Source organism: Aegilops tauschii, chromosome 1 (genome assembly GCF_002575655.3).
Source record: "Aegilops tauschii subsp. strangulata cultivar AL8/78 chromosome 1, Aet v6.0, whole genome shotgun sequence".
Lineage (NCBI taxonomy): Eukaryota > Viridiplantae > Streptophyta > Magnoliopsida > Poales > Poaceae > Aegilops > Aegilops tauschii.
The window spans coordinates 66512942-66584748 of record NC_053035.3 but is presented as its reverse complement, the minus strand read 5'-3'; the positions used below and the strand labels follow the sequence as shown (position 1 = coordinate 66584748).

General features: G+C 47.3%; 2 protein-coding genes across 4 annotated transcripts; one reads left to right on the top strand and one right to left on the bottom strand.

The window, feature by feature from the left end:
* Positions 1–29721: 29721 nt before the first annotated feature.
* On the top strand, positions 29722–34858 carry LOC109745506 (triose phosphate/phosphate translocator, chloroplastic). Of its 2 annotated transcripts, none has more exons than XM_020304627.4 (12): positions 29722–30120; positions 31148–31216; positions 31309–31374; positions 31448–31526; positions 32104–32224; positions 32351–32446; positions 32873–32985; positions 33080–33157; positions 33593–33709; positions 33931–34030; positions 34138–34238; positions 34392–34858. In XM_020304627.4, the coding sequence occupies exons 1-12, from the start codon at positions 29867–29869 to the stop codon at positions 34416–34418; spliced, it is 1221 nt and encodes a 406-aa protein (XP_020160216.1). In that variant the 5' UTR covers positions 29722–29866; the 3' UTR covers positions 34419–34858. The 2 variants fall into 2 exon arrangements, with proteins under 2 accessions (XP_020160216.1, XP_020160215.1); XM_020304626.4 differs by having other exon boundaries at positions 29746–30120; positions 34374–34858.
* A 2478-nt stretch (positions 34859–37336) lies between these two features.
* LOC109745507 (formin-like protein 6) lies at positions 37337–55680 on the bottom strand. Of its 2 annotated transcripts, XM_020304628.3 has the most exons (20): positions 55370–55679; positions 54483–55192; positions 54113–54334; positions 53119–54031; positions 52887–53039; positions 51875–52820; positions 51661–51787; positions 50826–50897; positions 50371–50469; positions 50247–50288; positions 49399–49479; positions 49255–49305; positions 49096–49177; positions 47744–47838; positions 46877–46948; positions 46659–46775; positions 46411–46479; positions 38390–38456; positions 37904–38250; positions 37337–37758 (listed from the first exon to the last, which is right to left on the bottom strand). In XM_020304628.3, exons 1-19 carry the CDS (start codon positions 55440–55442, stop codon positions 38036–38038), a joined length of 4206 nt encoding a protein of 1401 aa, XP_020160217.1. In that variant the 5' UTR covers positions 55443–55679; the 3' UTR covers positions 37337–37758; positions 37904–38035. The 2 variants fall into 2 exon arrangements, with proteins under 2 accessions (XP_020160217.1, XP_040254499.1); XM_040398565.2 differs by lacking the exon at positions 46411–46479 and having other exon boundaries at positions 55370–55680.
* Positions 55681–71807: the final 16127 nt, after the last annotated feature.

Here is a 71807-nt window from a genome sequence, read left to right as displayed (position 1 = left end):
AAGTTTTTTGGATGCATACTCTGGGTATCATCAGATCAAGTTGGACCCGGCTGACCGCCTGAAGACTGCCTTCATCACACCCTTTGGAGCTTTCTGCTACCTGACAATGACATTCGGCTTGAGAAATGCCGGTGCCACTTTTCAGCGTTGCATGCAGAAATGTCTCTTGAAACAACTCGGCAGAAATGCCCACGTCTACGTAGACGACATTGTGGTGAAGACAGAGAAGCGCGGTACCTTGCTGGAAGACCTGAAGGAAACATTTGCCAACTTGCGCCGATTCCAGATCAAGCTCAACCCCGAGAAGTGCGTGTTCGGAGTGCCAGCCGGCCAGCTGCTAGGCTTCCTGGTCTCTGAACGCGGCATTGAGTGCAACCCTGTCAAGATCAAGGCCATCGAGAGGATGGAGATTCCCACCAAGCTGCGAGATGTGCAGAAATTCACTGGCTGCTTAGCCTCCCTGAACCGTTTTATCAGCCGACTAGGAGAGAAGGCTCTCCCCCTGTACCGACTCATGAAGAAGTCCACTCACTTTGAGTGGAATGATCAAGCCGACCAAGCCTTCCACGAGTTGAAGAAAATGTTGACCACGCCGCCTGTCCTGGCTGCGCCGACTGAGAAGGAGCCCATGCTCCTCTACATCGCCGCGACAAGTCGAGTCGTCAGCACTGTTGTTGTGGTCCAGCGCCCGGCGGAAGGCCGAGCCCAGCTGGTCCAGAGGCCGGTCTACTATCTCAGCGAAGTACTGTCCAGCCCAAAGCAAAACTACCCGCACTACTAGAAGATGTGCTATGGGGTGTACTTCGCTGCCAAGAAATTGAAGCCCTACTTCCAAGAGCACCCCATCACGGTCGTGTGCACTGCCCCGCTCGCCGAGATCATAGGCAGCCGGGATGCATCCGGCCGGGTGGCCAAATGGGCCATTGCCTTGGCGCCTTACACGATTTTCTATCAACCCCGCACCGCCATCAAGTCGCAAGCATTGGCCGACTTCCTCGTCGACTAGGCCGAGACCCAGTACTTACCGCCGGCTCCCGACTCTACCCATTGGCGGATGCACTTTGACGGGTCCAAGATGCGCACCGGCTTGGGAGCCGGCATCGTCCTCACCTCTCCCAAGGGCGACAAGCTCAAGTACACGCTGCAGATCCACTTCGCCGCCTCCAACAACGTGGCTGAGTACGAGGCGCTCGTACACGGGCTCCGGCTAGCCAAAGAACTCGGCATACGCCGGATCCTGTGCTACAGCGACTCAGACTTGGTGGTCCAGCAATCATCTGGCGACTTGGACGCCAAGGACGCGAACATGGCGAGCTACCGTTTCCTCGTCCAGCAGATGAGCGGATACTTCGAAGGGTGCGAGTTCCTTCACGTGCCAAGGGCCGACAACGACCAAGCAGATGCCCTAGCACGGATCGGCTCCACCCGACAAGCCATACCGACTGGCGTCTCCCTCCAGCGCCTCCTCAAGCCGTCCATCAAGCCGTCTCCAGAGTCGGATTCCATCTTCGTACCGCCTGCGCCAGAAACAGCCGGATCCGGCTCAAAAAACCCCGCAGGCAGCACGGGGACTTCGACGACTGCCCCGGGGACTGACGTAGTCGCACCCGGCCCAGGGACTTCAGAACCCGGCCCGGGGACTGCAGCAGTCGGCCCGGGGACTGCAACGACACAAGAAGCGGTGGTCGACTCCAACGCAACACCCAACCCACCCACCCGAGTCATGGTGGCCACATTAACAGCAGAAGAAGTCACAGCTCCCTCATGGGCCCAGCCCATCCTCAAGTTCCTAGTCAGCAGAGAGCTGCCGGCTGATGAGATCGCAGCAAGACTAGTGCAACGACGAGCCGCAGCATACACAATAATCAATAGGGAGCTTGTGAAGCGCAGCGTCATTGGAGTCTTCCAGCGTTGCGTCGAGCCAGAAAAAGGAGTGGCAATCTTCAAAGACATCCACCAAGGCGAATGCGGCCATCACGCCGCCTCAAGATCCCTCGTGGCCAAGGCTTTCCGCCATGGGTTCTTCTGGCCGACTGCCTTGGAGGACGCTAAAGAAATAGTCAAGAGCTGCAGAGGATGTCAAGTCTTCAGTTCCAAACAACACCTGCCGGCTTCTGCCCTCAAGACCATTCCCCTCACCTGGCCTTTTGCCGTCTGGGGACTGGACATGGTGGGCCCTTTCAAGACAGCCCGCGGTGCCATGACACATCTACTCGTTGCTGTGGACAAGTTCACAAAGTGGATCGAAGCCAAGCCGATTAAGAAGCTGAATGGGCCGACTGCCGTGACATTCATCACCGACATCACTACTCGGTACGGCGTGCCGCACAGCATCATCACCGACAACGGCACGAACTTCGCCAAAGGCGCACTGGCACGTTTCTGCACGACGCAGGGCATCCGACTGGACTTAGCGTCCGTTGCCCACCCGCAGTCAAACGGCCAGGTCGAGCGAGCAAATGGACTCATCCTCTCCGGCATCAAGCCCCGACTGGTTGTACCACTGGAGCGATCGGCCGGCTGCTGGCTCGAAGAGCTGCCAGCTGTCCTCTGGAGTCTGCGCACTACACCCAACAAGTCAACCGGCTTCACTCCATTCTTCCTTGTGTACGGTGCCGAGGCTATCATCCCAACAGACATCGAATTCGACTCGCCTCGGATCACTATGTACACAGAGGAGGAAGCCAAAGAAGCAAGAGAAGACGGCGTCGACCTACTGGAAGAAGGCCGGCTGTTAGCCCTCAGCCGGTCCGCCATCTACCAGCAAGGCCTGCGCCGCTACTACAACCGCAAGGTCAAGCCAAGATCCTTCCAAGAGGGCGACCTTGTGCTCCGGCTGATCCAGCGAACAGCCGGCCAGCACAAGCTCTCGGCCCCTTGGGAAGGCCCTTTTGTCGTCAGCAAGGCACTCGGCAACGACTCCTACTACTTGATCGACGCGCAAAAACCAAGAGCACGCAAGAGAGACGACTCCGGCAAGGAGTCGGAGCGACCATGGAACGCAAACCTCCTAAGACGATTTTACAGCTGAAAAGCAGTATGTATCACGCTACCCCTTTTGTATTAAGTACAAACCAACAGGCCCCCCGAACAGTACTCGGGGACTGCCTTTTATTTATCTATGAATGACGAGTGTCATATCCATGAATGTATTATTACATTTCGTATTCTTGTCCGGCACCGGGTCCGACTAGTCGGCCCGGGGACTGGCCGCCTTGAGCTATATTCAAAAGTTCTTCCCGAAGTCAGCAAAGTAGTGCGCCGGCTCCCAAGTCCTCTCTTGTTGAAAGTCGCAGCTCAAAGAACTGACTGTCCGACTAGCAAGAGAGAAGACAGAAAGGACGCCCACACGAAAAACGGCTAAGGAATAACTAACCTATATAGCAAAGAGACGGCCTCCAAATATGCCTGCCGGCTGTCAAAGCAGCCGGCTGGCCGGCTTCCTAAAAAACTTAGCTTAAGTCCGGCAGAGCTAAAAGTACTTCCCCCTCCCCAATCGGCCAGGCACTCCCCGGCTACAGATTGCAGAGCAACTGTTTGACTGGGGAGGCGGCAACCAAGGGAGGGCGGCAAAGGAAAAAAGCAGAAGGACAAAAAGCGGAAGTACAAGGAAAGACCGATTGCATAACTTATATACATAAAGCCGCCCACAGGCCGGCAACAGACTTGAGTTTGAATACACCCAGTGGGTGGAATTGTGCAGACTTAACCAAACATTGTTCAAAAGTAACAAGACAGGAAAACAAAAGAAAGAAGACTAAGGCGCGACATGAAGGCCGAGCTGGTCGGGGAAGGCGGCCTCGCCGGCTGAAGGAGTGGCCGCCTAGCTGGTCCCGGCTGGACCACCTCCTGCGGCAGGAGACGCACTCGCACGCGACGTAGTGCTGGAGGCGCGGTCAGGCTGGCCGGCTACTCCGCCAGCCGGCTCGGCGTCTTCACCTTCCTCCTCCTCCTCTTCGCCCTCGTCGCTGGGGTCGATCTCCTCCGCCGAGTCCTCGCCGTACGCCGGGTCCAGCCCGAACCAATCTTCCGGCTGGGCGACTCCATTGTCGTCCACCTCGGGGGCGAAGACGTTGGTGTCGGTGTAGTCGGCGATCGCTGAAGCCCGCCGAATAATGGCCGGCCTCGCCGGCTCCAGCTCCGTGTCGGCTTGCTGCCGCCAGGTAGCCAGCTGGTCCAGGTTCAGGCCGGGATACCAGGCCTTGACGAACTCCAGCGCCCGCCTGGCGCCGGAGCGAACCGCTGACGCCTTCCAAGCCTCGAAGCGGCCGACCGCCACCTCCAGCCAGTCGGCGGTCCGACTGGGGGTGCGAGGGACCACTTGGTCGGGCCAGAGGGCGGCCAAGACCTGCGACCCCGCGCGCTGAAGCCGGCGGAGCAGCCGGTGAGCCGGCTGGATGCGAGCCTGGATCGCCAGGAGCTGTTCCTCCAGCGAGCGGCCGGCGGTCGGCGAGATCTCGAAGCCGGCTTGCCTTTTCGCCTGGCGACGGGCTTCGATGGCCTGGTTGGCGGTAGTTGAATAGCCAGGGAAGTACTCTGCGCAAAGAAGAAAAGAAAAGAAGAACACCAAAATCAGAAAAACAAGTCAAAGTGGCAGATGGCAAGAAAGGACGAAGGGGTAGACGACTTACCGTCAACCAGATCCTCGATCTGGCCATAGCCGGAGACCAGCGTCTGCCTGGCCTCTGCCCAGCCGGCCGCCTCCGTCTCGAACTCGGCCTGGAGGGTGGCTTCGCGATCCTGCGCAGCCTTCAGCGCCGCCTTGTGGCCTTCCTCCTGGTCGGCCAGCTTCTTGACCAGGCGGTCGCGCTCCTGCACCAAGGCGGCGAGCTCCGCGTCCTTGACACGAAGGGCAGTCTGGGACTCCCCCAGCTGCGCCCTCAGGCTGGCGTTGGCCGCTGCAGAGATAGAAGAAGAAGAAGAACAATAAGAAATCATCAAGGAAGATCCGAGCCGACTGCTCAGCAGTCGGCCCGAATCTCGGGGACTACACCCAGTGGGTGCGCTGACGCGCCCCCACATGAGATAAAGATCAAGTCACATACCTCAGCTCTCAGTAAGATCAGCGGTCTTCTGAGTCAGCTCCCGAGCCTGGGAGTTGAAGGCGGCCGCTCGGAGGTTGTGATAGTCCTGCAAGACGGACAGAAGACCGAAGTGAGAACAAAAGCAGCAAAGACAAAATCTCCAAGAAGTTCCAAGCCGCCTGCTCAGCAGCCGACTCGGAACTCGGGGACTACACCCAGTGGGTGCGCTGGCGCGCCCCCACGAGAGAAATCAAGATCAAGAAAGAACAAGATGGGAATACTAACCCGGATGGCTGCCCGCATTGCGAGGAATTCGTCGGTGAACTGCCTCAGCGCCGCGGCTTGGCTCTGGAGCCGGGTCCGGACGTCTTGTGCAGCGACGTTCACCACGGCCGTCCCTCCACCTGGCGTCCACCCCGAGGTAGCGCTGGCCGCCTCCGCGTCTCGGGCCGACGAGCTGGAGCCCACCGTGGGGCCAGCTTCGACTGGAAGAACTCCCCCCAGAGCTCGAGGGTGGGGAGGACGCCGAGATAGCCCTCGCACAGGGTGACGAAGGCCGACAGCAGCACCACCGTGTTGGGGGTGAGGTGGTGCGGCTGGAGCTGATAGAATTCCAGCCAGGAGCGGAAGAAGGCGCTCACTGGCAGGCCGAAGCCGCGCAGGAAGTGCGAGCGGAAGACCACCCGCTCGCCCTCCCGCGGCGCCAGCCTGATTTCCTTCTCCGGTGCGAGGCGGACCTCCACTTTGTCCGCGCTGGGCAGACGCCGGGTGTCGCGGAGGAAGTCGATGTGGTCGTCATGGACGATGGAGCCGTCCCAATCCCCGCCAAGCTGCTCTACGTGAGGAGGCATGGCGAGGGCTAGCGCGGCGGCAGAGGAGCGTGCGGAGGAAGAGCGCGGCGGCGAGGTGCTGTCGCGAGAACGAGCAAGGGAAGAAGATGGTGGAAGTAGGAGGAGCATGCGAGGGCCTGCCGCCCTCCGCCTCCCCCTACTTATAGCCTCACGAGGTCGAAGAGGCCGGACGTGGGGAGGAGACGTGGGATTAACTGCGCCCACTCCCCCCACGTCTCGCGTTTATTACGCATAAGTGCGAGCCGAAACTGCCGCATGAAACGTGCGGGCGGTTTCGGGATGCAAAGGATCCGCGCCTGGGCCGGGGCGCGGACGTGGCGGGCCCCCTCCCTGTGGCGACGTCCCGTCACGCGCGTGGGCTGGCAGGCTTTCCGGCCACGTGGCACGCCGACGGCCCGAGGTCGGCCCGCGGCCCGGTGCACGTGCCTGCGGGTTCCCGCCCCCCGACTCCAGAAGATTTCGACTAAGGCGGCGCGCCTAACCAAGGCCGGCTCCCAGCTGCCGGCTTGTCACGATAGGAAGCTGATCGAGCTTCTTGAACCCCACTCCACCTCGAAGCCCAATCAGCTTCGGGGACTACTGTCGGAGTAAGTGGCCACGGGTAGCCTAACCGACTACCCCTGGCTCTTCAGAAAATTTAGCAGGCCTTTGGGCCTTCAAGCACTCCAAGCATTTGGGCCGCCTTCCCTGGCCGGCTACCACTAAAACCGACTCCCGGAAGGCGACCCAGCCTCACCGACTCCTCCCTAGGGCGACTACGGGGTGGCCGACTCCAAGAAGCCGGCCAAGAAGGACGCCGACTCCTAGGAGCCGGCCAAGACCACAACCACTCCTACATAACGGCGACGTGACGGGGCGTGGCCACAGTGCGGCCCACGACCCCCGAAGCCCGAGGCGGGCATGGCTACAGGAGGCCGTACGGGATGGACGTCTCCCGTGCGGCTCGGCACTGTAGCCACGCTAGCCTCGACGTCATCCACGACCCACTCCTGTACGGCCCAAGGACTGCGGGCCCCTTCAGCCAGAGAGAGGCGTGAAGGCGGCCCGGCTTTTCCTAGTCGGCCAAGAGTATAGCCGGCCTCCAGAAGCCGGCTACTCCCTTCCTCGAAGCAGGAGCCCCATTAAGGAGACAAGACAAGGTGAGGCTACAGTGATAGCCCCCGAGGCGGCCCACTGTAGCCACGCTCACCTCGACAAAGCCCTCATCATCAGAGGCGCGGCTACAGTAAGCAGCCGCCGACAAGACCCTAGGCGGTGGGACCGGCCTGTCGACCAAGTAGCCGGCAGCTGGCGGGACCCACCAGCCGGCGGGACCTAGCAGCCGGCGAGCGTAGACACTGACGGCTGGGACCAGTTCCCCAGTCGGATTACCATTGTACCCCCGGGGGTAGGCCTATATAAACCCCCCGGAGCACCCATGCAAAGGGTTCGCTTCTAGGTTCGCACCCACGCATAGCACACACACCATAGATAGAGAGAAGCAAGAGCTAGCCTTGTTCTTCTTCTCCCTTGATCTCAACAGCTCTAGGAGCGATTGTAGCTACCCTTTATCGATCTAGTGATCATGCGGAGACCCCGCAGAGCAGGACTAGGGGTGTTATCTCCTCGGAGAGCCCCGAACCTGGTTAAGATTCGCCGGCGTGCATGTCTTCGCCTCATCCCGTTTCCGGGCACCGGCGACGTTCTATTGGCTCCCACAATGATAAGCCATCCCTTGGCATATGTCGCACCAACCACCCGACAAGAGGAGTCACCACAGTTCACATAAGGGCGGGTGATACAACCTTGTTCTGGAAAGATTACTGGAAGTCCAAATTTTTTCGCTGAGATCTTCCCCCGAGTGTACTCTTTCACCACGCGGGAAGACATATCGGTCAAAGATTTCTTGATGACCACCAATCTTCACTCGATCTTTTATCTACCCATGTCGACACAAGCCCACGATGAGGTCAAAGCAATGCAGTTGGAGACCCTTGATACAGATATATCAGGACCGACTCACGACGAGTGGAGATACATTTGGGGAAAGCGGGAGTTCAACACTAAGGCATAGTATGATTATTACTTCAGAGAGGTTCATGCACACCTAGCTTTTGTGTGGCTTTGGAAAGCTACCAGCACCCCTAAAATCAAAGTTTTTGGCTCGCTCCTCCTGGTGGACAGACTCAACACTCGCAACATGTTGAAAAGGAGACACTACAACATTGGGAATAATTTTGACTGCCTTCTTTGCGAAAATCACGTTGAAGAAATAGTGGAACATCTATTCTTCCACTACACATTTAGCCAGAGGTGCTGGGCTATGTTGGGCATTAATTGGACTCCACATGGAGACAGGCTGAGGCTGCTCGAAGAGTCAAAAATAATCACAATGGGCCATGTTCATGGATCTCTCCATGGTGGCTGCATGTGGGCTGTGGAAGGAAAGAAACAACAACCATTTTCGTAGGATCTCCCCCATGATGGCCTCCTGGAAACAAAGATTCAAGACTGATTTTAGCAACCTACGGTTTAGAGCCACAGATAGGAAAAAGCAGTTTATTACTGCCTTTGTGAACTCGCTAGTGTAATTTCCTTGTAAACTCACAATCTACTCTTCTCCTAGCCCTTGGAGGGGAGGGATGTGTTCCCTCCCTGCATATACTCATGTAAATATGTGACTCTGCCCCAAAATGGACTTTAATACAAAAATGCAGTAGGAGCCTTTCCTACTGTTTGACTGGTAAAAAAACTTAAATACATGTGTGGATACATAAACAGACACCATGTCCCCTAGTGAGCCTCTACTAGACTAGCTCGTTGATTAAAGATGGTTAAGGTTTCCTACCCATAGACACGAGTTGTCATTTAATAATGGGATCACATCATTAGGAGAATGATGTGATGGACAGACCCAATCATAAGCTTGGCATCAGATCGTATCACTTAGTTTAATTGCTACAACTTTCTTCATGCCAAGTATCTGTTCCTTAGACCATGAGATCGTGGCACTCCCTAATACCGGAAGAATGAGTTGTGGGTATCAAACATCGCTTCATAAATAGGTGATCATAAAGGTGTTCTACAGGTATCTCGGAAAATATTTGTTGGGTTGCATGGATCGAGACTGGGATTTGTCACTCCGTGTGACAAAGAGATATCTCTGGCCCCTCTCGGTAATACAACATCATAAGTAGCTTGCAACCATGTGACTAATGTGTTTAGTCACCAGGACCTTGTATTACAGGACAAGTAAAGAGACTTGTCGGTAACGAGACTGAACTGGGTATGGCGATACTGACGATCAAATCTCGGGTAAGTAACATATCGTCGGACAAAGGGAATTGTATACGGAATTAACTGAATCCTTGACATCATGGTTCAAACCTATAAAGTTTTTCGTTGAATATGTGAGAGTCAATATGGGCATCTAAGTCCCGTTATTGATTATTGATCGGAGAGGTGTTTCGGTCATGTATGCATGTTCTCGAACCCTTAGGGTCACACACTTAACATTCGACGCTAGGTTAGTATTGGGATATTCGTAATGGTGAGACCAAATATTGTTCTAAGTCTCGTATGGGATCCGAAACATCATGAGGAGCTCGGGAATGGTCCGGAGGTAAATATCTATATATGGAAAGTGTTTTTAGGTTTCTGAAAAAGTTTGAGAATTTTTGGTAGAGTACCAGGAAGGTTCTAGAAGGTACTAGGGATTCCACCATGGGGCCCAACGACCCAAGAAGGGCCCACATGGGCTGGCCACACCAGCCCCCAAGGCCCATGTCTTTTAAATCTAGAGATAACGTCTTATCTCTAAATGTAAAGGCTTAAATCTAGAGATTAGATCTTATCTCTAAATTTTAAGGGATTTCTCCCTTGTGTCCGGCCCTAGGAGGGTTTTGGCCGCCCCTACCTGCCCTCTCTAGCCTATATAAATATAAGGGTGGTGCATGGGGAGGGCTGCCCATCTATCGCTATCCATCACCTCTCCCATCTCCCTTTGTCTCCTTGTCTGGTTGCGCTTGGCGAAGCCCTACCGAAGTTCTGTTGCCACCACCACCACCACGCCGTCGTGCTGGTTTAGATCCCATCTACCTCTTCCCCCTCGCTTGTTGGATCAAGAAGGAGGAGACTGTTGGGGAACGTAGTAATTTCAAAAAAATTCTACGCACACGCAAGATCATGGTGATGCATAGCAACGAGAGGGGAGAGTGTTGTCCACGTACCCTCGTAGACCGAAAGCGGAAGCGTTAACACAATGCGGTTGATGTAGTCGTACGTCTTCACGATCTGACCGATCAAGTACCGAACGCACGGCACCTCCGAGTTCAGCACACGTTCAGCTCGATGACGTCCCTCGAACTCCGATCCAGCCGAGTGTTGAGGGAGAGTTTCGTCAGCACGACGGCGTGGTGACAATGATGATGTTCTACCGACACAGGGCTTCGCCTAAGCACCGCTACGATATTATCGAGGTGTAATATGGTGGAGGGGGGCACCGCACACGGCTAAGAGATCAATGATCAATTGTGTGTCTAGAGGTGCCCCCCTGCCCCCGTATATAAAGGAGCAAGGGGGGGTTCGGCCGGCCAAGGGGAGAGGCGCGCCAGGAGGAGTCCTACTCCTACCGGGAGTAGGACTCCCCCCTTTTCCATGTTGGACTAGGAGAGAGAGGGGAAAGAGGTGGAGGGGAGGAAGGAAAGGGGGGGCGCTGCCCCCTCTCCTTGTCCTATTCGGACTGGGGGGAGGGGCGTGCGGCCCTGCCCTGGCCTCCTCTCCTCTCTTCCACCTAGGCCCACTAAGGCCCATTAAGTTACCGAGGGGTTCCGGTAACCTCCCGGTACTCCGGAAAAATCCCGATTTCACCCGGAACACTTCCGATGTCCAAACATAGGCTTCCAATATATCAATCTTTATGTCTCGACCATTTCGAGACTCCTCGTCATGTCCGTGATCACATCCGGGACTCCGAACAACCTTCGGTACATCAAAACATATAAACTCATAATATAACTGTCATCGTAACGTTAAGCGTGTGGACCCTACGGGTTCGAGAACTATGTAGACATGACCGAGACACCTCTCCGGTCAATAACCAATAGCGGAACCTGGATGCTCATATTGGTTCCCACATATTCTACGAAGATCTTTATCGGTCAGACCGCATAACAACATACATTGTTCCCTTTGTCATCGGTATGTTACTTGCCCGAGATTCGATCGTCGGTATCTCGATACCTAGTTCAATTTCGTTACCGGCAAGTCTCTTTACTCGTTCCGTAATACATCATCCCGCAACTAACTCATTAGTCACAATGCTTGCAAGGCTTATAGTGATGTGTATTACTGAGTGGGCCCAGAGATACCTCTCCGACAATCGGAGTGACAAATCCTAATCTCGAAATATGCCAACCCAACAAGTACCTTTGGAGACACCTGTAGAGCACCTTTATAATCACCCAGTTACGTTGTGACGTTTGGTAGCACACAAAGTGTTCCTCCGGTAAACGGGAGTTGCATAATTTCATAGTCATAGGAACATGTATAAGTCATGAAGAAAGCAATAGCAACATACTAAACGATCGAGTGCTAAGCTAACGGAATGGGTCAAGTCAATCACATCATTCTCCTAATGATGTGATCCCATTAATCAAATGACAACTCATGTCTATGGCTAGGAAACATAACCATCTTTGATCAACGAGCTAGTCAAGTAGAGGTATACTAGTGACACTCTGTTTGTCTATGTATTCACACATGTATTATGTTTCCGGTTAATACAATTCTAGCATGAATAATAAACATTTATCATGATATAAGGAAATAAATAATAACTTTATTATTGCCTCTAGGGCATATTTCCTTCAGTCTCCCACTTGCACTAGAGTCGATAATCTAGATTACACAGTAATGATTCTTACACCTATGGAGTCTTGGTGCTGATCATGTTTTGCTCGTGGAAGAGGCTTAGTCAACGGGTCTGCAACATTCAGATCCGTATGTATCTTGCAAATTTCTATGTCTCCCACCTGGACTAAATCCCGGATGGAATTGAAGCGTCTTTTGATGTGCTTGGTTCTCTTGTGAAATCTGGATTCCTTTGCTAAGGCAATTGCACCAGTATTGTCACAAAAGATTTTCATTGGTCCCGATGCACTAGGTATGACACCTAGATCGGATATGAACTCCTTCATCCAGACTCCTTCATTTGCTGCTTCCGAAGCAGCTATGTACTCCGCTTCACACGTAGATCCCGCCACGACACTTTGCTTAGAACTGCACCAACTGACAGCTCCACCGTTCAATGTAAACACGTATCCGGTTTGCGATTTAGAATCGTCCGGATCAGTGTCAAAGCTTGCATCAACGTAACCATTTACGATGAGCTCTTTGTCACCTCCATAAACGAGAAACATATCCTTAGTCCTTTTCAGGTATTTCAGGATGTTCTTGACCGCTGTCCAGTGATCCACTCCTGGATTACTTTGGTACCTCCCTGCTAAACTTATAGCAAGGCACACATCAGGTCTGGTACACAGCATTGCATACATGATAGAGCCTATGGCTGAAGCATAGGGAACATCTTTCATCTTCTCTCTATCTTCTGCAGTGGTCGGGCATCGAGTCTTACTCAATCTCACACCTTGTAGTACAGGCAAGAACCCTTTCTTTGCTTGATCCATTTTGAACTTCTTCAAAACTTTGTCAAGGTATGTGCTTTGTGAAAGTCCAATTAAGCGTCTTGATCTATTTCTATAGATCTTGATGCCTAATATATATGCAGCTTCACCGAGGTCTTTCATTGAAAAACTCTTATTCAAGTATCCCTTTATGCTATCCAGAAATTCTATATCATTTCCAATTAGCAATATGTCATCCACATATAATATCAGAAATGCTACTGAGCTCCCACTCACTTTCTTGTAAATACAGGCTTCTCCAAAAGTCTGTATAAAACCAAATGCTTTGATCACACTATCAAAGCATTTATTCCAACTCCGAGAGGCTTGCACCAGTCCATAAATGGATCGCTGGAGCTTGCACACTTTGTTAGCTCCCTTTGGATCAACAAAACCTTCCGGTTGCATCATATACAACTCTTCTTCCAGAAATCCATTTAGGAATGCAGTTTTGACATCCATTTGCCAAATTTCATAATCATAAAATGCAGCAATTGCTAACATGATTCGGACAGACTTGAGCATCGCTACGGGTGAGAAGGTCTCATCGTAGTCAATCCCTTGAACTTGTCTAAAACCTTTCGCAACAAGTCGAGCTTTATAGACAGTAACATTACCGTCAGCATCAGTCTTCTTCTTGAAGATCCATTTATTTTCAATGGCTTGCCGATCATCGGGCAAGTCAACCAAAGTCCATACTTTGTTCTCATACATGGATCCCATCTCGGATTTCATGGCCTCAAGCCATTTTGCGGAATCTGGGCTCACCATCGCTTCTTCATAGTTCGTAGGTTCGTCATGGTCTAATAACATAACCTCCAGAACAGGATTACCGTACCACTCTGGTGCGGATCTTAATCTGGTTGACCTACGAGGTTCAGTAATAACTTGATCTGAAGTTTCATGATCATTATCATTAACTTCCTCACTAATTGGTGTAGGTTTCGCAGAAACTGGTTTCTATGATGATCTACTTTCCAATAAGGGAGCAGGTACAGTTACCTCATCAAGTTCTACTTTCCTCCCACTCACTTCTCTCGAGAGAAACTCCTTCTCTAGAAAGGATCCATTCTTAGCAACGAATGTCTTGCCTTCGGATCTGTGATAGAAGGTGTACCCAACAGTCTCCTTTGGGTATCCTATGAAGACACATTTCTCCGATTTAGGTTCGAGCTTATCAGGTTGAAGTTTCTTGACATAAGCATTGCAACCCCAAACTTTAAGAAACGACAACTTTGGTTTCTTGCCAAACCATAGTTCATAAGGCGTCGTCTCAACGGATTTTGATGGTGCCCTATTTAGATTGAATGTAGCCGTCTCTAAAGCATAACCCCAAAACGATAGCGGTAAATCAGTAAGAGACATCATAGATCGCACCATATCTAGTAAAGTACGATTACGATGTTCGGACACACCATTACGCTGTGGTGTTCCGGGTGGCGTGAGTTGCGAAACTATTCCGCATTGTTTCAAATGTAGGCCAAACTCGTAACTCAAATATTCTCCTCCATGATCTGATCGTAGAAACTTTATTTTCTTGTTACGATGATTTTCAACTTCGCTCTGAAATTCTTTGAACTTTTCAAATGTTTCAGACTTATGTTTCATTAAGTAGATATACCCATATCTGCTCAAATCATCTGTGAAGGTGAGAAAATAACGATATCCGCCACGAGCCTCAATATTCATCGGACCACATACATCTGTATGTATGATTTCCAACAAATCAGTTGCTCTCTCCATAGTTCCGGAGAACGGTGTTTTAGTCATCTTGCCCAAGAGACACGGTTCGCAAGTACCAAGTGATTCATAATCAAGTGATTCCAAAAGTCCATCATTATGGAGTTTCTTCATGCGCTTTACACCGATATGACCTAAATGGCAGTGCCACAAATAAGTTGCACTATCATTATCAACTCTGCATCTTTTGGTTCCGACATTATGAATATGTGTGTCACTACTACCGAGATTCATTAAAAATAGACCATTCTTCAAGGGTGCATGACCATAAAAGATATTACTCATATAAATAGAACAACCATTATTCTCTGATTTAAATGAATAACCGTATCGCATCAAACAAGATCCAGATATAATGTTCATGCTCAACGCTGGCACCAAATAACAATTATTTAGGTCTAATACTAATCCCGAAGGTAGATGTAGAGGTAGCGTGCCGACGGCGATCACATCGACTTTGGAACCGTTTCCCACGTGCATCGTCACCTCGTCCTTGGCCAGTGTTCGCTTAATCCATAGTCCCTGTTTCGAGTTACAAATATTAGCAACAGAACCAGTATCAAATACCCAGGTGCTACTGCGAGCTCTGGTAAGGTACACATCAATAACATGTATATCACATATACCTTTGTTCACCTTGTCATCCTTCTTATCCGCCAAATACTTGGGGCAGTTCCGCTTCCAGTGACCAGTCTGCTTGCAGTAGAAGCACTCAGTCTCAGGCTTAGGTCCAGATTTGGGTTTCTTCTCCTGAACAACAACTTGCTTGTTGTTCTTCTTGAAGTTCCCCTTCTTCTTCCCTTTGCCCTTTTTCTTGAAACTAGTGGTCTTATTGACCATCAACACTTGATACTCCTTTTTGATTTCTACCTCCGCTGCCTTTAGCATTGCGAAGAGCTCGGGAATTGTCTTATTCATCCCTTGCATGTTATAGTTCATCACGAAGCTCTTGTAGCTTGGTGGCAGTGATTGAAGAATTCTGTCAATGACGCTTTCATCCGGAAGATTAACTCCCAGTTGAATCAAGTGATTATTATACCCAGACATTTTGAGTATATGCTCACTGACAGAACTATTCTCTTCCATCTTGCAGCTGTAGAACTTATTGGAGACTTCATATCTCTCAATCCGGGCATTTGCTTGAAATATTAACTTCAACTCCTGGAACATCTCATATGCTCCATGACGTTCAAAACGTCATTGAAGACCCGGTTCTAAGCCGTAAAGCATGGCACACTGAACTATCGAGTAGTCATCAGCTTTGCTCTGCCAGACGTTCATAACTTCTGGTGTTGCTCTTGCAGCAGGCCTGGCACCCAGCGGTGCTTCCAGGACATAATTCTTCTGTGCAGCAATGAGGATAATCCTCAAGTTACAGACCCAGTCCGTGTAATTGCTACCATCATCTTTCAACTTTGCTTTCTCAAGGAACGTATTAAAATTCAATGGAACAACAGCACGGGCCATCTATCTACAATTAACATAGACAAGCAAGATACTATCAGGTACCAAGTTCATGATAAATTTAAGTTCTATTAATCATATTACTTAAGAACTCCCACTTAGATAGACATCCCTCTAATCATCTAAGTGATTACGTGATCCAAATCAACTAAACCATAACCGATCATCACGTGAAATGGAGTAGTTTTCAATGGTGAACATCACTATGTTGATCATATCTACTATATGATTCACGCTCGACCTTTCGGTCTCAGTGTTCCGAGGCCATATCTGCATATGCTAGGCTCGTCAAGTTTAACCTGAGTATTCTGCGTGTGCAAAACTGGCTTGCACCCATTGTAGATGGACGTAGAGCTTATCACATCCGATCATCACGTGGTGTCTGGGCACGACGAACTTTGGCAACGGTGCATACTCAGGGAGAACACTTTTATCTTGAAATTTTAGTGAGAGATCATCTTATAATGCTACCGTCAATCAAAGCAAGATAAGATGCATAAAAGATAAACATCACATGCAATCAATATAAGTGATATGATATGGCCATCATCATCTTGTGCTTGTGATCTCCATCTCCGAAGCACCGTCATGATCACCATCGTCACCGGCGCGACACCTTGATCTCCATCGTAGCATCGTTGTCGTCTCGCCAACTATTGCTTTTATGACTATCGCTACCGCTTAGTGATAAAGTAAAACAATTACATGGCGATTGCATTGCATACAATAAAGCGACAACCATATGGCTCCTGCCAGTTGCCGATAACTCGGTTACAAAACATGATCATCTCATACAATAAAATATAGCATCATGTCTTGACCATATCACATCACAACATGCCCTGCAAAAACAAGTTAGATGTCCTCTACTTTGTTGTTGCAAGTTTTACGTGGCTGCTACGGGCTTAGCAAGAACCGTTCTTACCTACGCATCAAAACCACAACGATAGTTTGTCAAGTTGGTGCTATTTTAACCTTCGCAAGGACCGGGCGTAGCCACACACGGTTCAACTAAAGTGAGAGAGACAGACACCCGCCAGTCACCTTTAAGCAACGAGTGCTCGCAACGGTGAAACCAGTCTCGCGTAAGCGTACGCGTAATGTCGGTCCGGGCCGCTTCATCTCACAATACCGCTGAACCAAAATATGACATGCTGGTAAGCAGTATGACTTATATCGCCCACAACTCACTTGTGTTCTACTCGTGCATATAACATCAACGCATGAAACCAGGCTCGGATGCCACTGTTGGGGAACGTAGTAATTTCAAAAAAGTTCTACGCACACGCAAGATCATGGTGATGCATAGCAACGAGAGGGGAGAGTGTTGTCCACGTACCCTCGTAGACCGAAAGCGGAAGCGTTAACACAATGCGGTTGATGTAGTCGTACGTCTTCACGATCCGACCGATCAAGTACCGAACGCACGGCACCTCCGAGTTCAGCACACGTTCAGCTCGATGACGTCCCTCGAACTCCGATCCAGCCGAGTGTTGAGGGAGAGTTTCGTCAGCACGACGGCGTGGTGACAATGATGATGTTCTACCGACGCAGGGCTTCGCCTAAGCACCGCTACGATATTATCGAGGTGTAATATGGTGGAGGGGGGCACCGCACATGGCTAAGAGATCAATGATCAATTGTGTGTCTAGAGGTGCCCCCCTGCCCCCGTATATAAAGGAGCAAGGTGGGTCGGCCGTCCAAGGGGAGAGGCGCGCCAGGAGGAGTCCTACTCCTACCGGGAGTAGGACTCCCCCCCTTTTCCATGTTGGACTAGGAGAGAGAGGGGAAAGAGGTGGAGGGGAGGAAGGAAAGGGGGGCGCCGCCCCCCTCTCCTTGTCCTATTCGGACTTGGGGGAGGGGCGTGCGGCCCTGCCCTGGCCTCCTCTCCTCTCTTCCACCTAGGCCCACTAAGGCCCATTAAGTTACCGGGGGGTTCCGGTAACCTCCCGGTACTCCGGAAAAATCCCAATTTCACCCGGAACACTTCCGATGTCCAAACATAGGCTTCCAATATATCAATCTTTATGTCTCGACCATTTCGAGACTCCTCTTCATGTCCGTGATCACATCAGGGACTCCGAACAACCTTTGGTACATCAAAACATATAAACTCATAATATAACTGTCATCGTAACGTTAAGCGTGCGGACCCTACGGGTTCGAGAACTATATAGACATGACCGAGACACCTCTCCGGTCAATAACCAATAGCAGAACCTGGATGCTCATATTGGTTCCCACATATTCTACGAAGATCTTTATCGGTCAGACCGCATAACAACATACGTTGTTCCCTTTGTCATCGGTATGTTACTTGCCCGAGATTCGATCGTCGGTATCTCGATGCCTAGTTCAATCTCGTTACCGGCAAGTCTCTTTACTCGTTCCGTAATACATCATCCCGCAACTAACTCATTAGTCACAATGCTTGCAAGGCTTATAGTGATGTGTATTACTGAGTGGGCCCAGAGATACCTCTTCGACAATCGGAGTGACAAATCCTAATCTCGAAATATGCCAACCCAACAAGTACCTTTGGAGACACCTGTAGAGCACCTTTATAATCACCCAGTTATGTTGTGACATTTGGTAGCACACAAAGTGTTCCTCCGGTAAACGGGAGTTGCATAATCTCATAGTCATAGGAACATGTATAAGTCATGAAGAAAGCAATAGCAACATACTAAACGATCGAGTGCTAAGCTAACGGAATGGGTCAAGTCAATCACATCATTCTCCTAATGATGTGATCCCGTTAATCAAATGACAACTCATGTCTATGGCTAGGAAACATAACTATCTTTGATCAACGAGCTAGTCAAGTAGAGGTATACTAGTGACACTCTGTTTGTCTATGTATTCACACATGTATTATGTTTCCGGTTAATACAATTCTAGCATGAATAATAAACATTTATCATGATATAAGGAAATAAATAATAACTTTATTATTGCCTCTAGGGCATATTTCCTTCAGAGACGTCACCGAGTCGTATGTGTGCACATCTCAAAGGTGCCGCTTGTGCAGTGCTTGGATCAGATTTGATCGTGACGCGAGTACGACTACACCAACCACTATCATTAGATCGTTAACGCTTTCAATCTACAAGGGTATGTAGACACACTACCCTCTCGTTGCTAGCATCTCCATAGAATAGACCTTAGGTGTTCCGTAGGATTTTTTTATTTTCCATGCAACGTTCCCCATCAACTTTCTCACATTAGCAATGCCCAAATCAGTTAGGATCATTCTAGCTATAGATGCGAATTTTGACTATGAGATATGGCAGATGGATGTCAAAACGACTTTTTTAATGGAAATATAACCTAGGACGTGTATATGATGCAACCCCAGAGTTTTGTCGATCCAAAGGATGCAACTAAGGTATGCAAGCTTCATAAATCCATTTATGGGTTGAAGCAAGCATCTCGGAGCTAGAACACTCTTTGGTGAGGTGATCAAAGGGTTTGATTTCATCCAAAATGGAAATGAACACTGTGTTTACAAGAAGTTTAGTGGGAGCTCAGTCGTATTTCCAAGCAAGCATCTAGCAGTTGGAACACCTATATTGGTGAGGTGATCAAAAGGTTTGGTTTCATCCATAACAACAATGAACATTGTGTTCGCTATGGTTGGGTTTTACCTTAATAAATTCTTTGTGTTTGCGGATGCTTGCAATGGTTTCAATCATACGTAAATGTTATCAATGGGCTTTGTTGCATGTTAGCATATAGTCCTCTCTCACATATAAAACTGCAATGCATGATTATGAATCTAGTATTGTAACCAGTTGCTAGGGAAAATTTCGCAATTCCTACCACTACTACTTCATACTCGCTTTCTCTAAAACATGTAAACTATCTTTAGAAAGTGCAAAACAATGTTTGATGCATGTAAGGTTTTATCAGTGGCAGGCATCACATGAGGCCCGCCAAAGTTCACCACTCCCTCGCCGGCCGCTTCCCCTTGGGGCCTCTGGAGCGGCGGTTGTCCTCGACGTAGGGCGGAGCGTCGTCGTTGTCGAACATGGTTCTGCTATCAGAGGAGGAGATGATCCAGGCCATTGTTGGAAATATGCCCTAGAGGCAATAATAAATTGGTTATTATATTTCCCTGTTCACGATAATCGTTTATTATCCATGCTAGAATTGTATTGATAGGAAACTCAGATACATGTGTGGATACATAGACAACGCCATGTCCCTAGTAAGCCTCTAGTTGACTAGCTCGTTGATCAATAGATGGTTACGGTTTCCTGACCATGGACATTGGATGTCGTTGATAACGGGATCACATCATTAGGAGAATGATGTGATGGACAAGACCCAATCCTAAGCCTAGCACAAGATCGTGTAGTTCGTTTGCTCAGAGCTTTTCTAATGTCAAGTATCAGTTCCTTAGACCATGAGATTGTGCAACTCCCGGATACCGTAGGAATGCTTTGGGTGTACCAAATGTCACAACGTAACTGGGTGGCTATAAAGGTACACTACAGGTATCTCCGAAAGTGTCTGTTGGGTTGGCACGAATCGAGACTGGGATTTGTCACTCCGTGTAAACGGAGAGGTATCTCTGGGCCCACTCGGCAGGACATCATCATAATGTGCACAATGTGACCAAGGAGTTGATCACGGGATGATGTGTTACGGAACGAGTAAAGAGACTTGCCGGTAACGAGATTGAACAAGGTATCGGGATACCGACGATCGAATCTCGGGCAAGTAACATACCGATAGACAAAGGGAATTGTATACGGGATTGATTGAATCCTCGACATCGTGGTTCATCCGATGAGATCATCGTGGAACATGTAGGAGCCAACATGGGTATCCAGATCCCGCTGTTGGTTATTGACCGGAGAACGTCTCGGTCATGTCTGCATGGTTCCCGAACCCGTAGGGTCTACACACTTAAGGTTCGGTGACGCTAGGGTTATAGAGATATTAGTATGTGGTAACCCGAAAGTTGTTCGGAGTCCCGGATGAGATCCCGGACGTCACGAGGAGTTCCGGAATGGTCCAGAGGTAAAGATTTATATATGGTAAGTCTTATTTTGGTCACCGGAAAAGTTTCGCACTTTATTGGTATTGTACCGGGAGTGCCGAAAGGGGTCCGGGGGTCCACCAAGGGGGTCCACCAGCCCCGGGGGGCCACATGGGCTGTAGGGGGTGCGCCTTGGCCTATATGGGCCAAGGGCACCAGCCCCAAGAGGCCCATGCGCCAAGAGATAAGAAAAAAGGGAGAGTCCTAAAGGGGGAAGGCACCTCCGAGGTGCCTTGGGGAGGAAGGACTCCTCCCTGGCCGCACCCTTCCTTGGAGGAAGGGCCAAGGCTGCGCCCCCCCTCTCCCTTGGCCCTATATATAGTGGGGGGGAGGGAGGGCAGCAAAACCTAAGCCCTGGCGCCTCCCTCTCCCTCCCGTGACACATCTCCCTCCTCCCGCAGCGCTTGGCGAAGCCCTGTTGGAATCCCGCTACTTCCACCACCACGCCGTCGTGCTGCTGGATCTCCATCAACCTCTCCTCCCCCCTTGCTGGATCAAGAAGGAGGAGACGTCGTTGCTCCGTACGTGTGTTGAACGCGGAGGTGCCGTCCGTTCGGCGCTAGGATCATCGGTGATTTGGATCACGACGAGTACGACTCCATCAACCCCGTTCTCTTGAACGCTTCCGCTCGCGATCTACAAGGGTATGTAGATGCACTCCTTCCCTCTCGTTGCTAGTAAACTCCATAGATTGATCTTGGTGATGCGTAGAAAATTTTGAATTTCTGCTACGTTCCCCAACAGTGGCATCATGAGCTAGGTCTATGCGTAGTTTCTATGCACGAGTAGAACACAAAGTAGTTGTGGGCGTTGATGTTGTCAATTTACTTGCCGTTACTAGTATTATCTTGATTCGGCGGCATCGTGGGATGAAGCGGCCCAGACCGACCTTACACGTACTCTTACGTGAGACAGGTTCCACCGACTGACATGCACTAGTTGCATAAGGTGGCTAGCGGGTGTCTGTCTCTCCCACTTTAGTCGGATCGGATTCGATGAAAAGGGTCCTTATGAAGGGTAAATAGAAATTGGCATATCACGTTGTGGCTTTTGCGTAGGTAAGAAACGTTCTTGCTAGAAACCCATAGCAGCCACGTAAAACATGCAACAACAATTAGAGGACGTCTAACTTGTTTTTGCAGGGTATGCTATGTGATGTGATATGGCCAAAAGGATGTGATGAATGATATATGTGATGTATGAGATTGATCATGTTCTTGTAATAGGAATCACGACTTGCATGTCGATGAGTATGACAACCGGCAGGAGCCATAGGAGTTGTCTTAATTTATTGTATGACCTGCGTGTCAATGATAACGCCATGTAATTACTTTACTTTATTGCTAACCGTTAGCTATAGTAGTAGAAGTAATAGTTGGCGAGACAACTTCATGAAGACACGATGATGGAGATCATGGTGTCATGCCGGTGACGAAGGTGATCATGCCGCGCCTCGAAGATGGAGATCAAAGGCGCAGGATGATATTGGCCATATCACGTCACTTTATGATTTGCATGTGATGTTTGTCATGTTTACATCTTATTTGCTTAGAACGACGGTAGCATAAATAAGATGATCCCTCACTAAAATTTCAAGAGACGTGTTCCCCCTAACTGTGCACCATTGCGAAGGTTCGTTGTTTCGAAGCACCACGTGATGATCGGGTGTGATAGATTCTAACGTTCGAATACAACGGGTGTTGACGAGCCTAGCATGTACAGACATGGCCTCGGAACACATGCAAAACACTTAGGTTGACTTGACGAGCCTAGCATGTACAGACATGGCCTCGGAACACATGCAAAACACTTAGGTTGACTTGACGAGCCTAGCATGTACAGACATGGCCTCGGAACACAAGAGACCGAAAGGTCGAACATGAGTCGTATAGTAGATACGATCAACATGGAGATGTTCACCGATGATGACTAGTCCGTCTCACGTGATGATCGGACACGGCCTAGTTTGACTCGGATCATGTATCACTTAGATGACTAGAGGGATGTCTATCTGAGTGGGAGTTCATTGAATAATCAGATGAACTTAATTATCATGAACATAGTCAAAAGGTCTTTGCAAATTATGTCATAGCTTGCGCTTTAGTTCTACTGTTTAAGATATGTTCCTAGAGAAAATTTAGGTGAAAGTTGATAGTAGCATATGCGGACTGGGTCCGTGAACTAAGGATTGTCCTCATTGCTGCACAGAAGGCTTATGTCCTTAATGCACCGCTCGGTGTGCTGAACCTCAGCGTCGTCTGTGGATGTTGCGAAACATCTGACATACACGTTTTGATGACTACATGATAGTTCAGTGCGTAATGCTAACGGTTTAGAATTGTGGCACTAAAGACGTTTTTGAAACGTCACAGAACATATGAGATGTTCCGAAAACTGAAATTGGGATTTCAGACTAGTGCCCACGTCAAGAGGTATGAGACCTCTGACAAGTTTCTTAAGCCTGCAAACTAAAGGGAGAAAAGCTCAATCGTTGAGCATGTGCTCAGATTGTCTGAGTACCACAATCGCTTGAATCGAGTGGGAGTTAATCTCCCAGATGAGATAGTGATAGCTCTCCATAGTCACTGCCACCAAGCTAGTAGAGCTTCGTGATGAACTATAACATATCAGGGATAGTTATGATGATCCTTGAGCTATTCGCGATGTTTGACACCGCGAAAGTAGAAATCAAGAAGGAGCATCAATTGTTGATGGTTAGTAAAACCACTAGTTTCTAGAAGGGCAAGGGAAAAAGGGATACTTCATGAAACAGCAAATCATTTGCTGCTCTAGTGAAGAATCCCAAGGTTGAACCCAAACCCGAGACTAAGTGCTTCTGTAATGAGGGGAACGGTCACTGAAGCAGACCTACCCTAGATACTTGGTAGGTGAGAAGGCAGGCAAGGTCGACAGAAGTATATTGGATATACATTATATGAATGTGTACTTTACTAGTACTCCTAGCAGCACCAGGGTATTAGATACCGGTTCGGTTGCTAAGTGTTAGTAACTCGAAATAAAAGCTGCGGAATAAATGGAGACTAGCTAAAGGTGAGATGACGATGTGTGTTGGAAGTGTTTCCAAGGTTGATGTGATCAAGCAGCGCATGCTCCCTCTACCATCGAGATTTGGTGTTTGCGTTGAGCATGAGTGGATTATGTTTATCGCAATACGGTTATTCATTTAAGGAGAATAATGGTTACTCTGTTTATTTGAATAATACCTTCAATGGTCTTGCACCTAAAATGAATCTCGATCGTAGTGATACACATGTTCGTGCCAAAAGATATAAAATAGTAATGATAGTTCCACATACTTATGGCACTGCCATTTGAGTCATATTGGTATAGAACGCATGAAGAAGCTCAGATGGATCTTTGGACTCAGTCATTTTTGAAAATATTGAGACATGCGAACCATGTCTATTGGTATATATATGCATGAAGAAACTCCATGTAGATGGATCGTTTGGACTCACTTGATTTTGAATCACCTGAGACATGCAAATCATACCACATGGGCAAGATGACTGAAAGGCCTCGTTTTCAGTAAGATGGAACAAGAGAGCAACTTATTGGAAGTAATACATTTTGATGTATGCAGTCCAATGAGTGCTGAGGCATGCAGTGGATATCGTTATGTTCTTACCTCACAGATGATTTGAGTAGATGCTGAGTGTATTTACTTGATGAAACACAAGTCTGAATTATTGAAAGGTTCAAGTAATTTCAGAGTGAAGTTGAAGATCGTCGTGACAAGAGGATAAAATGTCTGTGATATGATCATGGAGATGAGTATCTGAGTTACGAGTTTGGCACACAATTAAGACATTGTGGAAAGTGTTTCACAATTAATACCGCCTGGAACACCATAGTGTGATGGTGTGTCCGAACATCATAACTGCACCCTATTGGATATGGTGCATACCATGATGTCTCTTATCGAATTACCACTATCGTTTATGGGTTAGGCATTAGAGATAACCGCATTCACTTTAAAAGGGGCACCACGCAATTCGGTTGAGACGACACCGTTTAGAGAAACCTAAGTTGTTGTTTCTTAGAAGTTTGGGGCTGCAACGCTTATGTGAAAAAGTTTCAGGCTGATAAGCTCGAACCCAAAGCGGATAAATGCATCTTCATAGAATACCCAAAACAGTTGGGTATACCTCCTATTTCAGATCTGGAAGCAAAAGTAATTGCTTCTAGAAACGAGTCCTTTCTCGAGGAAAAGTTTCTCTCGAAAGAATTGAGTGGGAGGATGGTGGAGACTTGATAAGGTTATTGAACCGTCACTTCAACTAGTGTGTAGCAGGGCACAGGAAGTTGTTCCTGTGGCACCTACACCAGTTGAAGTGGAAGCTTATGATAGTGATCATGAAACTTCGGATCAAGTCACTACCAAACCTCGTAGGACGACGAGGATGCGTGCTACTTCAGAGTGGTATGTGATCCTGTCTAAGATATCATGTTGTTGGACAATAATGAACCTACGAGCTATGGAGAAGCGATGGTGGGCCCATATTCCGACAAATGGTTAGAAGCCATGAAATCCGAGATAAATGGATCTTTGAGAGGAAGACGGACGTGGACGGTAATGTTACCGTCTATGAAGCTCGACTTGTGGCAAAGAGTATTTCCACAAGTTCAAGGAGTTGACTACGATGAGATTTTCTCATCCGTAGCGATGCTTAAGTCCGTCGGAATCATGTTAGCATTAGCTGCATTTATGAAATCTGGCAGATGGATGTCAAAAACAAGTTTCCTTACCAGTTTTCGTAAGGAAAGGTTGTATGTGATACAATCAGAAAGGTTTTGTCGATCCTAAGGATGCTAAAAGGTATGCTAGCTCCAGCGATCCTTCCATGGACTAGAGCAAGCATCTCGGAGTCAGAATATACGCTTTGATGGAGTGATCAAAGTTTTTGGGTTTATACAAAGTTTGTTAGAAACTTGTATTTACAATAAAGTGAGTGGGAGCGCTACAACATTTCTGATAAGTATATGTGAATGACATATTGTTGATCCGAAATGATGTAAAATTTCTGGAAAGCATAAAGGGTGTTTGAAAGGAGTTTTTCAAAGGAAGACCTGGATAAAGCTGCTTACATATTGGGCATCAAGATCTATAGAGATAGATCAAGACGCCTGATGATACTTTCAAAGAACGCACACCTTGACATGATTTTGAAAGAGTTCAAATCAGATCAGCAAAGAAGGAGTTCTTGGCTGTGTTACAAGGTGTGAGTATTGAGTAAGACTCAAGACCTGACCACAGCAGAAGAGAGAGAAAGGATGAAGGTCGTCCCCTATGCTTTAGACGTAGGCTCTATAGTATGTTATGCTGTGTACCGCACATGTAGTGTGCCTTGCCATGAGTTGGTCAAGGGGGTACAATAGTGATCCGGGAAAGGATCACATGACAGCGGTCGAACTTATCCTTAGTACCTAGTGGACTAAGGAATTTTCTCGATTATGGAGGTGAAAAGGAGTTCGTCGTAAAGGGTTATGTCGATGCGAACTTTGACACTAGTCCGGATGGCTCTGAGTAGTAAACCGGATTCGTATAGTAGAGCAGTTATTTGAAATGGCTCCAAATAGCGTGTGGTAGCATCCACAAGATGACATAGATATTCGTAAAGCACACACGGATCTGAAAGGTTCAGACCCGTTGACTAATAACCTCTTTCACAAGCATAACATGATCAAACCAGAACTCATTGAGTGTTAATCACATAGTGATGTGAACTAGATTGCTGACTCTAGTAAACTCTTTGGATGTTAGTCACATGGTGATGTGACCTGTGAGTGTTAATCACATGGTGATGTGGACTAGATTATTGACTCTAGTGCAAGTGGGAGACTGTTGGAAATATGCCCTAGAGGCAATAATAAATTGGTTATTATTATATTTCCCTGTTCACGATAATCGTTTATTATCCATGCTAGAATTGTATTGATAGGAAACTCAGATACATGTGTGGATACATAGACAACGCCATGTCCCTAGTAAGCCTCTAGTTGACTAGCTCGTTGATCAATAGATGGTTACGGTTTCCTGACCATGGACATTGGATGTCGTTGATAACGGGATCACATCATTAGGAGAATGATGTGATGGACAAGACCCAATCCTAAGCCTAGCACAAGATCGTGTAGTTCGTTTGCTCAGAGCTTTTCTAATGTCAAGTATCAGTTCCTTAGACCATGAGATTGTGCAACTCCCGGATACCGTAGGAATGCTTTGGGTGTACCAAATGTCACAACGTAACTGGGTGGCTATAAAGGTACACTACAGGTATCTCCGAAAGTGTCTGTTGGGTTGGCACGAATCGAGACTGGGATTTGTCACTCCGTGTAAACGGAGAGGTATCTCTGGGCCCACTCGGCAGGACATCATCATAATGTGCACAATGTGACCAAGGAGTTGATCACGGGATGATGTGTTACGGAACGAGTAAAGAGACTTGCCGGTAACGAGATTGAACAAGGTATCGGGATACCGACGATCGAATCTCGGGCAAGTAACATACCGATAGACAAAGGGAATTGTATATGGGATTGATTGAATCCTCGACATCGTGGTTCATCCGATGAGATCATCGTGGAACATGTAGGAGCCAACATGGGTATCCAGATCCCGCTGTTGGTTATTGACCGGAGAACGTCTCGGTCATGTCTGCATGGTTCCCGAACCCGTAGGGTCTACACACTTAAGGTTCGGTGACGCTAGGGTTATAGAGATATTAGTATGTGGTAACCCGAAAGTTGTTCGGAGTCCCGGATGAGATCCCGGACGTCACGAGGAGTTCCGGAATGGTCCGGAGGTAAAGATTTATATATGGGAAGTCTTATTTTGGTCACCGGAAAAGTTTCGCACTTTATTGGTATTGTACCGGGAGTGCCGAAAGGGGTCCGGGGGTCCACCAAGGGGGTCCACCAGCCCCGGGGGCCACATGGGCTGTAGGGGGTGCGCCTTGGCCTATATGGGCCAAGGGCACCAGCCCCAAGAGGCCCATGCGCCAAGAGATAAGAAAAAAAGGGAGAGTCCTAAAGGGGGAAGGCACCTCCGAGGTGCCTTGGGGAGGAAGGACTCCTCCCTGGCCGCACCCTTCCTTGGAGGAAGGGCCAAGGCTGCGCCCCCCCCTCTCCCTTGGCCCTATATATAGTGGGGGGGAGGGAGGGCAGCAAAACCTAAGCCCTGGCGCCTCCCTCTCCCTCCCGTGACACATCTCCCTCCTCCCGCAGCGCTTGGCGAAGCCCTGTTGGAATCCCGCTAGTTCCACCACCACGCCGTCGTGCTGCTGGATCTCCATCAACCTCTCCTCCCCCCTTGCTGGATCAAGAAGGAGGAGACGTCGCTGCCCCGTACGTGTGTTGAACGCGGAGGTGCCGTCCGTTCGGCGCTAGGATCATCGGTGATTTGGATCACGACGAGTACGACTCCATCAACCCCGTTCTCTTGAACGCTTCCGCTCGCGATCTACAAGGGTATGTAGATGCACTCCTTCCCTCTCATTGCTAGTAAACTCCATAGATTGATCTTGGTGATGCGTAGAAAATTTTGAATTTCTGCTACGTTCCCCAACAGCCATACGTCGGACGTCACGGGTGTGCTCCCTCGCGAGCCAGACGACTGCCTTCTGGCTCATGAGCCACTCAAACTCCTCAAGCCTAATGCGGTGCACCACCGCATTTTTCCAGCGCTGACGACGGGCGTCTGTCTCCACCAAGGTGTAGGAGTGGCGGATGATGACGCGGAGGATCTCCTCATCATCGCTAGTGGGCGGAAGCGGCTCCGTCGTGGGTCTGTAGGATCCATAGCCGGAGCGTCTCGAGGCACCTGTGCCGCTCTCTGCCTTTCACGGCGATATGCATGCACCTCGGACTCTAGTAGTCGTGGCCATAGGCTCGGCGGTGCGGGCATGAGCACCCAACGCCGCCCGGGAGGAGTAGGAGCTGGAGGTTCGGGCGACACCGGTCGTCCCTACCACTTGATCCAGGAAGGTGCGGAGTTGCAGCTGCCTCTCCGGGCCACGAGGGACCCTGTGGAGGAGGAGCTCCTGCCCCTATCCATCGGCGAGATGAGGGCAATGCGTAGTGCGTGCTCCTTGTCATCCGGCATGGATGAGCTGGAGTCCTCCTTGACGAGCTCCGGCTAGTCGATGGAGTCGGATTCGCTGCTAGATTCGTTGCGACCATGATGAAGGGGAGGGTAGAAGAAGGGGAGGAAACGAGCAGTGGAGTAAGGTATGAACAGGGTTTGATCCGAGTGGGATATTTGTGGGGACAGGGGTGGGAATAGTATAGGCCAGCGTGGACCGGTCTGACGTGGCGGTAACGTCCGGACGCATCCGGTCCGTCCTAGATATGGGTTGGGTACGGGAAGGACATGTGAGCTCTGATTGTGAATGCTCATAGCGGAGAAATAATGGATTGGATTTTTGCGAGAAAATCCTTCAAACAAAGTATAGGCCATTGTGACTTGGAGATCCACGGTTGGTGAGAACCAACCTTACGAAAGATTTGTTACAGACTGAGGTGGGAATCGAGGGTTGGTTGAGTTTAAATCACGAGGCTTTACATTAGCAGACTGGATTGAAATCGAGGGAGCAAGTTAATCTGCAAGCTTCTTCCGTGGCTTGAAAGTCGTAATGTATCATTTTTGGTTGACGAGTGTGCTCTATACCTCACTATAAGTCAGGCCAGGACGGGCCTAATAAAACCCATAGAAGAAAACCCCCAGCCATCAGGCCTAGATTTCAGGCCTAGGCCCGGTCCATCAGAGGAGAAGCCTGCCGGGCATCGGGCCAGGCCTCTTCCCTAAAATGCAAATATGCCAGACAAGCCCATCGGACCGGCCTTTGGGCTCAAAACTTAGGCCCAGGGCCGGCCCATGGACAAGACCAGGCCAGGTCAGGTCGGGCTTTTCCGGGTCGGGCCAGACGGGCGGGGTGTGCTCCGAGCCTGCTGTCTCCCCTCGCGACGTTCGTTCGACTGTTGTTGCTCTTTCGTCTGACGGGCTCTATCTCCGCGCGCGCGCACCTCCACCACACAACGTCTTCACGGTAAACACAAATGACGGCGCTCGCGACCATCCTCTGCGGCGGCGCCGTCGCCGGCCACCAGCGGTCACGCCGCCGCGCAGCCCCATCGCTCCATGTCAGAGGCGGCTCCGCCTCGGACGCCGCCCACCTTGTCTGCGGTAGGAAGCTCCGCCCGGCGCTGTTCCCCGCTTCCTCCTTCGGCACCCTGCCCCTGTCTTCTCCGGGGAGTAGGAAGCTCCTCCGGACGTCGGCTTCCGCGGCCGCCCCCTCATCCGACTCCCAGGGGTTAGTGTCTCTTGGCTCTTGCCTTCCCGCAGCCCCCACTGCATTACGGAGTGAATCCCACATTTTATCCATTAGTTCTGCCGTTGTAACAGCCTTTACTTCATTTAAAAAAATCTTCCATAGTAATTTTGTTATTTTTCCCAAACTGAAGAGCTCGATCTACTTCTTAGGACAACTGACAGCTGACTGGGCACACAGTTCAGATGCTTGTTCGCTAGGGAAACACCAAACAATGAATAATTATTTCAAAATTCTAGTCAAATTGTACTCCATCTTTCTAATTAAGGGATACAAGATGAAGTTGGACCCCTACACTTAAATCATGCTTTGCTCTGAATATTGTAATAACACTAATTAGCTAACCAATGCTCATAATTTAATTTCCTCTGATAGCGTTCTATTTGGATGCCAATGCTACAATGTTATATCTATTATGTTCTCGACTTACTGAGTGAAAATACTTTGCCCTACCGAAATTCATGAATTTTTTGGGATGTGATTTCACATGCATACTTTAGTTGGTCTAAATATGTATAGTATTCGCGAGCATGCTCTCAACATAGGAGAAAGTGTGCATTACTACTAATGGTATGTGGCCCTAAGAGCTGAGGTTATTCATTTCTATCCACTTGGATTCCACGTTTGTTCAAAGTACAGGGAGCCATGCATGTTAAGTAGATAATACGTGCTCACGGCAAGTTAGGATGGTAGAGTCTTCAATAGTTTCCTACCTACATGCGCATGTGTGTCACGTGTGGTCATGCTTGTCAGCTGTGTGCTTGTGCCTGTACACTCACAGTCTCGTTAGTTTCAATAGTGAGAGAGCGTATTATTTTGTGATTAAGTATTTTTTTTCTTAACAAATCTCAAAGTGTGCATCTATGTTGTACTTGTTGTTTTCTCAAAAATTAAAAATCTCAGAGTGTAGAATTTAACACAAACCTTTATGAGAGCTTTGAGATTAGTCTTGTTACCCCAACACGACTTGTTGTGTCACCCTAACACAACTTATTCTTGTCACTTACAGGCAAGCAAAGCCCATTGGGTTTTTAGAGAGGTACCCGGCTCTTGTCACTGGTTTCTTCTTCTTCATGTGGTATGCTCACTCACCTCACCTGCGGGTCATATATCATAGTATAAATGTAAACCACAGATCTCTAATGATTGCTATTTTGATATAATTTGTAGGTATTTTTTGAATGTGATATTTAACATCCTCAACAAGAAGATCTTTGATTACTTCCCCTATCCATAGTATGTGTCCGAATTCTCTTTTATGCTGTGATCAGTTCTTTTCATCATCTAAGACTTTTACCTATTCACGTAGCTTTGTGTCGGTGACCCATCTTTCGGTTGGAGTCTTGTACTGCCTTATCAGCTGGAGCACCGGTCTCCTAAAGCGTGCGGTATTTCTCACCACAACCCTGACTCATGGTTCGTTAATTTAGTCACAATTAGTGATCAGCGTTTCACAAAATATAATTTTGAAAACATGAATCATTGGGTCATTGATGTCTTTAGCCGTTTATATGTTTATTTTCTGAAGTACTTAACATAATTACTTATAATACTTTATTGGTACCATAATCCTTATGGTTGGCAAACGATGCTGGTTTTCAATGGATATATACACAATTGAAACAGCCGAATCAACTCAAACTTTTACAGAAATCACTCGAACTGCAACATTTTTTTTCTGTGTCTTTACCTGTTTGCAATCAACTTATGATCCATTCTCCTTGATCTCTTACACTACAGTGCTATAGAGTACGTTTCTGAAATTTTCAGGAATTTATAAATGATGACATGGGCTTCTAAGAATCACACTGAACTATGCATAAAATGTAAATTTAGTTCTTCGTTGAGAGTTTTTTCTATATTTCTGTGAATCATCAAGTGTTTCTTGTCCATGTTCTTTTTATGTTAATTAATGTCATTATTTCTGGAGGAAGTAGTAAACCCAATACTGTTGTACTCTTGTAGCCGATGAATTCAACGCTTTTGAAGCTGCTGCTGCCAGTTGCAATTTGCCATGCCATCGGTCATGTAACGAGCACTGTGTCTTTTGCTGCTGTATCGGTCTCATTTGCCCACACCATTAAAGGTGCTTCAACAATATTCTAATTTTGTTCTCCGTTTGTTGTGCTGACGTTTTTCCTTTTTTATATATGTTTTTAATCTTTTAAGGAAAATATTTGTAATATTTTAATAACAAATAAATACAATCCAGCTCTCGAGCCGTTCTTCAATGCGGCTGCTTCACAGTTTATTCTCGGGCAGCAAGTTCCCTTCACATTGTGGTTATCCCTGGCTCCAGTTGTGATAGGTAATTTCTGGTTATTGCATTTTTTGCTTGTGATGCTATCCGTATATAACTTGGGACTTTTTCTGCACAATATTTTCATCATCACTGTTATAATGGTTTAATATTCACATGAAGTTTTAGCTTCCCATTTTTTATGCTGTTTTATTCGGGACAAGAGGAAAATAGATGTTATAGAACACATAATTATACACGTGGTTGATGTGCAAGTGTTGTAGATTGTCCCTTCTGTTTTGGTGTGTGACGATGTATGGAGTTGCTTAGGTCATAAAGTGTGACTAGCAAGATTGCTAAGATGAGGACCGTAGGCACTAGGTGATAGTTTCTTTGTTGACACGATGATTGTAGAATCATGTTAGGATTACACCTCAAAAATCACGATTCTTATTATGAGATGTGGACCAGGATTAACTATTTTAAACTGAACAGGTGTATCAGTCGCATCTCTCACTGAACTCTCATTCAACTGGACTGGTTTCATCAATGCCATGATTTCTAATATCTCATTCACCTACCGTAGCATTTATTCAAAGAAAGCTATGGTTTGTGTCTTGCTTTAAGGTTTTGCACCCATTTTTCCTTCCTCTTGAAGAATTCGTATTTAACAACTTTTCTCATTATTTCTATTTGTCCCAGACTGACATGGATAGCACCAATCTGTATGCCTATATCTCTATAATTGCTCTCATCGTCTGCATTCCTCCAGCACTCATTGTAAGTTACATTTATCATTAAACTTTAGATAATATGACACTGCAACTAATGTCACAAGTTCCTGTTCTTGTCTGTGTGGACATGGCTGCATGCAGTTTGTATATGCAATTATGTATAACTAGATGATGCCCCATGCGATTGGTGCCGGCATGATAATCCCAAATATTCTGTATGAACAATCTAGCATCATGGTTAAGAGAACATATAGTGCATTTATAATTTTGATTATAACATGAGTATTGTTTCTGCAACACAAACAATGTGAGAATATGCAATGGAATAAAAAATTGCTTGTCCTGCAGCACCATGGCTTGTGACTGCGTGATTAACCTGATTCTTCGGTATAAATTCCTATTCACAAACTACTTTTACTGCCAATTCTGCATGTATAGACCATTGATTGTGATATATTTATTTATCAGTGTTAACTTGCAGATTGAAGGACCTCAACTAGTGCAGCATGGATTTAAAGATGCAATTGCCAAAGTTGGATTAACAAAGTTAGTTTCCAATATTTTCTTGGCGGGCTTGTTCTATCACCTTTATAACCAGGTATAGAGTTTCACGTCAAGATGATATTGATCAACTTCAGCCATGTCAACGGCAGTGTGACCCTGCATCTGGTGCACATGGACTTCTTTTAGTTGTTTCAAATACAGAAATAAAGCATGATATCGCCAGATATGCATTATACTTGTGCCATTCTGATGATAGTTTCGTCATTCTTTCATTTATCTGTTATAATTGGTCCTAAAAGAATTCTGGACATACAGGTTGCAACAAACACATTGCAGCGGGTGGCCCCTCTAACACATGCCGTCGGCAACGTGTTGAAACGTGTCTTTGTCATCGGCTTCTCAATCATCATTTTCGGTATCACTAAAATCTGTTGTTTCTTAAAGATCGATACATATGTCTGGCTCTTGTTCTTTTGTACTGGTGTACTCTTGTCACATAATACGTTTTGGAATGCTGGGCAGGCAACAAGATCACCACACAAACTGGAATTGGCACAGGCATTGCTATTTCTGGTGTTGCCCTATACTCAGTTATCAAGGCTAAGATTGAGGAGGAGAAAAAGGTATGTTAATCCTTACTAGATGTTCTAAATCAGAATAATTGGATTGTGTTGCATAATTCTACTATTCAATAGTACTTTCCTTTGCTAGCTGCCTACTAGCTTTGTTGTGGATAAAAGATTAATTAATATTCTTAGTGTTTGTGTCCTGCTCAGGAAGGCGTGGCGGCGGTGGCTCCCTGAAGATGGATAAGGTCCTCTCCGCCTAACCCCTGTCCCGGCGGTGCATCTAGCGTTATTAGAGGGCGTGTGGATGTGTGTCTTCGGCGGATCGAGTGGGATTCAGTCGGTATTGGTCTTTGATGGATCTCCGTTGATCCAATGTTCGTTCGTGTGTCTATAAGTTGTATCCTTCCAATATGGTTCTCTTCATCGTCGATGGTTGTTGTTCTAGTCCCTTGGTCCCGTGGGGTCTTAGCATAGCATGATGGCTTCCCGACTATATTTAGTACAACAAATTTTGCTTGGCCCGTTGTGGGAGGGGTGATGATGGCAGTGCGCCTTCGGCTTGCTCTAGTGCTTTAGTCGTCGCTAGGTTGTCTATGAAACTAGATGTATTTTCTTAATACTTTTAGTGTTCTTTGTATTGCCATGACAAATAATGCATAGGTCATTTTTTTTAATATCTTAGGGTAATTTAAGCCAGTCTTCTTGCAGCTCGGCCTAATATACGGCTGGAGAACTATTAAAAGACCAACCTCTTTGCCCTGGTCAAGTTTAATTTCCTACCCGGGGGTCCCAGCTAGTCCTATGTGGTGCCTACCTAGCAAATATCAAGGTCAAGCCAAGTGAACCCCAAGGAGAGTCGCCACCTGGGTCGCTCTCACGGCTTCTTCTTTTTTTTTTTTTGATCGGGTAAACATAGATTCCATTAACCACCTAGCACAAGTTTATCAAAAAAAACCACCTAGCACAACATACTTCCTGGTTACATCAGAGATTACAAAGTCTAGAACCGTACCATGCCACAACATATGAGCAGAAGGTTCCATAGCCGCACCTTAACCCGCTAATTTATGAGCAACACGATTACATTCGCGGACACAGCGCTCTCACGGCTTTGGAGACACCCAACCGCCAGCAACCTGGATCCTCTCCTTCCTCATTCCTCCTCACCATCACTGGCTAACTCTCTAAGCCTGCCCCTCCCCTTCTTCCCTAACCCTTCTCCTCCTGATCTGGCATCTGGTTTGTGATCTGCTAGCGCTAGCGCTACTCTTCAACGACAGTTTGGTCTGGCCGGCTTGCTGTGGGAACTCTAGATCAGGCATAGCTCCTCAGTGATATGATGCAGGGTTAAGTCCGTTCATGTCATATAGTCTATAGACTGGCCGTCTGGTCTGGGGGCACTGTGCCTGGCCAGTCTATATAGCTTGGCGGCTGCTAGTGCAGCGGTCGGGTCGTGGAAGTCATGCGACGGATCGGTAAAATACAACTACGGGCTCCTTTGATTCAAATAATTTTCATAGGAATTTTAGAAGATTATAATTCTTAGGATTTTTTCCTATGTTGGTTGTTTGGTTCATAGGATTTAATCCTATAAGAATTTTTTCTAGAAATTCTAGCATCCACTCAAACCTCTTTGAGGCCTTCTTTGGCTCAACGGATATAGAAATATCATAGGAATAGAAAACTTGTAGAAAATGAGATGTCATGTGTCTCATATCCTATGAGTAGGAATAGAAAAAGAGATGTCCTTTTGGTTCACATCATTCAAAATTTCCCATGAGTCTAGACTAATATTTATTTTCCTATAAAACATGAAGGATAGGAAGAATTGCTTCACAGAAACATGATTCTATTCCTACAGCTCTGAAGGATTTTTTTTCCTATAGTATTCCTACAAAACTCCTCCAAACCAAAGGAGGCCTGAAAGAATTCTTTGTTTTTCCTATGATGCAGTTAAACAACCCAAAATTTTGTAGGATTGAGATGACCATGGTACTCCAATCATATGTTCTTCTGTTCCCATGTTTTTAGAATCCTACGAATCAAAGAGGCCTTACATGTGTGAAAATCTACATGTGTTGTGCCGGTGGTCATGATCCCGTGATTCGTGTGTTTGCTGGGTGCAGTCATCTGCGCCCTCATGAGGCAATCCTTCTCTTGGGAACTTCGATGGCGTCATTGTTCTGCGCTATTGGTGTGGACGGCGCAATCAGAGTCGGCACATGGTGGTTCTGTCTAATATAGTTTTGTCATTGATACATCTCAAATGTATCTATAATTTTTTAATTATTTCATGCAATGTTATATTATTTTGTCATAGTTTTGGCATTACTTTTTTCTTTCTGGACTAACATATTAACTTAGTACCGTTAATACTTTCTACATATCTTTGGACTAAAATCAAATTTACGGAGCTCCAAAAATCCCGAAAAAATTCCAGAAAAAGTTGAGTCAGGAAGCTTCCAAACGGTTTGGACTCCACCACGCGGCTAGGGGGTGGTGGGAGTCATAGGTGGGGTAGGAGGAAAGCTGCAATTGGAGAGGTAAGTCGGAGGGACGGGGATTGAGCCGATGTAGATGTAGAGGTGGGTGTGGACTGTGGAGGGGGAGCTGCCATAGGGGAGGATAGGGTGATGGGGACGAGCCCGGTGTCGGAGGGTCACGGCTCTCAGGTGTTGTTGAGGGGCAAGGACAACGAAGCGCTAATCGACGTAGGTCCGTCGGATCGTTATGCTCGCAATTTGGTTGTTAAGAGACAGCGGCAAGAAACAGGGTGGGAGGCGATCTGGAATGTGTATGCACCGCTCGCCATATGCCTTTCCGGGTCAACGGCGGCCGGCGGGGACAAGGGTAACGACGTGCTGCTCACCATGGCTCTCTGTCAAAATCGGTGGCAAGGACATGGCCATGGCTCTCGTAAGATCTGCTTGCAAGACATGGGCGACGCTGGTTAGGGTTATAGATGGGGAAGAGAGATGAGCAGATGTTTATAAACTTTATGAGTGTGGCTAAGTCTCAGTCGACTAAGACTAAAGTAATATAGTATGTAAGAAGAAAAAGAAAAATTGAAAATAAACTTTTTGTACAAATCTCCATGCAATATTAAAGGAAGATAGCGTCGACTGAGACATAATGAAGTCTCAGTCTGAGACTTAGCAAAACTGAAACTTTATATAGCCTGTGTACATGTCGTTGGATGTCCGCTACAAACGGACGACTAGTGGATGAATTGCCACGATCAGCCGTATGATAGGGACGACCAAGCGCGAATTTCAAAACGTTATACTACAAGGGACAGGTCAAACAGACTGAAGAAATGATATACAAGTTCTACCGCCTAAGCTTGTATAAACAACCATTTCTATTGTCCCACAGAGAAGACAGCCCTTTCTATTGTCACCACAGGGAAGAACCCATTTTTATTGACCAAAAATTTATTTTACATTTTGCTCAACACTAGTTACATATAACTTAATTCTACATTTTGCTCCAAACGAACTATTATTATGTTAGAACTATACAGCTTTGTCCCCAGGGATGACTTTCTCCGGGAATCCCTCTGTTACAAGTATAACTGCAGGCATAGAACTTTTGAATGAGCTGGTGAAAACGAAAATGATGTATCCAAAGTGAAGTGCGCTTATTACTTGTTGAAAATTAAACAGTCATCCTTCAGCTTGCGCAAATAACATGTGTTTGCAAAAGGCTAGGATGTTTACCGGTGTATTCGATGGCCTTCTTGTTGCTGCAGGTTTACTGGCATCCCTGGTAACTAATGCCCAGGGCAACATACATATCCAGTGTGCATCTGCCATAGAGAAAGCACCAGGTTCTTCTGGTAAAAGAGGTCATCATTTGGCACTGGCAGTTTGTGGTTGTGATTGAAGTGAGATGTCTAGCTCTTTGATTGGATGACTGAGCTCATCTTTCTCATTTTCTGATTCCCCCTTAGCCTTTTCTGGTTCTGCTTCCTTCTGAGCCTTCTTCTTTTCAAGGTCCAACTGCTTGCAGTTCTCTTCATGCGAACGCGTGAACAGTTTCACAAAGTTGTGGAGCGTTGTGACCACTGCAAAACATGGAGATTTTGGAAGGATTTGTTAAAGAGTAAAAAAAAGGTTGTATCAGTACTTTCTCTCAAAGTTGTAACTAATCTAAACTAATTTCAAGAAGAGCTACAGGGAACTCAAATATCATGCTAGCTTCACCTTGCTCAAATGGACAACGTGCTGGATCTTCTCCAAAATAAAGTGCTAATGCATCTGCATTCCTGCCCTGCAAGGTTCAGAATTGCACTTAAATTAATTATAAATGAAAGTAGATCAATTGCACAAATGACTGGATGCCAAAATTGCCATTCATCTTCTACAGAAAAGGATTACAATTCGTCACTGCTCCCTTGTAGCACCAGAATGCAATCCTGTCCAACCCAACATTTTTTAACTGAGACCCCAGTCTAATTAATACTGATCAGTTGACGAAGTTCCGTCTTTACAAAAAATTACAGCCTCAATATCAGTTCAAACAAACAAAAAATATGCCACATATTGTAGAAGGAAATAATTTGATCAAATTTGGCAAATGAAAATAATTCAAGTAACAACGAAAAAAACAAGGGCATATTTGGAACACATGAATTTCGTTAAATTTTCAAAGGAAACTGCTCAGTTCCTACGGTAACTAGGAAAAATTCTGACATGCCTTAAAAGAGCTGAAGCAATAACTATCAGAAATATTTAGAATTATTACATATCATGAAGCACAGAAAAATTGAATGGTTTGAGATATATAAATAGTGCAATCATTAAAACCCGAAGAATGTTTTCATATACGTACAAAGAGAACATATAATTTCAAGGTTCAAATGTGTTGATAGTGAATAATCCATATAGAACATTAAAAATAAAAGTGTTTTGCAGATTACCGATGACCAAGAGAGTCATAAATTGAGTTGATAAAAGCCACAAAATCTTATAAGATTGAGATAAAATAGGCAACATAAAACAAAATAAATGGCATTCAAGAAATTCAGCATTTAAACAGAAATATAAATAGAGGACAGAACTTTAAACACATGTGCAAAAAATATTACAAGAACGTACTGGAAGCAACACAATAATATGTACTGCCTCCGTCCCAAAATAAGTGTCTCAACTTTGTACTAACTTCGAGTATTTGTAAGTCTTCTTTGTTTTACATTACTTCTAACCACTGATTACTTATATATTTATTCATTAATATTGAATTTGTTTCTTCCCAACATTTCGAATTTTCACGTGTTGAGGCTTACAAAATAACTTTGTTCACCTATCTTGATGAGGAGAAGGTCCAGCTTTGGTTCCTCAACAACCTCTTAAGTCTAATTTTCAACCTTAACTCCATACTGTTTAACGGGCAGACTCACTAAACATGGCATTCCGTATAAAACTTCTTGCATCTTCTGCCAATCTAGCAATGAAGACATCGATCATCTTCTGCTTGGCTGCGTTATCACTGACTGTAATCTCATGGAGTATGAGGATTGCCAAGATCAAGGAAATCAAACCAATTCTTAATGCTCAGTTTCAGGAATGGATGGTAGAATTGACATGAAAACTTCAGAGATAAAGAGCCTTTGATAGCCTATTATTTTGTTCATATGGCACATAAGGAAGGGGAAACAAAAGAATATTTGAAAATGTTTATGCGCTTCTGTCGGCCCCGTGGAAACCAGGGTCCGACGGATCCATCTAGAGGGGGCCGCGGCAGTCCCGCCAACGGGTGGCAAGGGCAGCTTGCCTGCATGTCCAAGACCATGCCCCTCCTCGGGTGGCATGCAGATCTTCGTCAAGACCACAAGATGCAGATCTTTGTGAAGACTCTCACCGGCAAGATCATCACGCTGGAGAGAGGCCGGTCCACGACATCAGCGGCAGGGCCAAAACCTCTACGGGAATGGGCTTCCTCCCGGGAACCACTCTATTCTCTCGTTCTCTGAGACTCGCCAGGGTTCTAGATCCTGTAGCGAATCCGACAACAACAATTGGTATCAGAGCTTGGTGTTCGATCCATCCTCAATGGCCGATAGTGTTTGATCCGCGGCGTCCATGTCGGGCGATGAGTCGGAGAAGAACAAGAGCGCCACGAAGTCGCCGCCGAAGACGCCAGCGTCCATGGCGCGTCTGACGGGCGGCGGCAGCGGCAAGATACGCGTCGTCAAGAGGGTGGTGCGAGAGCGAGGGCTCGTCATCGACCATGGTGCTCACTCGTACCAATTACATGGAGTGGGCACTCCTGATGCAGGTCAAGTGGCATGGCGCGGGTGGCTGGTCCGCTGTGACAGACGGCACCGCAGATGAACGTGACAATCGGCGTGCTCTTCAGATCATTCTCACGGGGGTGCCGCTGGAGATGCTCCGGGTTTTGGCAGCCAAGGACACGGCCAAAACCGCCTGGGAAACCATCAAAACGCTCTGCATGCGGAGCGAGAGGGCTCGTGAGGCCAAGGCGCAAGTGCACCGCCGCGAGTTCGAGGATTTCACGCTGCTACTTACCGGAACCGTCGCCGACCTGTAGCTGTACGGCAACCCCGTGACGGAGCGCAAGGCCGTCCAAAAGTTCCTCCACGTCGTGCCGCGGAGGTACCATCAGATGTCAATGGCCATCGAGTCTCTGATCGATCTCAAGACGATGTCGATCAAGGAGTTGACCGGACGCATGTCTGTGTGCAAAGACCACTATGACCTTGACGACGACACACAGTCCACCGGGCGTCTTCTGCTCACCCACAAGTGGCTTGCCCGAGAGCGGCAAGGCGGCGGCGGTGGCTCGTCATCCGGCAAGGGCGGCGGCAAGAACAAGTCGCCTGCTAAGCCTAAATCACAGGGCGGAGGCAAAGGCGCGCCAGAGAGCACAGGCGCGGGCAGGTCCGCTAGCTCCGGCAGCAAGAAAAAGAAAGGAAAGTGTCATCACTGTGGCATAACAGGGAACTGGAAAAAGGAGTGCAAGACCTGGCTACGGGAACAAGAACAGGCGGGCAAGCAAGAGCAGGCCAACCTCGTGCGCGCGGGCGACGAGCACGACAAGTGTCTGCTCATGGACATGGTCACCGGCGTCACCACCACTCACGTCCGCAGGCAGTCTTCCTGAACGAAGAGAAACTTGTCCCCGTGTCGTCACCTAACATCGTTTGGTACTTTGACACAAGGGCAAGCAGCCACATGATCGGCGAGCAGCACGTGTTCGCAACTCTGGACGAGTCCGTGCACTACACTATCAGGTTCGGGGACGGGTCGGCCGTGGCGATACGCAGGCGCGGCTCCGTCATGTTCCGCTGTCAGAGTGGTGACCAGCGAGCACTTACAGAGGTGTTCTACATCCCGAGCCTATGAAGCAACATAATCTCTGTTGGCCAGCTCGACGAGAGCGGTTGTGCGGTCGATGTCCAGGACGGGATGACGACGATCAGAGACCCGGCGCGGCACGCTCTGGCCCGCGTCAAGCGCACGGCGACGCGCCTGTACACCGGTGTACTGACGATCGACACGCCCACCTACCTGCTTGCCAAGGGCGACGACATCACCTGGCGCTGGCACGCGCACCTGGGTCACCTCCACTTTCGGGCTCTCCGTGCCATGTCCACAAAGGGCATGGTCAAAGGCATGCCTGACATCGATCGTGTACTGACGATCGACACGCCCACCTACCTGCTTGCCAAGGGCGACGACATCACCTAGCGCTGGCACGCGCACCTGGGTCACCTCCACTTTCGGGCTCTCCGTGCCATGTCCACAAAGGGCATGGTCAAAGGCATGCCTGACATCGATCGTGTACTGACGATCGACACGCCCACCTGCCTGCTTGCCAAGGGCGATGACATCACCTGGCGCAGGCACGCGCACCTGGGTCACCTCCACTTTCGGGCTCTCCGTGCCATGTCCACAAAGGGCATGGTCAAAGGCATGCCTGACATCGATCGTGTGGAGGAATACTGTGACGGCTGTGCACTTGGGAAGCAACACTGATCACCGTTCCCGCAAGCCACCGAGTACCGCGCGAAAAAGGGGCTCAAGCTTGTGCACATCGACCTCTGCGGCCCCATCTCGCCGGCGACGCCGACAAGCAACAAGTATTTCATCCTCGTGGTTGATGATCATAGCCGTTTCATGTGGTTAGAGCTTCTGCAATCCAAAGATGAGGCATTCGACCGCTTCAAGAGGATCAAGGCCGTGGCTGAGGCAGAGGGACAGTGCAAGCTCCGAGCGTTTCAATCGGATCGCGGCGGCGAGTTCGCGGAGTTCTCCATCGACCACGGTGTCAAGCACTACACCACGACGACGTACACACCCCAGCAAAATGGATTTGTCAAACACCGCAACCAGACCATCATCAAGATGGCGCAGTGCATGCTGAAAAGCATGGCCATGCCAGCGTTCTTCTGGGCGGAAGAGCACGCAACGCCCAGACTGGGTGGAGTACATCACCGAGCATGGCGCCACGGAGATTGACACGAGAGGTGCGTTCGCCAGCACGCCGTGCACTGTCGCGGCCACGCCACCCGCGACGCCAACGACGTCACATGCTCGAAGCTCGCATGACGCCGGCCCCTCGACTCCAGCCATGGGGCCAGCTTCGCCGGTGCAGAGCACGCCCGTGGCAACCCGCGACATGAAGTGGGCCACGCCACCCACGCATGACAACACCCGAGACGTTGACTCCGGGCAGATCCGCTACCCGGCACATCTCAGGCGTGTCATGGAGGACACGGAGGACAACGCCTTCATGATCCCTTACGAGCGATGCCTCCTGTCGGCTGAGGAGCCGAGGAGCGTGGACGAGGCACTGTCCGATGCAGCCTGAAGAGCGCCATGGATGCAGAGATGCAGTCCATCAAGGACAACTCTACCTGGAAGCTCACCGATCTCCCTGCAGGTCACAAAGTGATCGGCCTCAAGTAGGTTCACCGGGTGAAGCGCGATCCAGAAGGGAACATCGTCAAGCACAAAGCCCGCTTGGTCGCGAAAGGATACGTCCAACGACAGCGGGTGGATTTCAAAGAGGTGCTCACGCCCGTGGCCAGAATGGAGACAGTGCGCGTCCTGCTCGCTCTCGCCGCGCACTGTGGGTGGCAAGTCCATCACATGGACGTGATCAGCATTTCTCAACGGCGAACTCAGTGAGGAGGTCTACGTGGCGCAACCGCCAGGATTTGTCACCGCCGGCAAGGAACAGAGTGTTCTAAAACTGCAGAAGGCACTGTACGGTCTGCGTCAGGCTCCACGGGCGTGGTACGCAAAATTTGATGAATCCATGGTTTCACTTGGTTTTGCTCGCAGTCCTCTGGAACATGCCGTGTACCGACGCGGTGACAACAAATCTTTCCTGCTGGTGGGTGTCTATGTTGACGACCTTGTGATCACAGGAACAAGTCTGACAGAGATTGAGGAATTCAAGCAGCAGATGAGCCAGTTGTTTCAGATGAGTGACCTTGGTCGTCTCAGTTACTATCTGGGCATTGAAGTGGCGCAAGGGGATGGAGTAATCACTCTCAAACAGCAAAGCTACGCTGGAAAAATCCTGGAGGTGGCTGGGATGAGTGACTGCAACAGCTGCACCACTCCTATGGAGTGCAGACTGAAGTAGATCAAGGAACATGGAGGAAAACCAGTGGATGCAACACTATACGCAGTGTCATTGGAAGCCTTCGGTACCTGGTTAACACACGCCCTGGTATTGCTCACGCAGTCGGCATCGTGAGCCGCTTCATGGAAAAGCCAAGCACTCACCATTGGGCTGCTGTTAAGCAGATCCTGCGCTACATCAAGGGCACCATTGACTATCGTTGCAGCTACAAGGCCGGCAACAGCAGTGCACACTTGCTTGGGTTCAGTGACTCAGATCACGCCGGAGACATCGGGGACAGGAAGAGCACATCAGGCCATGTCTTCTTCCTCGGTGGAAATCTGATCACTTGGAGCTCCCAGAAACAGAAGATTGTTGCTCTCTCCTCTTGTGAAGCAGAGTATGTGGCAGCTTGTCCAGCTACATGTCAGGGCGTGTGGCTGAGCCGTCTGCTCGCAGAGATGAAAGGTGACCCACCGGAGAGCTTCAGACCAGGGCCGGCCCTGAGGGGGGGCAGGGGGGGGGCGGCCGCCCCGGGCCCCCACTGTGGAGGGGCCCCCAATTATGTATTGCATTAGGCCTATAATTTCATGGGTGCAGTAAAAAAAAGATCATTAGGGCTGGCCCATAGCCCAAGTAGTAGCAGCTCTCGTGATGCAGCGTGACTTACATCGCCGTCACTCACGCATCTACTCGCGGGATCCACCCAGAAACCCACGCATGCATCGCCATCATGTACGCAGCAGCCGCCGCCTTTGCTCCTCCTCACGCCCAGATTATGACAGATGAACCAAAGCTTGCTCAAGGAGGAAGCCCAGATCTCAAGGGACGGAGCGACGGGTGCGCGCCGGAGATCAGCGGCGGACCGGAGCTGTTGTGTGTCGTCTGTAGAGGTGAGTATTGCCGGCCGGTCGACATCGTCCCTTGTTTGTACAGAGTACAGTTAATCGTTCTAGTTCTTCAGTTTAATATTGATGTTCATGTGGTGGTCCTGGTATAGATCTCATCATCAAATAGATCAAGGGAAGAACCAGGTTCTGGATGCTGCTCATGGCGGTTGGTTATATATGAGCTGAGCAATGACGGCACAATCTGGTAATTATCTCTTAATTTAATCATTTGCACAACTCGCTAGGTGGGAGTAACTTTGCAATATCGCAGCACCACAGATTTGTTGTTTAAAAATATGAAGGTATTTAATTTTTGAATATAAGAAAGAATATTTTTCACATCAGCTGCATGGATTTTGCTCCTCTAGTCTTGCCATAGTCATTCCAAGAACTAAAAATGTGAATCCAACTATGCATTTTGGATGCAAATTCTTTAGAACTATTCTAGAGTTTTTTGTCGTTCCGGTACCTAAAATAATATACTCCTACAGTTGTAGTTCAAGCATGACATAAACATGAGTTTGCATCACGTATCGTTTTTTACTTTTTTCATAGTCTATTATTTTGATGCTTTAGTTAAGGGCCCCCGGATTTTAGTTTCGCCCCGGGCCCCCAAAATCTCAGGACCGGCCCTGCTTCAGACTAATGGTGGACAACAAGTCAGCAATTGAACTTAGCAAAAATCCAGTTCACCACGACCGCAGCAAACACATTGACAACAAGTTCCACTATGTTTGTGACTGCATGGAAGCTGGAATGGTGAAGATTGATCATGTGGGCACCAAGGACCAGCTAGCTGATCTACTGACGAAGGCACTGGGCAGGGTGCAGTACATCGAGCTGCAGCAGCGTCTGGAAGTGACAAGGATTGGAAGTGGGCAAAGAGATTAAGGGGATGAAATGTTAGCCTTAGATAATCTCTGTTGCCACATAGAAGTAGTTTTGTTTTTCTGTTAATAATGAATGGTCGCCTGTGACACATGGAGCTAGGCTGGGTGTGCTGCCTGCGTGCACACGATCCCACGTTTCAGTAGTGCTCCCGATCTGCAGGATGCCGTGAGAAGAGGCCGTGGGATGGCGCAGCATAATCGGATCACAGCAGGTGGATCGGGAGATAGTTAGCTGGCTTAGTCATTCCTCTCTGTACCTGATATAGCGAGTGAAAATAACAGAAAACGCTGCAACGTTGGCGCAGCACAAAAACCACTCTGTTCTCTCTGTTCTCTGAAACTCACCAGGGTTCTAGATCCTGTAGCGAATCCAACAACATAAACTGGAGCCAAGGGTTTTTCGGTTGTTTTGGGTCTTTGTAAGCTGTAACTTTTGGCTGTTGTTTTCTGTTCGGCTCTTTGGGGCATGCCCCTAGAGCCTAACTCTGTGTAATTATTTTTTCTATCTAATGCATTCACATACAGCTCTCCTGCATGTTCCTGGAAAGAACCTATACTTTACAAATTCCAGCCTGCAGCTACCTAAATCGCATTTCATGTCTTCAGAGATCTCTTCGAGGACAAATATTTTTCTAACCCAGATTCCATGATCTAGACCCTTTTGGTGTGGAACTTATATACGAAAAATAGTTTGGCTTCTTACATACGTACTTTCAGTATTTATCTAAACTTTTCATATTGAGCTAATTCTAGCACTACTGCACTGTACCAACATGGGTCACATGGGCTACCACCAATATGCCAGCATGTTACAGCACAAATGACTCTTGCTTAAAGAGATACACATACCACATTAGAATAAAGTGAAGTCAAGGCTCTAACTTCGGCTTCAGCACCACTGAGGAAGCCCTTCAGTGTCTGTAAAAGGAAGGTACTTAGTTTCGTGGAATCATGATGGTGTAATACTTCAAGCAAAAAATCTTGCCAGTACCTTGGCAGTACACACACACTATATTGCAATCAGACGGTTGCAATCGTTGGTTACTAAAGCATATTTCAAAAAGAAAAGAAAAACAAAACACAATTGTTATAGTTACCTTGCAAAAGATCTCCGACACAGGACCATCATTTTCAGATATAGTTAATTCTTGCTCCACTTTCTCGAGCCCTTTGTTTATGGCCTGCATTTCTTCTGCTAAAGACTTTAATTGTACCTGCATTCAGCCAAATAGTTCTCTAGTAACTCAATCAATGTATCATTGATTGTCAATATTCAGAGTGACCAAAACATCGAATACCACGTCAGATCTAATACCTTTGCTGCCAACTCCAAGCTAGCCAAATCTTTAGGAAAGTCAAGAAGTTCTGGAAGTTTCTCCGAAAGCACCTGCGGCGATATGACAAATTGAGTAATTCAAGCATATCAACTGCAGTTCAGACTTCCTACGAAGAGGACCTAACCGAATTTTTAAGCATATCACAATGACAAGTTGGAGAGGGCTTAGATCCACTTCAAAAGTATGAACCTCATAAGACAGTATCCTCAGAAAGCTAAGACTTAGTTCAAAGCCACATCGAAAAAGTGAGAAAAATAACAGAGAGAAAATACATGAACACAACCCAGCACACCGGAGAAATTAAGTATGACACGCGAAACTAGATATTCACCTCAAGTTAACTAATTGCATCAATTGCAGAATAAGCAAAACAACTGGGAAATGTTCCATCAAGATAACTTAAATATGAGCATAGGTAACTTCAAACGAGGTTCCTGTAAAGTTATTAGCTCTTTCCAGGCTTCTCAATTCTCACCAAAATACCAGTATCCACTGGACAACATGTTAAGCAAGCTTTCCACGTTATGTGGTTACTTATTACAATGGTATTATAGAAGCAAAGATTTTTATATGCACGGCATCCAAGGCTAGGTAATGATGAATTTTACTAAGAAGGTTTATCCATTAAAATTGTTGGCTAACCCGGGAATTTGAGATTCCTATGCATGATATACCAGTTAGTAGATATGATTTGAACTTGTATATTCTGGAACGCGAAAAAATTCTTTACTTTTGTATTTGCATGATCCACACCTACATAAAAACGTTTTCTGGCAAGGGAATAAAACTTAGTACTGAAACTATCTACTGAAACTATCTACTTTTCTATATGAACAGATGTATACCTTGGATAAATAATGCATTAAGGTCATCTTATTGTTCCGTGCACGGGTATCGCTTAATTTGAGTAAGCTATCCAACCTGAATCCAACAGCAGAACCTACAATAACAAAACGAACTGTAGTGCAGACAGGAAAAAATAAAGCAACGAGCAATCAAAAGAAATTAAACAATGCATATTGAATTATAAAAAAGCTAATAGAGTTCATATAAGATGATTAGCATGAAAAATGTGCCATCGTATCAAAGTGTTGTATTTCAATTCTCTGGGACCTGTACAGAAAACTATGAATAATGACAACACACTGAAAGCCTGAAACACGGAGGATGATTAATAATATACTATGTGTCCAATATCTTAACAGAAATGCGTAGGAAAATTTGACACCTCACCTGTATAAAACACATTTGTGCATGCTTTCTTTTTCAATTAGAAGTAAACAAGAATATACATGCTTTATATACATTATATACAGTACAAACTTTTACCAATTTGGTGCATGGTGTGCTATATTACTAATATTCATACAGCCAGATCTATAAAAAAGGGGCATCAAGTGCACACTGGTTTGCCTCATGTGTTTACCTGATGGTACATTCTACATACCTATAACAAATTATTGACGCAAAAGAATTTTCATATAGTCCAAACTGTACAAACTTCAGAAGAAATATATAATTATATCCAAATCTAGTACTCCCTTCGAACCATATTACTTGTCGCTGATTTAGCAACTTTGTACTAAATCAGCGACAATTAATATGGATCAGAGGGAGTACTTAAATTACTAGCTGAACTTTACGTATCGCAAATTACAAATGAACGTTAAGTTCACAGCGAATATATCAGCCAACAACTCACTATGACAGATTGCATACCTAAACTACTTTGAGAGGAAGCACTAACTACTAATTAGGCTTCGTATCATGATGAAATGCTGCTTCAGTCATTTGAGTTCAAAATTCAAACGCCACAAAGTTATGACTGCATACGGTACTTAAACCAAAACTTCAGAATCTATTATTAGTCTTCAGCATACCATGAAGCATGAAGTAATAAAAATCTTACCACTGTCATCCTTTTTACAGGAAAATTTACTACTCTTATCTTGAGAGAATCATCGAGTACATACTTTTACATGCAGATAAACCAATGTCAACTTGTCAAGCATGTTGCTTCATTGTGGATTGTAAGTCGAGAGTGAAGGTAACAATTATGGATCCTTGTTCGGAAGTCACTCCTTTTAATTTATTTACAGCATTCAAATAAGGAAGAACAATTGTGCCACAGGATATATATTACTTCAGTTACTAAATGTCTCCTGAACAAGAAGTATCACTTTACAATTGGTATTACCTCTAGCAGTGCCTTGGTTCAACGCATTTCCCAAAGAAAGAATCGTCTGCATAATCCTTTTCAACTTCACTGAACCCCTTATCTATGAACATCACAGCAAGAATATGAAACCCATGATGTTAATCACACAATATGAAATTTCAAATTAACAGTATCCACCTCTTCAGCAGATGAGTTAACAACGTTCAGATTCCGCTTAAGGTCAGACACCTGAGAAGAACTAACAGTTAAACAATACAATACCAAAAAGGCCAAGCAAAAGAATACAGTTCCTAGTAGAAGAAAAGGAATCAGATGTCTCACTTGAGATCGAAACTGAATCTTGAATAAGAAAACTCTCAGCTTAGAGTCCACACGGGGTAATTTCATAAGCTCCATGAAGAACTGCAGTAGAAGCAAATTGTATCTCAGTATTGGGATAATAAGTAGTGTCATTTTTCCGCAGCAGTATCGCATCGTAACATAGGATCACGATACCATGTGATATTTTAGTTCTGTATAATTAATTTATATACTTGGAAAAAACTTCAAATGGATTTAGGTTACAGCCCAACTCATTTCTTCTACAGATTTATTACCAGCAGCAGGGCAGCCATGTAAATGCCAAATTTAAGTTGATTTTAGGCCAATGTCCAATGTGAGCAATCAGCAGAATTGTTTGACAGTCATAAGAGAAATGCTTTAGGCCCATTAACTTCACAACCCACCCACAAGTCCTTCACTGGCTGCTGGCATTCACAGGACAAAACTCCATTATTTTAGTCCCACATCATGAAACGAGTGGAAGAATGTGCAACTTAAATACTCCTCTCGCAGTTCTACCTCCAGCAAGCATGGCTTGGTTAATTGCTACACAACTGCACTGCTGCGTGCCAATGTGGAGTGGATTTTTGCTACTTAGAATGGCATCAATGGATTTGGGTTTGATTCACGTCGTGATGCCAAGGACTCTATGACGTGTAACATGATCCAACTCGATATTATCGAATAGCTGCTGCACTACGTAATACGTATCGATCGGCTGCAGTAGGGACGTAAGATCACAAGATACTACGATCCGTATTGTGATACTGATAACCATGGTATATACACCACAAGTTCCACTTGAGATGTAACAAAGTTGTAAAGCGAACTGAAAGGAAGCAAGTCACCTGTTCGCATTCACCAAGATCTTGCTTATCTCCTTTGTAACCCTGTAGTGGTGACAAGAATGCGTAATGAAAACTGATAACTTCAGGAATCTTGTAAAGAACTAAAACCGAACACCACAATTACCTTCAGAAGTTCTATTTCCTCTTTAGTTGGAGTGAACTTAATTAGGTTCTCCACCTGATCAGCGTCTAGGACAGTATCATCCAGAGCAAGAATAGCACTCTGCTCTCAAAGGAAAAAAATGATAGGTATAATTAACGAAGATATAAAGTAAATGTCCTACCAAAAGAAACCATGACATTCCTTTCTTAATTAATTTCAGGTTACTTCAATGAGAAATCCATAATAATAGGCATTTCCAGGTTAAGTAAGAAATGATTAATCAGTAATCGCTATTCCACTCTCTCACCGTCATTTCTTAAAAACTCTCCCACCATCATCTAATAGACTATATAAAGAAGTCTATCAAAGGAATACATATGGCATTGTTGTATGACTAGCAACATCAATACTCAGATATTTATATAAAACCATTTTTTAATTAGAACATGCCAAAGGTTAGTTGGCCATCAGCTTACCATTAGGTCCGGAAGGGGCATTTTGACTTTTGTAAGCATGATTCCACAATTGTTAGCCCGGCGAAGATCAATCTGTATTGCCAAACAGCTGATGTTAGAAAAAACAAACAGTAACGCGAAGCAAAATAAGAAGGCATATATAGTAGCTACAAACACCCGTAATGACATACGCAAAACTAAGCAAGGTCACTACATGCCATGAAGGAAACTAACATAAAGAACTGGGATCCTAAGTACCTTGATCAGTTGAATATGTTCTACGGTCTACCATGCATCTGCTATAAGCGCTTAGAAAGAAATGAACTGATTATGTGGTGAAACCTATATACTAAAATAAAAAGCACCAATTGGATGGGATGCCATCGATAAATCTCTACCTTTTGATTGCACACTTATGGTCTAATGAATTCCGGATCAAACCATACTAATTACCTCTTAACTGCTAGCTTTTGGTTTGTGACTTGACCGTTCTTAATGCTAGCATTTCTTTTTTACATAATAAAGTGGTTTGTGAGAAAAGAAGAAAAATAAAAATGTAGGATTCATTTAAGTTCTAGATATGGTTTTCTGACATATGTTCATTATATCTTCATGCAATATATACTATGAAACATAGATTGTGCACACTCAGTTTCCACTAGCATAAAGGCACCAAAAAGAGAAAAATAATGTATAACTTGCAGCACACTCACAAGAGATCATATGTACCATATGTAATAGACTAATAGAGAATCGAGAATGAAATAAGCATGAAAGAAATGAAGATCAGGAATATACACACTGACTGGAACAATTTGAGTGCAAAACAAATGATACATTATTTGTTAGAACTCACAAGATGAATTTTCTCTGGTTTTGCCCCAGATGCACGACTCCCTGACTTATCTGAACGCTTAGAATTTGAATTTGGTAGAGCAGTTGAGAAAAGATTTTCTAGTTCTGACATGTCAAACACTGGGGCTCTGCACAAGTCATGCAAAAGATGTATTAGCATAAAAAAACAATATATATGACCATTCTTTGGTGCAGTCAAGATGTTAAAGAGATACTTTGAAGCTTCATCAGCTTTTTGCCCCTCTGCCCAGAGACTGCCCTTCATCGCTCTTGTAACTTTCACCCAGTGTAGTGGTTTCAGATTGGACCTTCTGGACATAGTCTGACCAGATTGAAGGCTCTTAGACATTGGGCCTGAAGGAGGTGCAGGTCCACGCCCCTTCGTACCAAACAGATTAGCATTAAGACCAGGAGGTGCTGGTGGAGGTACAACATTGCCAGAAGCACCAGGATGGTTGGCATCCTTTGAGAACCTTGGAGCATGAGGTGGTGGTGGGACAGGAGGAGATTGTTTTGATGAATGGCAGGGTGGTGGTGGTGGTGGTGTAGAAGTAATTCCTGGAGGTGGAGGCGGAAGCGGTGCTGAAGATCTAATGGCAGATGATGTTGGAGAAGGTGGTGGAGGTGGTGCAGCAGGCGGAATAGGAGATGAAGTAGAAGCAAGTGGGGGAGTTGGAGGTGGAGGTGGTGCAGCAGGTCGAACAGCCGATGAAGTAGAAGCAACTGGTGGGGGTGGAGGTGGTGCAGGAGGTCGAACAGCTGATGAAGTAGAAGCAAGTGGTGGAGGTGGAGGTGGTGCAGGAGGTCGAACAGGAGATGAAGTAGAAGCAAGTGGTGGAGGTGGAGGTGGTGCAGGAGGTCTAACAGGAGATGAAGTAGAAGCAAGTGGTGGAGGTGGAGGGGGTGCAGGAGGTCTACTGAGGGAGGACTTAGGTGCAGACAAAGGAGGTCCAACTATTCTAACAGGAGAAGCTGGAGGTGGAGGCGGTGAAGGAGGTCTGAATGAAGTAGAGATAGTGGCAAGAGCAGTAGAAGTTGGTGATGATTCTTGTGCATTGTTACTTGAGGACTGCTGATGATTTGCGGGCAGAGTAGTAGTTCCAGGTAACTGCGATGTGGATTCTTCATGTGGAGGAGATGGGTGGGGCAACAATGAAGGAGCTGCGACAGGGGAAGCTTAATTAGAGATGGAAAAACTAACTAAAATATAAGATGGTTCAGCAAAACCTGAATGCTTCGGAGACGGCTTAGGTAAGTCATCTTCTTCCTCGGACAGCATAAAAGCATCAGATGCTACGAACAACACCGGACCTGATGGCTGAGGGGGTGGGGGCGGTGATCGCGACGGCGGCGGCATACCCTTTGTTACAACCGGAGTCCCTGTCACGTCAGCAAAAGTTAAATTTGCAGGCAACAGTAGGTTATGGGTGTACAACAAAAGAATTTTGTTGAGAAAAACCTGTTATTGGATGCTGTCCTGATGATGGTTTTGACGGAACTTTGATTGCGGCGCTTGAAAGATCTGACATCGTAGGTGCAATCATGGTTGAACCACAATTCTCAGAACCTCCAAATGTAGCATGATCTTCCAACAAAGCTGTAATTCCTAGGGCTGAAGGTACGCTAAAAAATCTGGGGCATGCTGAAAGTGATCTTGGAGGTGAGTTGCTAGGAAAGGCAGAACTTGACCTAGAAAGTGGAAACCGCTGTGACATAATCATAGAGGGCGAAGTGCACTGTACTGGATTAGATTGCTCGTCAGGCTTTTCCGGTGAAGACGATCGTTCGGTAGTGATGTCAACTACATGTGTTATTTCCTTATGAACTTGAGGGTTTATGTTTCCAGGAACAACAGAATTTCCTAATTTTCCTTGATAAATACTGGCTGGGTCCAACGGGGCTAATTTGTGTATGCCATCACATTCCTTTTTGTTCATATAGACTGTTGAGTTTTCAGCATTGCTTGATTTGTTTTGAACATTGTCAGATTCATTTTTGGTTGGTGAACCAAGCTTCAATTGCCCTATTTCCTTTCTAATGCTCGAATCTTTCTTGCTTGGAGACAGCAATCCCTGCCTCAGCTGTATATTTTTGGTCGGTGAACCAAGCTCCAAATGCCCTATTTCTTTTCTAATGCTCGAACCTTTCTTGCTTGGAGACACCAATCCCTGCCTCAGCTGTATACTTTCATATGTGGTTAGCCGCTGGAAAAACTGGACTGCAGCATCCCCTTTCGGATCTAACCAGTCAACTATGCTGAACATCTCTTGAACCTTTGCAAATGCTTCGATTGGTAAGCCCTCCTTCTCCCCTATACCTGCCATCTCCATGGGATCTAAATGATCTGCAGTGTCCATTTCTGAAAAAAGAATCTTCAACAACAAAGGACGAAGAAGGCTTCAGTTTCTGCACACTGTACAAATAATAAGTTGACTGCAATGATGATTAAATACCTCGGCTCTGAATTCCTTTGGGAATCGATCTTTTGCATCCCACATTATGTCAATTTCATCACGGTTTAGCATGAGAATGTTTGATCTGATAAATGCTGTGTTGAACATGACTCTAAACATCATCTCTTCTCGTTCTTGATCAGCATCCAAACTGATGCATTCAAGGACAACATCTCCTTGAATATGGCAGTGGATATCGATCTTAATCAATTGACAGTCTGCCTGAGTAAGATGAGAATAAATGAGAATGGTATGTTAACAGCGAAGCAAATACTCAGTTTATGGCTCCATGCACGTTTAGTAGCAAAACTAGTGAAGGGAATGCAATTCATTTGCCAGTTTGCAAAACAGAAGATTGTCCAAAACTCACCCGCTTGTAATGCCGAACATATTTACTCCTCTTTGGTGTTGAAAAAAGCACCTTGGGGCTGTTATCTGTACCAAGTAGAGGATCCTGCCCATAGATACGGAATATCGGTCTACATCCATCCTCCCCATTACAGCCCGGGGTATTCCTTAGTATCACGCAGTCTAAGGTAAGAGGTCGATCACCTGGTGGCCATTCTGCGCTCACGTTCCTCCGAGATATGTAATGCAGGTATCTTATCTGAGACGGCATGGGGTTTAGCGGCGAGAGCAGCTGGATGAGCTCGCGAGGGGCCTGCCTGTACACCATCTCCAGCGTCCTCTGCTCACCGATGAACTGCTTCCGGTACAGCAGCAGGCCCGCCAGCATGAAGGCGAGCACGTTCCAGCCGCCTCGCTCACAGTGCATTATGAGGACGTTGTGCTGGCCCAGAGAGAGCCAGCTCTCCCCGGACCTGAGGAAATGGTGGACCATCTCCATGGTGAGGAGCGGGCAGCCCTCGTACTGCCTCGGGTAATCCATGACCACCATGTCGTAGATGGAGAGGATGCTGGCCAGCAGGCTCTGCTGGCTCTCCCGTTCCTCCTCCCGGAAGTTGAAGACCATGAAGGAGGCGTCCGCGAAGTGGCTCCGGAGGTGCAGGACGATGTCGCCGATGTACTGCCCGTACTTGTCGTCGTCGAAGACATCGGTGGAGAAGCACGAATCGAACACTGCGCACACAAAACGAAAGGAAGAGGACGTTGGCGCGGCGTTCTAATATCTATCCGAAACCCTGCCACGACGACGGATGCGCCGGCGCCGCCGCCGAAACGGGAAATGGGGAGGGAGGGAATGCCGTGCGACGCAGTGGCGGACGGAGTGGCTGGGGAGAGGGAACAGCGACGCACCGTAGACGCGCTCGGTGATCTCGAGCAGCCCGTCCGGGGGCTTGCGGTAGAAGAACTTGCGGAAGAGAGACATGCGGCGGCGCCTCCTCCTCCTCCTCCAGATCCGCGGGGGCTGGGGGAGAGCGGGGTGGAGAGCAATGCGCCGCTAGGGTTTTCGGCGGCGAGGCGGCTCACGGGACGGCGGGCATGCTGGCGGACGGCGATAGGGCGAGGAGGGGAGAGGGGATCGGCCGGGCTGGGTTGGGTTGCAGGGGGGAAGGAGGAAGGTGGCGGAGAAGATCTATCTGCCGGTGTTGTCTGTGCTCGGTCGGTCGGGTCAGGTGCACGTTCGGGTCGGTAGTCGTTAGCTCGGTCCTTCGTTAACGTTAACAAAAGACTTCTCCACTTTGCTTCCTGGGACAGCGACCCAGCACGTGCCGCCCATCTCACCTGCTAGAGCACACTCTTTTTATTGTTATTTTTTTAAAAGCAGATCTATTATAAAAATTTCTGGAAGGACAAAACATTTTAAACACAATAAAAATTACATCGAGATTTCGAAACCAGCGAACGACCGCACTACTGCCGTCTGAACAAGCCGCCGAAGTGCACGCAGTCACCAAGATGAGGGGTCGCCGGAGAAGCAACTCAGCATAAAGAAACTCTATAGGTGTGTTGTGTGGTGTGTAGTCTCTCTTCTATGTATCTCCTCTACACAAAGGGGGCGCGTGGGGAGAGTGAAGAGATTCAATTGAACGTCTTGAAAGAATTCTTTGAAAGTACCAAACGATGTCCACAATGAGCTCGAGTATTAACATGTACACCCAAAGCTAGGCAGTGCACTGCCATGCAAAATTGTTCTTCCAACAGGGCACATGACATTAGCATGAACTCAAAAATCAATTCACGAAATGTGCGGGCGCTCATTGGGTGGTGTGATGTGAAGTGATTGCGCTCTTTTACATGGTACAAAGAATAGTAGAACGACTCACTTTTTATACCTTTTTAAGCATGAACACTTTATTCATTAGAAATACTAGTTACATTATTTATGAGGAGGGATATAATTTCACTCACAGACTTCTCAAACCAATCGGGCTCACTTTTTATGTCGGTGATTCTTCCACTCATAATACTGTACTAAACTTGCACAATTGCCATGCAACTCAAATGGCCTTTGAGATATTTTTTTAACTAGGCCTAGGTACAAGATTTAATGGGTCAAGGCCCACAAAATCTAACAATCCTCCGTCAGATATTATACGCATCCTAAAAAAAATTCAGATTTCATAAGCACTGCATTTGTTTCAGTTGTATCGTTTGGTATACCTACGGTTTAGTGAAGACCAATTAAGGTTGAGCTCCACCTAGACAAACTACACTTACCCCCATCAAGTCATTTTAGTTTTTATTACTTTTATTTGTTTTCATGTGTTTTGTAGGTGATGTGGAATTCCTATGGACTTAGCACTAGCACGATGAAAAGATCAAAACAGAGGACTTCAAGACACCAGCCTTAGCCATTTTTTAGTGTCAAACATGTCATTTTTAAAAGTGCTCAAATTGAAGGTCCAACATCACAGGTGCATCGGCATTAAACGTTTTTAAAACGGAGAACTTTCAGGCACCAAACTTATCACAATGAAAACTTTTTTGCTGCCATAAAATCGTTTCGATGATGTATCCCATTGGTACACACAGACATTTATGCTAGTTCACATCTAAAGGGAATACACATATAGAAACTGGCCGAAACCTGTTGCGCGCTCTCTCCCCGCGTCTGCACGATTCTTCTCTATCTCAAGACCGCACAATCCGCATCCTACAGCACAGGCGTTACTCCATAACGTTAATTTTCTACCGTTTATAGTTTAACTTTACCGTTCTTAAATAAAACAATTTAAAGTATATTTTCTGTATTTTTAAAGAAAATTCCTAAATAGCAAAAAAACGATGCCATTGGGTATGTGCTATTATTTTCGCAAAAAGAATGTTATGTTTTTTTTCGAGTAAAAAAAGGCATCTGCTAGTGAGCGGGCTTGACCCCTCAAAAAAAAGGTGAGCCGGCTTGTGGCTTTCCATCGAGCGATGTGTTCAAGACGAGGAGGCTCCATCATCAAGAAAAAAACGAGGAGGCCTCGTTCTCCTTGCCAAGCAAGCCTGGTAACGCAAGCAAAACCCTAGAACCCTCTTCCTTCCCTCTTTCCCGGCGATCGCCAACGGTTCTCCCGGCCTCTCCCCGCCGCTTCCGGCGAGCTCGGGCCCTCCCCCTCCGCTTCCGAGGTAAATATCTGGATCCTCCCTCCCTAGCCTCCTCCTCCTCCCCCGCGGCGTGGTGCGGAATCTTGCTCGGTGTCATCACAACCATAAGGGATATAAACCATCATTAGTATGTACAGATACAAGGGGAAGCGGTTCACTTGATCACACAAAACAGATTGCATGCGAGGCTAAGATCCCTTTATATGGAAGGTAGTCAAAGCTGGTCCAAACCATTTTCGTCCGTGGCGATGTAAAATAATTATTTTCATACTGAAACTTTTATACTTATTTTAAAGCAAGTGTATCATATTATAATTTTCTATTACCGAGTCACATAAGAATGTTTCCAAATAATAGTTATATTATTCATTTTTACACAATTGTAATGTATATCATTGAAAATTTTGTTTCTACAGATTTTAAATTATATGATTTATCAAAAATTCTATTTATTTTTAAGAAATCATTCAAAATAATTTTCTAATATTGCATAAGATATACAGTGTATACAAATATATTTGCATATCTATGTGTTCGTTGATATATCTTTTAATATTATTGAATAACATGGTAGATATTTCTAAATCATATATATCAACAAATATTTTAATAGTGGTTTCTAGGATATACTAGGCATCCATATTCATAGAAACTTCTAGGATATAGCAAATGTGACTTGCAAGTTAGGTTCAGTAATAGAATCATCAAAAACCAAAAGTGTTGTTGATTGTACTTTTGTGCATGATTTGATTATCTGACATGCTCATCTAGATTCGCTTGGCTTGATTTAGTGCAAAGGAGATTTCCTACCCGTTTTTCAAATGAAAAATTGTGCATTGGTTTAAACATTGAAATCTTGTTATCATAAATTTTATTATGATACTAAGACATCCATCAGAAAGGGAGACTAACATATTTAAACTCAACTTCGTTAGGAATATTGGTTTGCCTCCATGTGATATAAACCATTAGTATGTGGGGCTTGTGCTTCTTCAAATTGAGGCTTTAGTTTATGCATTTAATAATCTTTCAGATGTATTGTATAAAATTTTTAGTGCTTACTAGTTTAGTTTAATTTGTAGCATGGGCCCTCCCACTACAAGAAACTAGGGTTCGATTCGGTTATAAATCTGCCGAGATTGCAATACGGCCCTCAAATAATATCGAGAAGGACTTTTCTGCAAAAGTACTGAGAAAACCGGGCGTCGGCGCGGTTCAGCTGGCGTGTGTGACTTGATTGCACCCGCAATGCAAGTTCTGTGACGGGTTTTTCCGGTTTGCAAGTTGTGTGACTAAAGTGCACCCGCAGTGCAAGTTCTTAGACCGCCAGTGCTATTTACTCGAGCAGGAGGGTGGGTGTGGCGTGCGAGCGTAAGAGTGGCGGCGGCTGTCGGTGTCAAAACCGGCGGATCTCGGGTAGGGGGTCCCGAACTGTGCGTCTAAGGTCGATGGTAACAGGAGACAGGGGACACGATGTTTACCCAGGTTCGGGCCCTCTCTATGGAGGTAATACCCTACTTCCTGCTTGATTGATCTTGATGAATATGAGTATTACAAGAGTTGATCTACCATGAGATCGTAATGGCTAAACCCTAGAAGTCTAGCCTGTATGACTATGGTAATGAGTATATCCTCCCTCCGGACTAAGTCCTCTGGTTTATATAGACACCGGGAAGATCTAGGGTTACACAAGGTTGGTTACAAAGGAAAGGAATCTACATATTCGGTCGCCAAGCTTGCCTTCCACGCCAAGGAGAGTCCCATCCGGACACGGGTGCAGTCTTCGGTCTTCGTATTTTCACAGCCCATCAGTCCGGCCCATGGCCAACAGGTCGAACACCCGAGGACCCCTTAGTCCAGGACTCCCTCAGTAGCCCCCGAACCAGGCTTCAATGACGAGGTGTTCGGCGCGCAGATTGTCTTCGGCATTGCAAGGCGGGTTCCTCCTCCGACGGTTTCCAAGTAATATATTCGGCTTTTAATTCAATGCCGCACCCCTCGGCTTCTGTGCATCAATGACTTCAGCTTCCACGTGTCGGGCGAATGCGGACGGTCAGGGTATTTTTGCAAATAACACCCCGGCCATGCAAGAAAGAGCGTCTATTTAAAGAGATTGGGTCTCAGATCCATTCGGCACCACGCGGAGAAAATCCTCAGAGATTGCCAGGAAAGACCATTCCAATATGGCAAGCATTCCCGGCTCCTCCTCCCGTTCCGACCCAGAGAAAGGCGAGTGGGAGAGGTGCTCTGTGTCCCACAGTCAATTGGCGAAGTTGCAAACGCAGGGATTTCTCCCCCCTACGGATCTGGTGCCTGTTCGAGCAGGGTTGGCTTCCTTCAACGGCAAAACCCAGGCGGAGGATTTCCCCAATCCATCTGCGGGGGAACGAGTGTGCTTCGTCCCCTATCTGCTGAGGGGCGTGGGATTTCCAATTCACCCATTCCTCCGAGGGCTTCTGGAGTATTATGGCCTCCAGCTGCACAATTTTACCCCAACCTCCATCCTGCACATTGCGGGTTATGTCGCTTTATGCGAACTATTCCTGGGTTGTGAGGCCCATTTTGATCTGTGGAGAAGGTTGTTTTGTCTTGTCCCGCGCAACCACGAGGGATCGATATTTGAAGTGGGCGGGGCCGAAATATGGCGCATTGCTGAGACCGGATATCTATCCGGCACACTGAAGAAAGCTTCTGAAGAGTGGACCTCTGAATGGTTTTACACTGAGGACGTCGTACTTCCAGATCCAATCCGGAGGGGTCTCCCCAAGTTTACAAGTGTCCCTCTGAAGAAACGCCATAGCTGGCGCCCTCGGAGCCTCGAGGAGGAAGATAGTGTGGAAGTCTGTCAACTCCTGAGCAAGATCAGGACGCTTGCCCAGTCCGGATATACGATAGTCGAAGTGATGGCGACCTCCATAGTGCGGGGGGTCCAGCCACTCCAATACAGAGGACTCCCAATGTGGAACTACAATGGGGAAGATGACGCCTCCCGCTGCGGCAGGGAAGGTCCGGACACCCCTGCCGCCCTAGCCAAAATACTGGCCGAACTATTTAAGGGTGAGGAAGAGGAGATCCTGCGCATCACGCACAGAGAAGGATGTTCCATGTATAGTCCTCCTAGCTGGGTAAGCCCCCAACTCTTCTTCTCTACTCATTCCACTCCCTGAGCTTCGTTCAATGAATATTAACCCGTCCATTTATAACAGCACTGGCGAAAGATTTCCGAGGGGCTTCACAGCCCCGCCCCGCAGCCCGAGGGCCACAATCGGGACCTTGACCCCGGATACGAAGAGGATCCGGATATATTTGTGGTGCTCGAGGATGGGACGTTTTATCAAACGAGCTATGACGGCACAGAGGTGGCCATCATCGCCGACTATCCCGGTCTTCTCCCCGCTTCTCATGTAAGTAATCAGGAGACACTTTGTCCGAGAGGGTTTTCTCATTGTTACTCACCCACCGCACCATCCTGTGCTCAGAAGGGGAGGCGTTTGGCGCGTTGTGCTGCCCCAGGGGCATCTCCAGAGAGAGCGGCTCCCGCGTCGGGCAGGCCTTCGAAGAGGAAGGCAAACAGAGATACGGTCGGGCCTCCCTTGAAGAGGTATGGGTTCGCAACTATGCTCTTTTTAGCAGTCGCGTCCAACTGTGACTCATATGTTCATTTTGTATCAGGAAAAAGGTACGATGGACTGTGTTCGGGGACCCGACCAGTCGTACTCCTAATAACCAAGATTCGGTCCCAGCCGAAGAGACGGGGCCCGATATGGGAGTAGCGCCGGACTGTCCTTCTGCCGAGGGTTCAGAAAATATGTCCGTCACCAATTCGGAAGTGGAGAGCGCCATGAATCACCAGCGCCGGAGGGCCGTTTTATGAAATCCCCGCTTCTCAGAAGAGGCGTTCGGTGCCTTCAGCTCGGTTGATGCATACATCCGAGCTGCTCGAGATGGACTTAACAGAGCCACCGAGCAACATTGAAAGATGTGCAGGTAAGTTTGCCTTGTCCGAATTTGATAACCATGTGCCCGTAGCCCCCGAGACTTGAAGCAGTTGGGACAAATGTTTTAATGATCATTGTATAACCAAGTTCTTACGGAGAAGAACAACCTGCTAGCCCAAGAGCTGGAGCAGTGCCGGACACAGCTAATTGCTGCTAGCACCGAACTGGAAAAGTTCAAGAAGGCGTCCTCTGGTAATATTTCCCTCCATCGAGAAACAAAAAATGATACGCCAGCTGTATTGAAATTGCTGCTTGTCTCATAGCAGGGTCATCGGACCAACTGGAAGAGGAACTGAAGGCCGCTCAAACGAGCGAAAAAGAGGCGAAGAGACAACATGCCGCAGGAGAGCGCGTTCTGACCCGAGTCAGAGAGGAGAAAAACAAACTCCAGGATTCAAACACCAAACTGGGCGAAGAGCTGAAAGATGTGCGAGCCCAGCTAGCCGACTCCGTGAAGGAGAACAAAAAGCTGCGAGGCGGCATATTCAGTATGTGGCCGAATTTATCTTATAACAATTTGGAGGTAAAATTAGCTGATATAGCTATGATTGCAGGTATGTTGACAGGCCGTCCCGAGGAGGAGGTGTCCGGATCATCAAGTGATCTTCTGCAAGGTCTGTCGCAGTTGCACGAGCAAGCTCGGCAGGCAATGCGGAGTGTAGCCAAGGCCTTATGGCCATCCGCCTCCCCTCCAGGGATTATGGAGAAGCTTGTAGAGTTGTTCAAGGGAGCGCGGCTGCGTATCCGACTATGGAAGATATCGGCCTGCCGAGAGGGTGCGCGAGAGGCCTGGGCCATGGTAAAAATGTGGTATACCAAGCTGGATCCGAATCACATGGCCCGGGTCGGACCGCTAGGGTCAAATGGGGAAGAAATTCCCGTTAGTTTAGTATATGACCAAGTAGAGGTGGCCGCTAGATATTCCCAACAGGATTGTAAGTTAGACCGCCTATTGGAGGGCATATAGGAGGAAGTATTTAAGTCCTAAGTGACTATGTACTTTCCTTCTAGCTGGATTGTACAACGATTGTCATGGCCGACCTTTTCGCTTCGACCTCTCGACCCGAAGGTGCGAAGTGTTTTCCGAATACCTGAGCGACAAAATAAACCGGGGTATGCGTGAAAACCAGGCGTAGGGGTCATAGTTGCTTGAACAGACAAGTTGTATCCGGCTAGTTATGTTATATTACATTAAAATTGTAAGAAACATCTTCCAGAGAGAATAGTTCCGTTAAGGGTTCCTTTCCCTGGGTGTGCATGCATCGATGTGCATGTCCGGACTGTGATGAAGAAATCACAATGTATAGCTTCTGGGGGTTCACGATGGAATGAATTCGAAAACACCTTTAGTTCACCGACCGAATATTCCCTTAAGAACGCTAGCTTTCGGCTTCACCCAGTCTGAGGTACACATCCGGATGACCCGGCAATAACAATCACAGAGGCGCTCCCTTTATGCCCTAGCCGAACTAACGGGAACGTAGGGCATAAGCACAGGAGCCAGGCAACCCAGCTTGGCCAAAACTTAAGTCATATCGATGCATATAATGGCGAAGAAAAGGTACATATGGGAGAAAACACATATGTGATGAGCTTGATGCTCGGAAGATAATAATAGCAAGCTTCTGTCCAAGAAGCCCCCAGGTATAATAGACACACATACTTGAAGATGTATGCGTCGGGGGTGTACGGTCTAACCGCATGAAAGCTTTTAAGGCTAAAGAGTAAAAACGAAAAGAGAGAAAAAATGATGGAAACAATAGGGGAGAGGAAATGAACAAAGGGTTCGGCGCTAGGCATAGAATCTTCGAAGTCTGGCCGCGTTCCAGGGGTTCGTCTCTAGTCGGTTGTCTGACGCATCACGCAAACGGTACGCCCCTCCGGTGAGAACTTCGTCGATGATGAAGGGACCCTTCCATTTGGGCTTGAGTTTGTCCTTTTTCTTCTCCGGCAGGCGTAGAACGAGTTCGCGAACGTTATAAGTTTTGGCCCGCACTTCTCTGCTTTGATACCTTCGAGCCTGCTGTTGATAAAATGCGGAACGGGCTTTTGCGACGTCACGCTCCTCCTCCAGGGAATCTAGGCTGTCCTGCCGGTCGAGCTCGGCCTCCCTCTCTTCGTACATGCGCACTCGAGGTGAGTCATGAATAATGTCGCAGGGTAGCACTGCCTCTGCGCCGTACACCATGAAGAAAGGTGTGTATCCGGTAGTTCGATTGGGCGTGGTCCGCAGCCCCCAGAGTACGGAGTCGAGCTCCTCAACCCAGTGCTTGTCTGATTCTTTCAAAGACCGCACTAGTCTAGGCTTAATGCCGCTCATAATAAGACCATTGGCTCTTTCGACTTGACCATTTGTCTGTGGATGATAGACAGAGGCGTAATCGAGCTTAATGCCCAGATTAGCACACCAGGTTCTCACTTCGTCGGCTATGAAGTTGGAGCCGTTATCGGTGATGATGCTGTGCGGAACACCATAACGGTGTACGACGCTGGATATGAATTCTATCACCGGCCCGGACTCAGCCGTTTTAACTGGTTTGGCTTCTATCCACTTGGTGAATTTATCCACCATGACGAGCAGATATTTTTTCTTATGGCTTCCTCCTTTAAGGGGTCCAACCATATCCAGTCCCTAGACCGCAAAAGGCCAAGTGATGGGGATTGTTTGTAGGGCAGTGGGGGGCATGTGGCTTTGGTTGGCGAAGAGTTGGCATCCGACGCAACGTTGGACAAGGTCCTGTGCATCTGCTCGGGCCGTCGGCCAATAGAATCCTGTACGGAAGGCCTTGCTAACAAGGGCCCGAGCTGCGGCGTGGTGCCCACCGAGACCGGCATGAATCTCAGCCAGGAGCTGCCGCCCCTCCTCCTCGGAGATACACCTTTGAAGGACTCCGGTAGCGCTTTTCTTATAGAGCTCTCCGTCATGAACCTTCTAGGCCTTCGAACGCCGGACGATGCGGCGGGCCTCATTCTGATCCCCAGGAAGTTCTTTCCTATTAAGGTAGGCCAGGAAAGGTTCGGTCCATGGGGCAATGACTGCCATAATGAGATGGGCCGACGGTGTTATTTCGGTGGCTGAGCCGCCGATGATATCTGTGTGTTCGGCATCTGGGGTTGTGCTCGGATCCGGACTAGTGTTGCCGCTTTCCCCCTGCCACACCACAGATGGCTTAAAAAGCCTTTCCAGAAATATATTAGGTGGGACGGGGTTGCGCTTGGCACCAATACAAGCGAGAACGTCCGCCGCTTGATTACTTTCACGGGCCACATGATGGAACTCGAGCCCCTCGAACCGAGCCGACATTTTTAGGATGGCATTACGATAAGCCGTCATCTTTGGGTCTTTGGCATCAAAAACTCCATTTATTTGAGATATTGCCAGGTTTGAGTCCCCACGCACCTCTAGGCGTTGTACGCCCATGGAGACAGCCATCCGGAGACCATGCAACAAGGCCTCATATTCGGTTGCGTTATTGGAATCTTTGTATAGTATTTGGAGTACGTACTGAACGACGTCTCCGGTAGGAGACGTTAACACGACGCCCGCTCCTAGTCCTGCCAGCATTTTGGAGCCATCGATATACATAACCCAAATGGAGTATGTGCCGTACTCTTTAGGGAGTTCGGCCTCTGTCCATTCGGCGACGAAGTCAGCCAACACTTGGGATTTAATAGCTCGACGTGGTTTGTATGTAATATCAAATGGAAGGAGCTCAATGGCCCATTTGGCGATCCGGCCCATGGCATCGCGGTTGTTTATTATGTCGTTGAGTGGTACTTCGGAAGCCACCGTGATCGAACACTCCTGGAAGTAGTGTCGTAGCTTTCGAGATGCCATGAAGACCGCGTATGCTATCTTTTGATAATGGGGGTATCAGGATTTGCATGGTGTAAGGACAGTGGATACGTAGTATACTGGCTTCTGAAGCAGGAATTTGTTTCCGTCCTGTTCTCGTTCAACGACGAGCACGGCGCTCACCACCTGATGTGTTGCCGATATGTATAGTAACATGGGTTCACTGACATTTGGCGCGGCCAGGATTGGGTTGCTCGCTAGAAGGGTTTTTATTTCTTCCAGTCCAGCTATTGCTGCGTCCGTCCACTCGAAGTGATCGGTTCGCCGTAGAAGGCGATAGAGTGGCAGCGCCTTTTCTCCCAATCTGGAGATAAAGCGGCTTAGAGCTGCCACGCAACCAACAAGCTTTTGGACTTGTTTAAGGTCTGTTGGCATAGCCAATTGTGACAGAGCTCGGATTTTGGCTGGATTTGCTTCAATTCCTCTATTGGAAACGATGAAGCCCAGCAGTTTTCCAGCGGGGACGCCGAAAACGCACTTTTCCGGATTGAGCTTAATGTTATACGCGCGGAGGTTGTCGAATGTGAGGCGTAAATCGTCTATTAGTGTTTCGACGTGCCTAGTCTTGATGACGACGTCGTCCACATAAGCTTCAACTATCTTGCCGATCTGTTTCTCCAGGCATGTTTGAATCATGTGTTGGTATGTGGCGCCGGCGTTCTTGAGCCCGAAGGGCATGGTGTTGAAGCAGAATGGCCCATATGGGGTAATGAATGTTGTTGCAGCTTGATCGGACTCCTTCATTTTGATTTGATGGTATCCGGAATATGCATCAAGGAAACACAGTGAGTCGTGTCCTGCGGTAGCATCAATTATTTGATCAATGCAGGGGAGGGGGAAGGGATCCTGGGCAAGCCTTATTGAGGTCTTTGAAATCGATGCACATGCGCCAGGATTTGTCCTTCTTTGGTACCATCACCAAGTTTGCCAGCCAGTCCGGATGTTTTATTTCTCTAATGAATCTGGCCTCAATTAGCTTGGCTAACTCCTCCCCCATAGCTTGTCGTTTGGGTTCGAAAAAGCGCCGCAGTGCTTGTTTGACTAGTTTATATCTCTTTAATATATTGAGACTATGTTCGGCCAGCTTGCGTGGGATTCCAGACATATCAGAAGGGTGCCAGGCGAATATATCCCAGTTTTCGCGAAGGAAATCCCGTAGTGCGGCGTCGACCGTTGGGTCTAGTTGTGCTCCAATAGATGCTGTCTTCTTGGGGTCCGTTGGGTGGACCTGGAATTTGACTATTTCTTCTGCCGGTTTGAAGGAGGTGGATTTGGGTTGTTTGTCTAAGATCACATCGTCCCTATCCACCGTGGAGCGCAGTGCGGTTAATTCTTCGGCCGCGAGGGCTTCAGATAATGCCTCAAGGGCCAGGGATGCGGTTTTATTTTCGGCGCGGAGTGCTATGTCCGGATCACTGACAAGAGTGATTATGCCGTTTGGCCCGGGCATTTTGAGCTTCATGTACTCGTAATGAGGTATAGCTTGGAAGCGTGTAAAAGCATCTCGCCCCAACAGGGCGTGGTATCCGCTGCTGAAAGGAGCCACTTGGAAGGTGATTTCTTCGGACCGATAATTCTCCGGCGTACCGAATACCACGTCAAGTGTCATTTTCCCGCACACCGCGCCTCCCGACTAGGAATGATTCCTCGGAAGGTCGTGCTGCTTTGCTCGATGCAGCTTCTGTTTATTTCCATCTTGTGGAGTGTACCCTCATAGATGAGGTTTAGTCCGCTGCCGCCGTCCATGAGGACCTTGGTGAGTCGAAAGCCGTCCACGATGGGACTGAGGACTAATGCGGCTGGTGCTCGGACTGTCCTGTATTTTGGTTCGTCACCGGCATTAAAGGTTATAGCCGTGTCATTCCAAGGGTTTATCGCGGCGATTTGACAGACTTCGGCGAGGTCGCGGAGTGCCCTTTTGCGCTTATTGTTTGAAGCGAATGTCTCGAAGACCGTCAATACTCTGGGGTCGTCGTCTTCTGGAGGGTGTTGCTCTGGGGTGTTTTTGATAAGGATGTCCTCGCCGCTCTTGGCTACCTGCCGGAGTATCCAACATGCTCTAAGGCTGTGGGTTGGTATGGTGTCCGGTGTTGTGTGTATTTTGCATGGGCCATCGAGCCATCCCTCCAGAACGGTTCCGTGCCGCATAATGGGTTTATATTCCTTGGCTATTGGACTGGGCGTGTCATGGGAATGCACCCTTTTCGCCTGGACCAGCGGTTGAGTTGGGACCGATGGCTCCCAACAAGCTGCCTGATCTTTCCAGGCGCTTTCCATTGCGCTGTACTTCTGTACGATAGTTGCCAAGTCAGCGAAGTGTAGTATGCGGCGGCAATTAATGGCGTTGAGGATTCCTTCGTTCGTGCAATTGATGCAGAACGCTGATATCGCGTCCTCGTCGCGGCAATCTTTAACCTTGTCCTTGACAAGGAGGAATCTGGCCCAGAAGTGGTGGACCGTTTCCTGAGACTGTTGTTGTATGCTCATGAGAGCGCTTATGTCTGGGTGGGTGGGTGGAATTGGATCCGGACCCTGACCCGATCGATGATCCGGAGTCTGAAGGTTTTCCAGAATTAACAGTCCGGGCTCCGGAGTATCTTCTGGTTGCTTATGCCCGCCGTCCGATCCTATGTTCGGAAGGCCGGTCACCTCCTTTTGCTGGTGGGTATCCGGCTCTGCAGGGTCGGTGATCCGGGCATAGTCCGCCTTCAATATAGGGGAAGAGTCGCCGTCTTGCTCCTCGACTACCGCTATCTGGTGGGTGACCGGTGGAGATTTTATTTCTCTTTGGTCGGGTTTAAGCCTGATCCGATCGTAATCTGTGGCGATTCCCAGGGCGGCGATGCGATCAAGGAGCTCGTTTAAAGACAAAAACTCCACCGGATCGATCTGCTTGGAGTGTTTGGAGTCGATACGAAGGGGATTTTCGATGGCCCGAGAGGTCATCATCGACTTAACGGCCGAATGGGCGGTCATGGTAAAGCCGCCCAGCCGGAGTGTATGGCCAGGGGCCAGTTCTCCTCCGGCGGTGATATTGTCTTTAAGGACGAGGCGAGTCATCGATCCTGTCGTCGACGGCACAGTTGAACTCTCAATGAAAGCACCAATGTCGGTGTCAAAACCGGCGGATCTCGGGTAGGGGGTCCCGAACTGTGCGTCTAAGGTCGATGGTAACAGGAGACAGGGGACACGATGTTTACCCAGGTTCGAGCCCTCTCTATGGAGGTAATACCCTACTTCCTGCTTGATTGATCTTGATGAATATGAGTATTACAAGAGTTGATCTACCACGAGATCGTAATGGCTAAACCCTAGAAGTCTAGCCTGTATGACTATGGTAATGAGTATATCCTCCCTCCGGACTAAGTCCTCTGGTTTATATAGACACCGGGAAGATCTAGGGTTACGCAAGGTCGGTTACAAAGGAAAGGAATCTACATATTCGATCGCCAAGCTTGCCTTCCACGCCAAGGAGAGTCCCATCCGGACACGGGTGCAGTCTTCGGTCTTCGTATCTTCACAGCCCATCAGTCCGGCCCATGGCCAACAGGCCGGACGCCCGAGGACCCCTTAGTCCAGGACTCCCTCAGCGGCCGCGGCGGACGGATCGACCTAGCTAGCCCTCGATCCTCACTGTATGCCCTTGTTGTATGCGAGACGTTTAGTTTGTTTGGAAAAAACCAAGTGGAGAGAACCAACGACGGAAGGTGAGTGGTATTTTTAGCGTCGAGGGAGGAGGGTTGGACACCAACAAATGAACGACTTACGTATTGCTCTTCAGGAGTAGAGATTAGGAAAGATAAGAATTGATTTGTTAGGAAAGTTAGGATTTTGAATTGATTTCCACATAAATGGGATTCTATTGTTTGGTAACGTGATATCAGTACCTGCCCGTTTGTGACGTGTCTGGTTAGGAAAGTTTGCAAATGTTAAGAAAGTTTTTATTGGGAGGATGAAAAAATCAACGTGAGGATATGATGATGGAAGGTGGGACGAAAATAAACCAGACGAAATTGGTGGGACGATTCAACCAACTCGTCCATTAGGAGTAGAGATATGTCAACTTGCAACCATCACTATTGGTCGCTGAATGGTCATTGTTTTTCATTTGCGACCTTTTTGCGACCAAAAACAGAAGGTCAAAAGCTGGCGGTCGTAAACTGAAATTAACGACCTTCTTTCTGATATGTAAAAGGTTGTTGGTTCCACGACCAAATTTTTGGTCACTAGCAACCTCCCCAGGCCACGTAGGATCCAGCGTGGCAAGCTGAGTGGATAAGAATCAACCCGGTTCAATTGGGTGTCTATATGGGCCTAGCCCATTAATTCAGCCTTTTTAATATATATTTTTTCTGTTAATTTTCGCTAGCTACATGGGCCTGGCCCAGTAATTCAGCCCATATATTATTTTTTAGGCAAGCCCTTTTAATATATGTATTTTATGTTAATTTCAGTTAGCTACATGGGCCTGGCCCTACAGTTTGGCCTTTTTATTTTCTAGCGCACAACATTTTGAGGTCATTTCTTTTTTTATTTCCAGCTTTTTCTTTCAGCTCCAGTTTTCGGATGGGTCCCAATTATCAAACAGATAGATGAGAGAAAGCATATGAAAATCTTCAAATAACAGCTAAAATAAGTTTATTACAATACGCTATACAGAACAGAACATGTGAAACTCCATACACTCATTCACATCACAACAACTAGTTTCCATACACTCATTCACATCACAACCAATTTAACCATCGAATCTTGCATACCCAGGAACTTCAAACTTCACCAAGATCCACACAATCATAAATATTGGGATCTACAAATAAACTGCTCTACCAATATAAAAGCTAGCTACTCTTGGATACCACAGAACATGCTCTTCAACATGGGTAGAAGTCGTCAACGGAGTTCTACCAACAACACAAGTTCCATTCACCTACAAGAACAGAATGGAATATCAAGTACTTGCATTCTTCAAGAATATTACAACCAACATATATATGTAGAAGGACATCAGGAAAGCTGATGGAGCAAATCAAACAACAGATAAATCAAGTAAACAGCCCATTTGGAAAAAATATACTACCAGGCTTGGACATAAATAGTGTCAGATCAAGAAGAAGATAATAAGGCAGTAAACATTTGGTCATGTCATTTTCACCCTCTCCAGATCAAGTAATCGACATAGCTTCAATTTTCTTTGTGCTTTACAGCAAAGAGCAAAAATAAGGAGACCCTTTCACCTCTGGTATTGAGCATGCGGGCTGGGGCGTCGTTGCACGGAACAACAATGGTATGGTCGTTCATGCTTGTGCTGGGCGCAAGGATTCAGTCCATAATGTCTTCGGTGCTGAGCTGGGTGCAATGGAGAATGATATTGCCTTGGCGGCTGACCTGGGGATGCTACGAGTTATTTTTTAATCTGATTTGTAGTTGCTAGCAGAAGCAATGGACTTTGGGCGAGCTGATTCATCACCGTATGCTCAAGTTATTGAGGACCTAAAGTTCCAAATGAAAATGTGGTTCGCACATTGTGAGGTTAAATCCTATCGTCGTGAGGTAAATACTGTAGCTCATGAATTAGCAAGTATAGGATATCGCTTTGTATCTTCTGAAACTTTGTATCGGGAGTCTGATGTACCGCCACAAGTGGCTGGTTGTGTTTTGGGTGATTTGCCCAAGCACTCGTAATTAATAAAGCTTAGCTTTTCCTATAAAAAAAACTGGCCGGACCCGCCCATAGAGCTGAGTTGGCAAAAAGAGAACTGTCACGCGGGCAAATTGAGTCTTCTTCTTCCTCGTCCTCTCACTCTCTCTGGCATTACATCAAACACGTAACGTGCACAAAGCGAGCAGCACTAGCTTCGCTCGAGGCTCGCCCCTCCGCGCTATTCTCCTTCTCTCACTCGAGTCCGCCATGCCCAATGAGCCGCCGCGTCCACCCGCCCGCCGTGCCCTCGGCTGCCACGCAGCACACATGCCATGGAAGGCGCTTGCAGGGTGGTCGCGGCACGCCCCGACTACTTCGAAGAAGACGAGGTACAGCCATTGACCCTCCCATCTGTGCAACGACGAGCTTCCGCTGCCGTCTCCAACACGCTGTGTAGCCAACTCGCTGCTGCCGCCGTGGGGCTCGCTGCCTTCGCCCCGACCTTGTCGTCTCCGGCCTCTCATGAGGTGCTTTTCTTTCTAGCACCAGGGCACAGCACAAGCAACTTACGTTCATCAGGTCACTTTTCCAATCCCACTCAGTAACCAGCAAAATTGGATCCTTAACAGCGGAGCAGACTTCGCCCCCAAAGTCTCCCCCATTTTCAGACTTCGTACGTAGAACCCTGGCACTCCGCTC

Coding starts and splice junctions, on each gene's coding strand:
- LOC109745506 (XM_020304626.4), top strand. CDS start 29,867: ATGACGGCGCTCGCGACCATCCTCTGCGGCGGCGCCGTCGCCGGCCAC. Junction 31,217..31,308: donor GGTTTCTTCTTCTTCATGTG/GTATGCTCACTC, acceptor TATAATTTGTAG/GTATTTTTTGAATGTGATAT. Junction 33,710..33,930: donor TCTATCACCTTTATAACCAG/GTATAGAGTTTC, acceptor CTGGACATACAG/GTTGCAACAAACACATTGCA.
- LOC109745507 (XM_020304628.3), bottom strand. CDS start 55,442: ATGTCTCTCTTCCGCAAGTTCTTCTACCGCAAGCCCCCGGACGGGCTG. Junction 49,178..49,254: donor TTAACTCATCTGCTGAAGAG/GTGGATACTGTT, acceptor TGATGTTCATAG/ATAAGGGGTTCAGTGAAGTT. Junction 46,776..46,876: donor GCTTGGAGTTGGCAGCAAAG/GTATTAGATCTG, acceptor GGCTGAATGCAG/GTACAATTAAAGTCTTTAGC.